The sequence below is a fragment of the Zea mays genome, chromosome 8 (genome assembly GCF_902167145.1).
Source record: "Zea mays cultivar B73 chromosome 8, Zm-B73-REFERENCE-NAM-5.0, whole genome shotgun sequence".
NCBI lineage: Eukaryota > Viridiplantae > Streptophyta > Magnoliopsida > Poales > Poaceae > Zea > Zea mays.
In genome coordinates, this window is record NC_050103.1 from 125,642,584 (window position 1) to 125,714,212 (window position 71,629).

The 71,629-nt window shown below is 45.7% G+C and overlaps 3 protein-coding genes and 1 non-coding gene across 5 annotated transcripts; 1 reads left to right on the forward strand and 3 right to left on the reverse strand.

Annotated features, from left to right (window-relative positions):
- The first annotated feature begins 25,358 nt into the window (after positions 1-25,358).
- On the forward strand, positions 25,359-35,650 carry LOC100382815 (uncharacterized). The gene is given in 14 exon segments (NM_001175515.1): positions 25,359-25,481; positions 26,129-26,514; positions 27,506-27,680; positions 28,723-28,806; positions 28,893-29,134; positions 29,222-29,456; positions 30,098-30,177; positions 30,295-30,379; positions 33,248-33,379; positions 33,478-33,591; positions 34,396-34,443; positions 34,721-34,805; positions 35,097-35,153; positions 35,245-35,650. Coding segments are annotated over 13 exon segments (1,671 nt in total). The 5' UTR covers positions 25,359-25,481; positions 26,129-26,302; the 3' UTR covers positions 35,367-35,650.
- Positions 35,651-40,883: 5,233 nt separating this feature from the next.
- Positions 40,884-40,955, reverse strand: TRNAD-GUC (transfer RNA aspartic acid (anticodon GUC)). The gene has a single exon. It is a non-coding gene; the product is annotated as a tRNA-Asp (tRNA).
- A 599-nt stretch (positions 40,956-41,554) lies between these two features.
- Positions 41,555-43,550, reverse strand: LOC111674462 (uncharacterized). The gene has a single exon (NM_001359429.1). It carries the CDS (start codon positions 43,119-43,121, stop codon positions 41,673-41,675), a length of 1,449 nt encoding a protein of 482 aa, NP_001346358.1. The 5' UTR covers positions 43,122-43,550; the 3' UTR covers positions 41,555-41,672.
- A 677-nt stretch (positions 43,551-44,227) lies between these two features.
- On the reverse strand, positions 44,228-49,443 carry LOC100194195 (TRAM LAG1 and CLN8 (TLC) lipid-sensing domain containing protein). Of its 2 annotated transcripts, none has more exons than XM_023300730.2 (9): positions 49,219-49,326; positions 47,770-47,933; positions 46,699-46,787; positions 46,483-46,618; positions 45,676-45,750; positions 45,156-45,277; positions 44,984-45,059; positions 44,708-44,767; positions 44,228-44,627 (listed from the first exon to the last, which is right to left on the reverse strand). In XM_023300730.2, the coding sequence occupies exons 3-9, from the start codon at positions 46,722-46,724 to the stop codon at positions 44,493-44,495; spliced, it is 630 nt and encodes a 209-aa protein (XP_023156498.1). In that variant the 5' UTR covers positions 46,725-46,787; positions 47,770-47,933; positions 49,219-49,326; the 3' UTR covers positions 44,228-44,492. The 2 variants fall into 2 exon arrangements, with proteins under 2 accessions (XP_023156498.1, NP_001132712.1); NM_001139240.1 differs by having other exon boundaries at positions 44,315-44,627; positions 47,766-47,933; positions 49,219-49,443.
- Positions 49,444-71,629: the final 22,186 nt, after the last annotated feature.

Consider the following 71,629-nt stretch of genomic DNA (forward strand, 5'->3'; position numbering starts at 1 on the left):
AAGATGAGCAAGAAATGGAGCGATCAGGACTTGGGTACCTCCACAAGTCGAGTAATTGGTATCTAAAGTTGTGAGTAATTACGTATTTAAAGGTTGCTCGTGCTCTATAATAGTTGGTGATCCTAGATGCTTATCTTTAAATATCATGGAGCTATGACAGTGATGATTTTTCAATTGGTAGCCTTGGTAGTGTGCTTCAATTGGTATCTTTTGGTAATCACTAGAATAGAAGCTTCATCTTGTGCCACAATACTATAACTTGTTCTAAGTTTTGTATCTTAGCAACAAGAAAAGGTCAGGATAAAGGATCAGACATAAGTGTAAAGGAGCTCCCTAGAGATAAAACTTTCAAGATGGAAATCTTGAATTGATGACAAAAGGAACTCCGCCTACTTAGATGGAAAGTACACCATAACATGGTAAAGGTACAAAAGGAGGTATTGACCTTTTTGCGTATTTGTACCTTAATTTTTCTCCAATGCTTGTGTTGCATATGTTTAATGTGTAAGGGGGAGTAATGTTAGAGTGTTGCATTTTCCCTGCTTAATACCCTGCTGTCCCTTGACATCATCCTATGTTCTTGCTTGAATATGGTTTTGGTGTTTGATGTCAAAGGGGGAGAATTTGTGCATTAAAGCTTACCTCGACCTGAGAGGAAAGCTTATCTTAAGGGTGAAGATTAATTTTTTTGTGTGCTAAAGGACTCAAAGGGGTTTCCTTGAGTTCCTTTGATCTTAAAGAAAAATGTGTTAGTTTGTTGATAATACTTATCATATGCTTCTTGTTGTATTATATGGTGATAATGCAAAATTAGTGCTTCCATTGATATGAATCAATTGGTATCTACTGTGTTTATCCTGTGATAGATATTCATGTGGTTCTGGCGCTTTAAATCGGTATCTTAATGGTGAATAGTGGTAGGTTGATATGTCTATGGTATATTTATTTAATTGGTGTTTAACTCTGATTCTGTGCATTTGTGTGTTATATGCATCACGGTTTGATTCTTCACACAATGCATCCCACAGGTGCTAAGGTGTAGCAATGCTTCGAATTAGCCTAAGTATGTGCATTTTGGCATTTAAGGCCAAAGTTAAGATTTTAATGTAAGCACATATTTAGGGGGAGCATTCTATAAACTTAGAATTCAAAATTTGTGCTTTAAATCTTATTGTTGTGTAAGCTTTAATTGTGTTGCCATCAATCACCAAAAAGGGGGAGATTGAAAGCTCTCTTGTGGGTTTTGGTGGTTTGGATGACAACCCAATTAAAGGACTAACAAGTGTGCTAAGTGTTGAACAGGTGCTTAATGCAAAGCTAACAAGGTTCAACACAAGTGAACAAGTGTGATGGTCCAAAGACTGGATTATCTATAGATAATGGACATCACAAGTAAGATGGACATTGCTTAAGTGAGACTTGGTGTGCGTAACTCAGAGACAACCGATCAAGCCAAGGATGGAGGCAAGAAGAGCTTCGAGGTATCGAGTGCACGGGAGAAGGTCAAGGAGACCAGGAACCCAAAGCCAGGGGTGAAGAAGAAGACTTGCAAAGTCAAGGTTGATCGAGTTAAGAAGACTTATGGTGCATCAAGGATCACTACATAAGGCTCAAGATCAAGCTCGAGAAGTGAACGGGGGTTGGGGCTCAGATATGTCAATCTAGATCAAGTAAAGTTGACTTGATGGTTTAGAGTCCAACATTGACCTCAAACAAGCCAAATTGGGTAAAACGATGAAAAAGGTTAAGTATGTAAGGTTTGAGTGTTCAACCATTTTGCATACACCTCTTACTACAAGTTTGGTGCTTTGGTTTGCTCTCTAACTCTTTCTGTAGAGAAAGTACCATTCTGAGCTCTGCTGGAGGAGAAACAGAAAAGCTAGGAGAAGAACAAGAAAGATGTAAGTTTCTAGGACTAAATCAATTGGATTATACTCTAAATGTGTTTGTTTAAGTCTCAGGAAAATCCTCCCAAAAGTTGAAGTCAAACGGAGAAAGAACGGAGGAAAAAGCACTTAGTGTGCTGTTGGCTGGTGCACAGGACAGTGAATAGTAGCTGTCCGGTGCACAGGACAGTGAATAGTAACTCTGTCCGGTGCACAGGACAGTGAATAGTAACTGTGTCCGGTGCACATGACAGTGAATAGTCGCAGCGTCCGGTGCACAGGACAGTGAATAGTCGCAGCGTCCGGTGCACAGGACAGTGAATAGTAGCTGTGTCCGGTGCACAGGACAGTGAATAGTGTCATGTCCGGTGCACAGGACAGTGAATAGTAACCTGTTCGGTGCACCAACGGCTAGCTGTTCCAGAGAAGGAAACTGTCAATCAGATCCGTTACTGTTCACTGTCCGGTGCGTCACCGGACAGTCCGGTGCACCCGCAACCAGGGAAGGCTGGGAGCTTCCAAATGAAGCTCTAACGGCTCCTAGGCCATTTGGGGCTATAAAAGGGACCCCTAGGCGCCTCAAACAACAACACAAGTGCAGCCAACAATTGTATACATCACTCGGATCGATTCTCTCTCTCCCTCTTGTGTAAATCTCTCTAGTTTGTGTGAAGGCAAAGTTATAAGCCTTTAGAGAGTGGAGAGGTGCTGCAAAGAGCTAGAGCGAAGTCTTGAGCGCATTGTTACTCCGTCGGAGTGCTGTCAAGAAGATTGTAAGCAGCCGCGGCTTTGTTGTAACTGATATCAACATAGTGGAAGGCTCTATCTGTCGCCCGACAGATCTGAGCAAACGGAGGAAGGAGTTGAAATAGACTCCAAGCCAAGGTGTGGCTAACTCCAACGAGGACTAGGCAAGCATTTCAGGCTTGGCCGAACCTCGGGATAAATCCCTGTGTCTGTGTGCTCTGCTCTGTGCTGTGTGCTGTTTCTCTGTCTTATTTGTTGTTTATACTTGCACTTCAATATTTATATGTGCTATAAGCTGTCTTCGAAGTGCAGGGTATTTTAAGACAGGGACTTCAATTCCGCTGCAACCTACTCAAAGGGTCCTTCATTCCACTGCGATCCAGCCTTCGAGTAGAGTAAGAATTTCCAGTTATAAAGTGATAATTTTTATTCGCCTATTCACCCCCCCCCCCTCTAGGCGACATCCAGATCCTGTTCCCGGGCAAAGGGAACTTTCACATTCGAACGCGTGTTTGTACGTGGGGCCGACGGTGATGACCCCGTTGGGGCCCGGCATCTTGAGCTTCAGGTAGGTGTAGTTGGGGACGGCCATGAACTTCGCGTAGCATGGCCTCCCTAGCACGGCGTGGTAGGTTCCTCGGAACCCGACCACCTCGAACGTCAGGGTCTCCCTTCGGAAGTTGGAGGGTGTCCCGAAGCAGACGGGGAGGTCGAGTCGCCCGAGGGGCTGGACGCGCTTCCCAGGGATGATCCCGTGGAAGGGCGCAGCACCTGCTCGGACGGAGGACAGATCGACGCGCAGGAGCTTGAGGGTCTCGGCGTAGATGATGTTGAGGCAGCTGCCCCCATCCATCAGGACCTTGGTGAGCCTGACATCGCCGACAACGGGGTCGACGACGAGCGGGTATTTCCCCGGGCTCGGCACATGATCGGGGTGGTCGGCCTGGTCGAAAGTGATGGGCTTGTCGGACCAGTCTAGGTAGACTGGCGCCGCCACCTTCACCGAGCAGACCTCCCGGCGCTCTTGCTTGCGGTGCCGAGCCGAGGAATTCGCCACATGCCCTCCATAGATCATGAAGCAGTCGCGGACCTCGGGGAATTCTCCTGCGAGGTGATCTTCGTTCTTGTCGTCGTCGCGGGCCCTGCCACCCTCGGCGGGTGGCCCGGCCCTGTGGAAGTGACGCCGAAGCATAACGCACTCCTCGAGGGTGTGCTTGACGGGCCCCTGATGGTAGGGGCACGGCTCCTTGAGCATCTTGTCGAAGAGGTTCGCACCTCCGGGGGGCTTCTGAGGGTTCTTATACTCGGCGGCGGCGACAAGGTCCGCGTCAGCGGCGTCGCGTTTCGATTGCGACTTCTTCTTGCCTTTCTTCTTGGCACCGCGCGGAGCAGACGCCTCGGGAGCCTCTTCCGATGGGCGGCCCTGGGGCTGCTTGTCTTTTCGGAAGATAGCCTCGACCGCCTCCTGGCCAGAGGCGAACTTGGTGGCGATGTCCATCAGCTCGCTCGCCCTGGTGGGGGTTTTGCGACCCAGCTTGCTCACCAGGTCGCGGCAAGTGGTGCCGGCGAGGAACGCGCCGATGACATCCGAGTTGGTGATGTTGGGCAGCTCGGTGCGCTGCTTCGAGAATCGCCGGATATAGTCCCGGAGCGACTCCCCCGGCTGTTGCCGGCAGCTTCGAAGGTCCCAGGAATTCCCGGGGCGCACGTATGTGCCTTGGAAATTGCCAGCGAAGGCTTGGACCAAGTCGTCCCAGTTGGAGATCTGCCCCGGAGGCAGGTGCTCCAACCAGGCGCGAGCAGTGTCGGAGAGGAACAGGGGGAGGTTACGGATGATGAGGTTGTCGTCGTCCGTTCCACCCAGTTGGCAGGCAAGGCGGTAGTCCGCGAGCCACAGTTCCGGTCTCGTTTCCCCCGAATACTTTGTGATAGTAGTCGGGGGTCGGAACCGGGTCGGGAATGGCGCCCGTCGGATGGCCCGACTGAAGGCCTGCGGACCGGGTGGTTCGGGCGAGGGACTCCGATCCTCCCCGCTGTCGTAGCGCCCCCCACGCCTGGGGTGGTAGCCTCGGCGCACCCTTTCGTCGAGGTGAGCCCGACGGTCGCGTCGATGGTGCTCGTTGCCGAGGTGGCCCGGGGCCGCAGGCGCGGTGTTGCGCGTGCGCCCGGTGTAGACCGAGGCTTCCCGCATGAATCGGGAAGTCGTGGCATGAGGTTCCGAGGGATAACCTTGCCTTCGGGAGGCAGTGCTCTCGGCCCGCCGGACCGCAGTGCCTTCCAGGAGATTCTTGAGTTCTCCCTGGATTCGCCGACCCTCGGTGGTTGACGGCTCCGGCATCGCGCGGATGAGCATTACTGCGGTTGCCAGGTTCTGACCAACCCCGCTGGATGCGGGCGGCGGCCTGATCCTGACATCGTTGGCGACGCGGTGCTGGAGACCTTGGGGCAGGTGACGTATTTCTCCGGCCAGGGGTTGGCCCACCCACGCCTGTCCGACGTCCCGACGGATTGGCTCAAGCGCTCCTGTTCCCTCGTTGAGCCTGGCCTGCGCCTCGCGGACTTGCTCGAGTTGTGGGTCGTAACCCCCCGCCGGAGCGGGGACCACAGCTAGCTCCCGTGGGATGTCGGCGCGAGGCACCAGCCTAGGGATATCACCGTCCTCCGGCATGCCAAGATGGTTGCCTTCGGAGGGATCCCCTAGCTCGATGTGGAAACATTCGCGGCTTGGGTCGCAGCTCTCGTTGCCAAGGCTGCGGCTTCCATCGGAACAGTCGGATAGGCAGTAGTCGCATGCGGTCATGAAGTCCCGCACGGCACTGGGGTTGCCAAGTCCGGAGAAATCCCAACCGATGCTGGGATCGTCATCTTCCTCGGACCCAGAGGGCCCGTAGGTCGAGACGTCCGCCAGTCGGTCCCAAGGCGACCGCATACGGAACCTCAGTGGGGTTGCACTCGCCTCAATGAGAGCGCCCGCCAAAACGAGGTCGTTTGGCGGGTTGAGGCCGAGTCAAAATGACGCAAGATGGGAGTTAGTCGTTACCTTTTGGTCGACGAGGAGCGACGTAGTCACATCGGGAACTGGTTGCACCATCATCTCTGGTCCGAGGGCGACGTCCTGCAGGCTTTCCGCGAGCGCGCCGGCGTCGTCTTCTTGCTCGGGGTCAGCGTGCCGCGGGGGGACGGCGCTTGCCTCCGTCTTGAACGCGAGGTCGACGTCCGGCGTGCCTTCTGTCGGGGTGTCGGGGGCGTCGATTCGCTCGACGGCCGACGAAGCGCGGCCTCCCACCTGGCCTTGACGGCCCCGTCTCCTCCTCCGTTGGCGGGGGAGAGAACGGAGCGAGCCCGAATGTTGCCCTTCCACCACGCGGGGAAGACGTCGTCGATTCCGCCGCCGGCGGGCGGGTTGTCGGCCGCCATTGTCGTAGTCGCGCGGCGGTGGAAGAAGTATCATGTCGTAGCTGCCGTCGAAGGACATGAACTCAAGAGTCCCGAAACGAAGCACCGTCCCGGGGCGGAGAGGTTGCTGGAGACTGCCCATCTGGAGCTTGACGGGGAGCTGTTCGTCAGCACGCAGCAGGCCCCTACCTGGCGCGCCAACTGTCGGCGTTTCGAGACAGGGGGGTCCCTAAGCCGACGAGTGAGTGTGCTGCGTGCCCCAGCCCAGATGGGTCGAGCGCGTGGGCGAGCGCGAAGGGGGGAGAGGCGAGGTGGCCGGAGTCGAGCGTGAGAGAGGTGGAAGTCCCGCGGCCTTCGTGTTCGTCCCGCGCCCAGGTCGGGTACGCTTGCAGTAGGGGGGTTACAAGCGTCCACGCGGGTGAGGGAAGCGAGCGGCCCCAAGAGAGCGCCTGTCCCGTCCTCGGTCCCGCGCGGTCAACCTTCTCTGAGAAGGCCCTGGTCCTTCCTTTTATAGTCGTAAGGAGAGGATCCAGGTGTACAATGGGGGGTGTAGCAGAGTGCTACGTGTCTAGCGGAGGGAGAGCTAGCGCCCTAGGTACATGCCAATGTGGCAGCCGGAGAGATCTGGGCACCCTGCTGGTGTGATGTCGTGGCTGTCGGAGGTGCGGCGGAGCCTGGCGGAGGGACAGCTGTTGGAGCGGTCGAGTCCCTGCTGACGTCGTTCTGCTTCCGTAAGAGAGCTGGGGGCCGCCGTCGTCATAGAGCTTGTGGAGCGCCATCATTGCCCCTCCGGCGGAGCTGGCCGGATGGGACGCCGGTCTTGTTCTCCGTGACCCGAGTCGATTCGGGGTAGGATGATGATGGCGCTTCCTGTTGACGTTGCGGTCTGTGCCCTAGGCAGGGCGACGTGGGGATTCCTCCGAAGCCGAGGTTGAGTCTGCCTTCCGTTGCCGTGGCCGAGCCCGAGCCATGGGGTCGGGCGAGGCGGAAGTCGTTCGGCCGAGGCCAGGGCAGAGTCCGAGCCCTGGGGTCGGGCGAAGCGGAGTTTCGTCGTCTTCCGGGTCTTAGCCCGAGTCCGAGCCCTGGGGTCGGGCGGAGCGGAGTTCGCCGTCTTCCGGGTCTTAGCCCGAGTCCGAGCCCTGGGGTCGGGCGGAGCGGAGTTCGCCGTCTTCCGGGTCTTAGCCCGAGTCCGAGCCCTGGGGTCGGGCGGAGCGGAGTTCGCCGTCTTCCGGGTCTTAGCCCGAGTCCGAGCCCTGGGGTCGGGCGGAGCGGAGTTCGCCGTCTTCCGGGTCTTAGCCCGAGTCCGAGCCCTGGGGTCGGGCGGAGCGGAGTTCGCCGTCTTCCGGGTCTTAGCCCGAGTCCGAGCCCTGGGGTCGGGCGGAGCGGAGTTCGCCGTGGCGCCTTTGTCAAGACCTGACTGCCGGTCAGACTCACTCTGTCGAGTGGCGCTGCAGTCGGAGTGGCGCAGGCGGCGCTGTCCCTCTGTCAGACTGGTTAGTGGAGCGGTGGAGTGACGGCGGTCACTTCGGCTCTGCCGGGGGCGCGTGTCAGGATAAAGGTGTCACGCCACCTTTGCGTTAAATGCCCCTGCAATTTGGTCAGTCGGTGTGACGATTTAGTCAAGGTTGCTTCTGAGCGAAGCCAAGGCCTCGGGCGAGCCGGTGATGTGTCCGCCATAAAAAGGGGGCCTCGGGCGAGACGGAAGTCTCTCGAGGTCGGCTGCCCTTGGTCGAGGCTAGGCTCGGGTGAAGCGTGATCGGGTCACTCGTGTGGACTGATCCCTGACTTAATCGTGCCCATCAGGCCTTTGCAGCTTTATGCTGATGGGGGTTACCAGCTGAGAATTAGGCGTCTTGAGGGTACCCCTAATTATGGTCCCCGACAAAGGGGTTACAAAAATTGATCACCTTGTAGAATCTTTCCTTGACTTAAATACCATGTGAATTGTATGCTACTTGATTAGTAAATCTAGCATGTTAGCTGGAGTTTGATTTGTAGTGGTAATCTGATACGCTAGTTGATTTGTTCTTTTGTTTGCTAAGATTACAAGGGATGGTGATGTGTAGCTAGTTGTAGTGGTGCCTGCTGTCTCGCGTTATTTGTACATTGTAAAACAACCGCTGCTCTCCATTTGACCGATTGAATGAATGATGTTTCTAGGTCTACTCTTATGTGAAATATTTTTTTTGCCGTGGTCGAGCCTCCACCGCCGCCAGCAGCCTCCCGTGCGCATGGGGCCATTGTCGTGTTGTCTGATGTCCTCCATCCCTTTTCAGGGATCGACGAGGAGGGACGCGGCAGCGCTGGACCCGGAGCTGCTGCAGCTGGTGGAGCTTGCCCCGGGCGCGCTTCATGAGAACTCCATCGCTGATGTGTTGTATTCGTAGTGGCTCGTGCTACCCGAGACGACCAAGCTGGTATCCCTTCAACGCGCTCTTTCGCCTCCTCACTTGCTGCTTTGGTTTGTGATTAAATTTCCAAGGACTCTAAAACACTTCGTTTCTAGATCGTTGGTTACACTGCCCAGTGCGTCGTCCACATGGTCTGTGTCGACTGTTTGCAGGGCCATTTATGGCCTATTGGCCTAAACTGAATAGGTTTCCGTTGTTTGCTGTTTAGGCACTCGATTGAATCTGAGCAACGAGGATGTCAAGATGTCGACTGGCAGTGTGTGGGTTTGTTGTGTGTTAGCAGAAGTTATGTGTTTTTGTGGCTGGACGGGGCAGATTTGGGGGTTTGGCAGTTGTGTGAGTGCAAAACCTGAAAAGGAGTAGGTGGGTTTCTTATGATTAACAAATTATTGTGATTTATGAATGGATGGTGTTGTATGATGAAGTATGGACTCTGGAGATGTCTCACTTGTTCTTACTAATTTAAATTTGTGATTTGCAATGTTTTGTGGTTGTGTGTCTCGTTAGTTTGGTACTATGCCATCTGAGATGTAATGCCAAGTTTTTTTTAGTTTTTATCCCTTGTCAGTTAGGTTGTTGTGTGCCACTAGCATTAAGTAGAGAATAGCTCAAGGACAAGTACTTGTATTAAAATGCTAGGACCTTTTAGTTGCAGGATTCATATGGGGGTTCGTGACGAAGTGATGCTTATGTTGCTGTTTGTTTTGCTAATATAGTTGGGATCCACTGCAATTGGGTTGAAGACGAAGGATGGTGTTGTTCTCGCCATTGAGAAACGTGTGACCTCACCACTGCTGGTACTGAGTCACTTCTTATCTGGTCATAATGTTAAATGATATGGCTGCAAACATCAGGATATTTAATTAAGAACATTGCTTGCTGGCCAAAGTTATTTTTATATGATTATTCTATTAGTTGGTCTATGATTGAATTCTTATATTTCTTGTACAAGATTTATCTTTAGGTGGCTCCTCTTTCACAAAGTTGTTATTTTGTTGGTGCAGCCCCACACTCTTGCACTTTTTTGCAATATATTGTACCCCATCTGATGGAGTCTTCATGCAATTTTGTGGCTTGATTACATGAGTACTTTTATTTTTCTTATTTCCATCTTTTGTGTATATGTGGATCAATCGATAAAGGCATCGATATGAGTATATGACTCTCGTTACCAAAGCCTAATAAATAGAAAAAATAAAGAATAAAGGATCTAATTCGTCTAAAAAGGAGACATAAGATAGGTTTATTATAAAATATAATCTCATATCATCTGAAATTATAGGTTTATTGTTATCAAAAATAAAATCAGACCTTCATACATTTCTTTGGGCCTGGATTGAGCAATGCTCCCTTTGCATATAACACACTTACACACATTGAGGTTGATGATAGTATATGTATTGTTTATTTATCGTTGCGTACTAACATTTCATCCAATATTTGTATGTTGTTGCAACACACGAGTATTGTACTGTCATATATAGAAGTTTGTATGATATTGCAATATAGTGGTGAAATAACTAGATTAAAATAACAAAATTTATGTATGACTAGGATCACAAATGGATTACGAAACATTTTCTTATAACGGTATAACACATATTTGTACATGAGTTATCGTGTTATTATATGTTATCATGGTATTATATGTTCCGTTGCAACACACAGGCACTTCTCTATTATATTATTATGTTTTCTCTAGGAAATGTGTGGTTTTGATGAAGAAGCGAAGTCATATAAGGATCCTAGCGCGATAGAGTTGGTAAAAACATAAAATAATTGGCCTCAAATGAATTATTACATCACACTTTGCAAATTTGTAAGTTAGAATTCCTTTGATCTATATAGTTAAATAAATTGTGCAAACATATAATTCTAATGTCTCATGGTTTACAGGTTCTTATGCCATGGAGATACTCTACAGGCTGTGTACTTTTCGTATTAATCATGCAAACAAATTTGTGTCTGTGTTTAATTTCACACCTACTCCAGAATGGTGCAAAGATATACCACTAAAAAGATTTTGGGAAACTATTCTTCTTATTTCGAAGAAATATAAGGCTACATACGGTGTCAAACGTATTGGATGGTCATATGACATTTATATGTGGTGACATTCAATTCGACCTGATGCTCCAATCGAATTAAAAGGGTAATTACTTATAATTATTATGTCATATATATAGATGTTATGTTTATAATTTCATAATATAACAAAGTTGACAACTTTTTCAGTCTTAATACTGGTCATTTTGCTCTGCACATTATGGAGTGGTGGGACAGTGGTTTAAGAGCGCAACTTAGTATGGTGAGAATAATAGCATATATGTAATTTTTAGTTAAGGATAATATTACTTATAACATTTCTTTACATGATGGTGCGACTCTGCGTAGGAATTTATTTATTGATCTATTGACATACGAGAGGAACACACCGATTTAACAGTCCTGGAAATATACAAGAGTACTTTGATCGTATTATGGAAAAAACTAGATGAAATAGATAGTTATGATTATGTTTATTTTATATTTATTGATTTTGAATTTTTGCCATTAAATCTTATTGTTAAATTTTATATAATACACTATTAGGTGAGTGTCTGTGCGTTACAGGCCTGAGTTTCTCTTTGATATCATTCCGGATGGCTTGTGGATATTGTCATCCATCTCATAATCGTATAACACATATTTGTATATATAAGTTATCGAGATATTATATGTTCCAGATGCAATGCACGGACACTGACTGTTGGAGATCAAAAAGAGTCACGCGGACGGTCCGGCCCTAAGGCCGGACGGTCCGCGGTCCGGACTGTCCGCGGTGGCGGCGCGGACGGTCCGCGCCTGCGCAGAGACAGTTAGGGTTCCTAGTTTCTCGCGGGATTTGTTACTTAAAATCGTGGGATAGACTCGGAAATAGTTCGAAGCGGATCCATACCTCCCCCTTTATATAGATGAAGGGCTACGGCCGATTGAACCCCCAACAATCGATCAAATCAAATCTATCTCTCGTTTTTACCTTACGCATTAGGAGTAGTTCTAGTTTAGCCCTAGTTTAGTATTCCAATCCCCAAATTCTCCGCTTCTCTTCGGCTCTACGTCGATTAGAGGAGTCTAGGTCGGCCTACCCGAGCCTAAACAACCCCTAGGATCTCTCCTCCCCGACGGGGTCCCTCCCGGGAGCGAGATCCAGGCGCTGGCGGCGACCTTCGCCGCCCCTGCACACGCACGGACCGTCCGGCCGTCAGGCAGGGAACGCCAGCCCCTGTACCAGGTCGCGGACCGTCTGCGCCTCTGCAGAGGTGAGAGCACCTAGAGGGGGGGGTGAATAGGTGATCCTGTAAAACTTCAAATCTTAAGCCACAAAAAACTTGTTAAGTGTTAGCACAATTATGGCCAAGTGGCTAGAGAGGAGTCAAAACACAATAACCACAAGAAATCAATCACAGAGATGACACGGTGGTTATCCCGTGGTTCGGCCAAGTACAAAACTTGCCTACTCCAGGTTGTGGCGTCCCAACGGACGAGAGTTGCACTCAACTCCTCTCAAGTGATCCAATGATCAACTTGAATACCACGGTGTTCTTGCTTTTCTTTTCTCAATCCCGTTTGCGAGGAATCTCCACAACTTGGAGCCTCTCGCCCTTACAAAAGATGTTCACAGAGAATCACGGAGCAAGGGAGGGAATGAGCAACGCACACAAGACTCCAAAAGATCAGAGCAACACGCACACAAGCAGCAATAAGAGCTCGCAACACAACTCAAAGAGTACACAACTCCACAAGAGCTCTATATGCTATCACAATGAATCGAATGCGCTAGATCAATGTCTTGGTGCTTAGAAAGGTTGTAGGAATGCTTGGTTGTCTCCTCCATGCGCCTAGGGGTCCCTTTTATAGCCCCAAGGCAGCTAGGAGCCGTTGAGAACACATCTGGAAGGCTATCTTTGCCTTCTGTCGTCGGGCGCACCGGACAGTCCGGTGCACACCGGACACTGTCCGGTGCCCGATTTGTTTCCACAAAAAGCTCATCCGACCGTTGCTTTCTGATGCAGATCTGCGCACAGTTGGCGCACCGGACATGTCCGGTGCACACCGGACAGTCCGGTGTACCTTTCCGACCGTTGGCTCGGCCACGTGTCGCGCGCCGATCGCGCGGCCGACCGTTGGCCCGGCCGACCGTTGGCTCACCGGACAGTCCGGTGCACACCGGACAGTCCGGTGAATTTTAGCCGAAGTCGCCGGAGAAAAACCCGAGAGCGGCTGGTTTGCTCCGCGCTGGTCTGGCGCACCGGACACTGTCCGGTGCACACCGGACAGTCCGGTGCCCCAGCCCGAAACAGCCTTTGGCTGTACACAGCCACTCTCCACTTCTTTTCTTTTCTTCTTCTTCCTGTTTCTAACACTTAGACAAGATATTAGTACACAAAACCAATGCACTAAGGCTTAGAAACATACCTTTACTTGTGATTTGCACTTTGTTCAACCATGGGCACATTTTCACATTTAAGCACTTGTGTTTGCACTCAGTCACCAAAATACTTAGAAATGGCCCAAAGGCACATTTCCCTTTCAATCTCCCCCTTTTTGGTGATTTATGCCAACACAACATAAAGCAACTAGAACAAGTGCAAAATCACTTTAAATAGAATACTTTTGAGTTCTATTCAATTTTGGCATATATGGATCACCCTTTGCCACCACTTGGTTTGTTTTTGCAAATCAAACTCAAATCTCTATCTCTAAGTCAAACACACATGTTGAAGCATAAAGAGAGTCATTTCAAATGAGATTGATCAAGGATTTCAAAAACTCCCCCTATTTCCCATAGTCATTACTTCTCCCCACAAGAAACCAATTCTTGACAAAAGAGACAATAAGAGAGTTTTGACAAAACAAAAAGCTCTATTTAACTATTTTCAAAATTTTTCAAGTGGTAGCTGATCCATTTATTGCTTTGGCCTTTATTTTCTCCCCCTTTGGCATCAAGCACCAAAACGGGATCAATCTTGGCCTTTTAACCCTATTGCCTCACCAAAATCTTCAATTAAGAGTACAAAGGCAATAAGATCATAGAGATGAACTTGGAATAAGTTACCCTCTCATCGGAGTGCAGTGGAAGTCTTGCATGGACCAAGTTCACCTTTCCCCTTTCAATCCACCTTCGAGACTAAATCAATCAAACTCAAGCAAATGGTTAGTCTCAAAGGGTCAAGTTGTAACACATCTCCCCCTAAACATGTGCATCACTTTGCAACGGACTTGTGAGGTCCAGGGAGTGTTTGTACAACTTGAGCACCACTATAAGAAACAAAATGCAGAATGAACCTGATCAAATGCATAAACACATGTATGCTACAATTCAATCCAAGTTCCGCGAATCTAAGACATTTAGCTCACTACGCAACCTGCAAAAGGTCTTCTCATCTAGAGGCTTAGTGAAGATATCGGCTAGCTGGTTCTCGGTGCTAACATGAAACACTTCGATATCTCCCTTTTGCTGGTGGTCTCTCAAAAAGTGATGCCGGATGTCTATGTGCTTTGTGCGGCTGTGCTCAACAGGATTCTCCGCCATGCGGATAGCACTCTCATTATCACATAGGAGTGGGACTTTGCTCAGATTGTAGCCAAAGTCCCGGAGGGTTTGCCTCATCCAAAGTAGTTGCGCGCAGCACTGTCCTGCGGCAACATACTCGGCCTCAGCGGTGGATAGGGCAACGGAAGTTTGTTTCTTAGAATTCCATGACACAAGGGACCTTCCTAAGAATTGGCACGTCCCCGATGTACTCTTCCTATCGACCTTACATCCAGCATAGTCGGAATCTGAGTATCCAACCAAGTCAAAGGTAGACCCTTTTGGATACCAGAGTCCGAAGCAAGGCGTAGCAACTAAATATCTAAGAATTCGCTTCACCGCCACTAAGTGACATTCCTTAGGATCGGATTGAAATCTAGCACACATGCATACGCTAAGCATAATGTCCGGTCTACTAGCACATAAATAAAGTAAAGACCCTATCATTGACCGGTATGCTTTTTGATCAACGGACTTACCTCCTTTGTTGAGGTCTGTGTGTCCGTCGGTTCCCATCGGCGTCTTTGCGGGCTTGGCGTCCTTCATCCCAAACCTCTTTAGCAAGTCTTGCGTGTACTTCGTTTGGGAGATGAAAGTGCCGTCTTTGAGTTGCTTCACTTGGAACCCAAGGAAGTAGTTCAACTCGCCCATCATCGACATCTCGAATTTCTGCGTCATCACCCTGCTAAACTCTTCACAAGACTTTTGATTAGTAGAACCAAATATTATGTCATCGACATAAATTTGGCACACAAACAAATCACCATCACATGTCTTTGTAAAAAGAGTTGGATCGACTTTCCCAACCTTGAAAGCATTAGCAATTAAAAAGTCTCTAAGGCATTCATACCATGCTCTTGGGGCTTGCTTAAGTCCATAGAGCGCCTTAGAGAGCTTACACACGTGGTCGGGGTGCCGTTCATCCTCGAAGCCAGGGGGTTGCTCCACGTACACCTCCTCCTTGATTGGCCCGTTGAGGAAAGCGCTCTTCACATCCATTTGGTACAACCTGAAAGAATGGTGAGCGGCATATGCTAGCAAGATTCGAATTGACTCTAGCCTAGCCACAGGAGCAAAAGTCTCCTCGAAGTCCAAACCTGTGACTTGGGCATAACCTTTTGCCACAAGTCGAGCCTTGTTTCTCGTCACCACCCCGTGCTCGTCCTGTTTGTTGCAGAACACCCACTTGGTTCCCACAACATTTTGCTTGGGACGAGGCACCAGTGTCCAAACTTCATTGCGCTTAAAGTTGTTTAGCTCCTCTTGCATGGCCAACACCCAGTCCGGATCTAGCAAGGCCTCTTCTACCCTGAAAGGCTCAATAGAAGAGACAAAAGAGTAATGTTCACAAAAATTAACTAATCGAGACCGAGTAGTTACTCCCTTGCTAATGTCACCCAGAATTTGGTCGACGGGATGATCCCTTTGAATCATCGCTCGAACTTGGGTTGGAGGTGCCGGTTGCGCTTCTTCCTCCATCACATGATTATCTTGTGCTCCCCCTTGATCACACGCCTCCACTTGAGGTACCTGTTCGTCATCTTGGGTTGGGGGATGCACCATTGTTGAGGAAGAAGGCTGATCTTGTTCATCTTGTTCCTGTGGCCGCACTTCTCCAATCGCCATGGTTCGTATAGCGGCCGTCGGAACATCTTCTTCATCTACATCATCACAATCAACAACTTGCTCTCTTGGAGAGCCATTAGTCTCATCAAATACAACGTCGCTAGAGACTTCAACCAAACCCGATGATTTGTTGAAGACTCTATACGCCTTTGTATTTGAGTCATAACCTAACAAAAACCCTTCTACAGCTTTGGGAGCAAACTTAGAATTTCTACCCTTCTTCACTAGAATGTAGCACTTGCTCCCAAATACACGAAAGTAAGATACGTTGGGTTTGTTACCGGTTAGTAGCTCATACGACGTCTTCTTGAGGAGGCGATGAAGGTAGACCCTGTTGATGGCGTGGCAAGCCGTGTTTACGGCTTCCGTCCAAAAGTACTCGGGGGTCTTGAATTCTCCTAGCATCGTCCTCGCCATGTCGATGAGCGTCCTGTTCTTCCTCTCTACCACACCATTTTGCTGTGGTGTGTAGGGAGCGGAGAACTCATGCTTGATCCCTTCTTCTTCAAGGAATTCCTCCACTTGAAGATTCTTGAACTCGGACCCGTTGTCGCTCCTTATCTTCTTCACTTTGAGCTCAAACTCATTTTGAGCTCTCCTGAGGAAGCGTTTGAGGGTCCCTTGGGTTTCGGACTTTTCCTGCAAAAAGAACACCCAAGTGAAGCGGGAAAAGTCATCAACAATAACTAAACCATACTTACTTCCTCCTATGCTCAGATAGGCGACGGGTCCAAAAAGGTCCATATGCAGCATCTCCAAGGGTCTTGATGTTGTCATCACATTTTTGGTGTGATGAGAGCCTCCCACCTGTTTCCCTGCTTGACAAGCTGCACAAGGTCTATCTTTTTCGAATTGAACATTAGTTAGACCTATCACGTGTTCTCCCTTTAGAAGCTTGTGAAGGTTCTTCATCCCCACATGTGCTAAGCGGCGATGCCACAGCCAGCCCATGCTAGTCTTAGCTATTAAGCATGTATCTAGACCGGCCTCTCCTTTTGCAAAATCAACTAAATAAAGTTTGCCGTCTAATACACCCTTAAAAGCTAGTGAACCATCACTTCTTCTAAAGACAGACACATCTACATTCGTAAATAGACAGTTATACCCCATGTTGCATAATTGACTAACAGATAGCAAATTATAACCAAGAGACTCTACTAAAAACATATTAGAGATAGAGTGCTCATTAGAAATTGCAATTTTACCTAACCCTTTTACCTTGCCTTGATTCCCATCACCGAATATGATTGAATCTTGGGAATCCTTATTCTTGACGTAGGAGGTGAACATCTTCTTCTCCCCCGTCATATGGTTTGTGCATCCGCTGTCAATAATCCAGCTTGAACCTCCGGATGCATAAACCTGCAAGGCAAATTTAGGCTTGGGACTTAGGTACCCAACTCATGTTGGGTCCTACAAGGTTAGCACAAATATTCTTAGGGACCCAAATGCAAGTTTTGTCTCCCTTGCATTTTGCCCCTAACTTCCTAGCAACAATTTTCTTATCCTTTCTACAAATAGCAAAGGAAGCATTTAAAGCACAGTAAATTGTAGAAGGTTCATTCACTACTTTCCTAGGAGCATTATGAACAACATTTTTCCTAAGCACATTTCTACCAGGCATAACATGAGAACTAGAAGCAGTCATAGCATAAGAGTCATAAGCATGTGAACCAAAAACATCATGACCTCTAAAAGCATTTCTAGAATATCTCCTATCATGATATAAAAAGGCATGGTTCCTTTTAGCACTAGTAGCCATAGGAGCCTTCCCTTTCTCCTTAGTGGGAATGGGAGCCTTATGGCTTGTTAAGTTCTTGACTTCCCTCTTGAAGCCAAGTCCATCCTTAATTGAGGGGTGTCTACCAACCGTGTAGGCATCCCTAGCAAATTTTAGTTTATCAAAATTACTTTTGCTAGTCTTAAGTTGAGCATTAAGACTAGCTAATTCATCATTAAGCTTGGAAATTGAAACTAGGTGTTCACTACAAGCATCAATGTCTATATCCTTACACCTAGTGCAAATTTCAACATTTTCAACACAAGAGTTGGATTTATTTGCTTCTACTAGTTTAGCATTTAAATCATCGTTTATGCTCTTTAAGTTAGAAATAGAATCATGGCATGTTGACACTTCACAAGCAAGCATTTCATTTCTCTTAATTTCTAATGCAAGGGATTTTTGAGCCTCTACAAACTTATCATGTTCTTCATATAACAAATCCTCTTGCTTTTCTAAAAGTATATTCTTTTCATTCAAGGCATCAATTAATTCATTAATTTTGTCTATCTTAGATCTATTTAAGCCCTTGAACAAACATGAATAATCTACTTCATCCTCATCACTAGATTCGTCCTCACTTGAAGAAGCATAGGTAGAGTTGCGAGTACATACCTTCTTCTCCCTTGCCATAAGGCATGTGTGACGCTCGTTTGGGAAGAGGGTTGATTTGTTGAAGGCGGTGGCGGCGAGTCCTTCATTGTCGGAGTCGGAAGAGGAGCAATCCGAGTCCCACTCCTTGCCTAGATGCGCCTCGCCCTTTGCCTTCTTGTAATGCTTCTTCTTTTCCCTCTTGTTTCCCTTTTCCTGGTCACTATCATTATCGGGGCAGTTAGCGATAAAATGACCAATCTTACCGCACTTGAAGCATGAGCGCTTCCCCTTCGTCTTGGTCTTGCTTGGCTGCCCCTTGTGACCCTTTAGCACCGTCTTGAAGCGCTTAATGATGAGGGCCATCTCCTCATTATTTAGCCCGGCCGCCTCAACTTGCGCCACCTTGCTTGGTAGCGCTTCTTTGCTCCTTGTTGCCTTGAGAGCAATGGGTTGAGGCTCATGGATGGGACCGTTCAACGCGTCGTCCACGTATCTTGCCTCCTTGATCATCATTCGCCCGCTTACGAACTTCCCAAGAATTTCTTCGGGCGACATTTTGGTGTACCTGGGATTCTCACGAATATTATTCACCAAATGAGGATCAAGAACGGTAAAGGACCTTAGCATTAGGCGGACGACGTCGTGGTCCGTCCATCGCGTGCTTCCGTAGCTCCTTATTTTGTTGATAAGGGTCTTGAGCCGGTTGTATGTTTGAGTTGGCTCCTCGCCCCTTATCATTGCGAACCGTCCAAGCTCGCCCTCCACCAACTCCATTTTGGTGAGCAAGGTAGCGTCATTTCCCTCATGAGAGATCTTGAGGGTATCCCAGATTTGCTTGGCGTTATCCAAGCCACTCACTTTGTTATATTCATCCCTGCACAATGAAGCTAGAAGAACAGTAGTAGCTTGTGCATTCTTATGGATTTGCTCATTAATGAATATAGGACTATCCGAACTATTAAAGTGCATTCCACTATCTACAATCTCCCATATACTAGGATGGAGAGAGAATAGGTGACTACGCATTTTGTGGCTCCAAAATCCGTAGTCCTCCCCATCAAAGTGTGGGGGCTTACCGAGTGGAATGGAAAGCAAATGTGAATTTGAACTTTGCGGAATGCGAGAGTAGTCAAAGGAAAAGTTAGAATTGACCGGTTTCCTTTGCTCGTAGTCGTTGTGGTCGTCGTCCTTTTGGGAAGAAGTAGACTCATCACTGTCGTCGTAGTAGACGATCTCCTTGATGCGCCTTGTCTTCTTCTTCTTTCCTTCCTTCCGTCTATGACCTGAGCCAGAGTCGTTAGGCTTGTCATCTTTGGGCTCGTTGACGAAGGACTCCTTCTCCTTATCGTTGATCACGATTCCCTTCCCCTTAGGATCCATCTCTTCGGGCGATTAGTCCCTTTCTTGAAGAGAACGGCTCTGATACCAATTGAGAGCACCTAGAGGGGGGGGGTGAATAGGTGATCCTGTAAAACTTCAAATCTTAAGCCACAAAAAACTTGTTAAGTGTTAGCACAATTATGGCCAAGTGGCTAGAGAGGAGTCAAAACACAATAACCACAAGAAATCAATCACAGAGATGACACGGTGGTTATCCCGTGGTTCGGCCAAGTACAAAACTTGCCTACTCCACGTTGTGGCGTCCCAACGGACGAGAGTTGCACTCAACTCCTCTCAAGTGATCCAATGATCAACTTGAATACCACGGTGTTCTTGCTTTTCTTTTCTCAATCCCGTTTGCGAGGAATCTCCACAACTTGGAGCCTCTCGCCCTTACAAAAGATGTTCACAGAGAATCACGGAGCAAGGGAGGGAATGAGCAACGCACACAAGACTCCAAAAGATCAGAGCAACACGCACACAAGCAGCAATAAGAGCTCGCAACACAACTCAAAGAGTACACAACTCCACAAGAGCTCTATATGCTATCACAATGAATCGAATGCGCTAGATCAATGTCTTGGTGCTTAGAAAGGTTGTAGGAATGCTTGGTTGTCTCCTCCATGCGCCTAGGGGTCCCTTTTATAGCCCCAAGGCAGCTAGGAGCCGTTGAGAACACATCTGGAAGGCTATCTTTGCCTTCTGTCGTCGGGCGCACCGGACAGTCCGGTGCACACCGGACACTGTCCGGTGCCCGATTTGTTTCCACAAAAAGCTCATCCGACTGTTGCTTTCTGATGCAGATCTGCGCACAGTTGGCGCACCGGACAGTCCGGTGTACCTTTCCGACCGTTGGCTCGGCCACGTGTCGCGCGCCGATCGCGCGGCCGACCGTTGGCCCGGCCGACCGTTGGCTCACCGGACAGTCCGGTGCACACCGGACAGTCCGGTGAATTTTAGCCGAAGTCGCCGGAGAAAAACCCGAGAGCGGCTGGTTTGCTCCGCGCTGGTCTGGCGCACCGGACACTGTCCGGTGCACACCGGACAGTCTGGTGCCCCAGCCCGAAACAACCTTTGGCTGTACACAGCCACTCTCCACTTCTTTTCTTTTCTTCTTCTTCCTGTTTCTAACACTTAGACAAGATATTAGTACACAAAACCAATGCACTAAGGCTTAGAAACATACCTTTACTTGTGATTTGCACTTTGTTCAACCATGGGCACATTTTCACATTTAAGCACTTGTGTTTGCACTCAGTCACCAAAATACTTAGAAATGGCCCAAAGGCACATTTCCCTTTCAAGAGGGCACCGCCACCAGTTCTCACACAGTGTTTGGCGCCCGAAAAAGGTGTCAACATACTTTTGGCGACTTCGCTGGGGAATAGGTGTCTAGACCTGCTAAAAATCGACCCATAGATGGCCGGTTCTAAGGATCACACCAAGATCTCCACCACCAACATCATCAAGCCGGCCATGGAGGCGCTCCCGGCTGATGACCAAAGACCCTTTGAAGACCTCGTAATGCGCGATGAGAAGGAGGTGATGCGGCAATGGAACGAACAACGCGACAAGGAAGAGGCGGAACTGCTGCATAAACTCTCTGAATGGCGCAAGGAGGCGGCAGAAAAGTACTTGTCACACTTCACGGTGGATCGCCACCAGAAGATCATCCGTCAAGGAGAGATCGATATGGAATCTCTCCTACCTCCACTTCAGGATCCCGCTGTAAGTACTCTAGATCTATCTCTTACGACTTTCATGGATCAACGAGGAGATCAGTTAAAGCAATATGTAGATGAATCTGTTAAAATGCATTTACGTGCATACGAGAAACCAACTGCTCCTAGCTTTCCATCGCGAGAGTCTAATACAGAACCACCCGCGTCAAACACATCGGCTATAAATGGGTCACCCTTGACCCAGCCATCATATGGTATGCCGATGCACGCTTTTGTGTCACCATCACAACCGCAACCACTAGGCACGCGGCAGGTACTGGACGCGACCGGACCGTCCGAGCATCATCTTAGACGGTCCGGTTATACCACGGACCGTCCGACGTGTTTCGCCGGACCGTCCGACCCGATGCAGACCCACACACAAAACACTCAGGTCGCACCGTACATGGCCGGACCATCAGGGTACAACCCCGAACAATTCGGCCCCATCACAGACCGTCTGGTGCATCACGCCGGACCGTCCGGATATGTTGCGGACCGTCCGCCATCTTACGTCGGACCGTCCGCCATCTTACGTCGGACCGTCCAGATATGGCATGAACCGGCCGACGTATTACGCCGGACCATCTGACTCTACACAAGTTCACGTGCAGACTGCCCAAGTCGCGCCATATATGACTGATCCGTTCGGATACAGCCCTGGACCATTCGGACCGATCGCGGACCGTCCAGTTCATTACGACAAACGGTCTGGGTACGAGACTACCCACGTAGTACCTTATACGGCTGGACATTCCGGATATACCTTCAGACCGTTTGGCCAAGTCGCGGACAATCCGGTCTCTTACGCCGGGCCGTACGGATATGCGTACGCAGAGCCGAGAGCTGCGCAATATGCACAGCTTCCACATTCATCGCAGCAACATTATGGTGCCCCACCAACAACACATTATAACCATACCATACCACCTCATGGACATAGGGTTGAATACTATTCAGCCACAAGAGAGCCTGAGAGGTATAGGGCAGGAGCTGGTGACATTAATAGGACACCTAACACACACCTCAAACATCCCTGGGAGGAAAGCCGACAGGGTGATGTCAGGCAACCTGAGATTTCCACCCACAAACTCAATGGATGGTCGCCAGACATGGCAGAGAGGATCAGAGACAAAGTAGCTGGGGGTGTTCAGGGACAAACTCGGTGTTAGTCTGTCAGGTACAGGGCAATCGTATCGGAAGCCTTATAGCCACCGATTCGACACCGTGCCGTATCCACAGGGAACTAGAATACCAGACTTTTCTAAATTTTCCGGTGAAGGTGGGAAAAGCACACACGAACATATAAGTCAATTCATAGCACACTTGGGAGAATTGGCTGATGGGGAAGCCTACCGTGTTCGTTTATTCTCGTTGTCCCTTACTGATACTGCATTCGCATGGTACGCAGCCTTGCCACCAAACTCTATTAACTCTTGGGAAGAATTAGAGCAGAAATTTCATGAACACTTATTCTCAGGAGAACATGAATTAGAATTGGCTGACTTAGCCTCAGTCCGACAGGGGCCTGAAGAATCGGTTAATGACTATATTCATAGGTTCCGGGACACTAGAAACCGATGCTTTCAGATCCATGTCGCAGAAAAACAACTAACAGGGCTAGCTTTCAATGGGTTGCGACCTTACTTAAAAGAAAAATTAGATGACACCCAATTCTTTTCGCTAGTGCACTTGCACCAGCGGGCTATGACCTGTGAAAGCCGAAGTAAGGAAACATCAAAATCGGCTAGCCATAAGATGCATCTAGTGGGATACGATAATTCAGACGATGAATCCACGGATGTATACACCGCTGAACTGGTTTGGCCAGGACAGGCTAAGCCTTCAGCATGTTCTGCTTTACAGTCGATTCGAAAGAATCGACAAGAAGAAGTTAAGTTTACTTTTAATGTTGCCAAATGCGATAAAATATTTGACGAGTTACTAAAAAATGGCAACATTAAATTAACTCATATTATTCCTCCTCCTGATGAATTAAAAAGGCGTGCTTATTGTAAGTGGCATAATTCTTTTTCTCATGCCACCAATGATTGTAATGTTTTTCGTCGACAGATACAATCGGCCATAAATGAGGGCCGATTGACTTTTCAGGAGATGCAAGTAGACACACAACCTTTTCCTGTTAATACAATAGAACTCACATGCAAAAAAGTCTTGGTTCAGCCCGAAATGGCCGATAAAGGCAAAGGCAAGGACATCGTCATTGGCGATCCTCGCATGTCAATTATATCGCAAAAGGACACTGCTCTAAAGGCTTCGGACGAGAAGGCTAAAAAGTCCAAAGGCGCCGGGGGGCAGGCACAATTAATGAACCAAACACATCAGCATGGCTCGAGCATCACAGATGGTCCGACACCTACGTGCGGACGGTTCGATGATCAGACAAACGGTCCGGCTAACCCAGCTGGACAGTCCACCTATGACCGAAGGCGTCAGCCTCTACACGGAGCAAGGAAAGAGACGCAAGGGCGAATCACATATAGTCGGCTGATCAAAGCCGACTCTAGTTTTGATCAGTTGCTCTCCAAAAATGCTAGCAAAAAGACTGTTCCACGTGATCGGTCAATGAAGAAACCCCGGTCACCTGCTAAAACGAAACGACCGAACAAAACGGTCCAAAAGGCGACGCGACAAGCATCGCCTGTTCATCCTATGAGACCAGGGTACTTCCCACCTGTTTATTCATCGTTGGTATATTGTCTTACTCAAATGTGGAATGGCACGACGACGAATCCATGGTACATTTATAGTCCCTTTGTCTATTCGGGCTTGGGGCACCTCCATTCTATTCATTTTGATCCATTGATCAAATGGTCATGGCCGAGAAAGATACAATCCAAAACGGCCTTTATACATTGGTGCTTTATTGAATGATCTCCATTTTGAAAAGCCGGTGAATTACATTAGGTTTAGTTCATATGCTTTTGGTTCGTCAACCTTCACCAAAAGGCAGGGGGCATATGTTGGAGATCAAAAAGAGTCACGCGGATGGTCCGGCCCGAAGGCCGAACGGTCCGCGGTCCGGACTGTCCGCGGTGGCGGCGCGGACGGTCCGCGCCTGCGCAGAGACAGTTAGGGTTCCTAGTTTCTCGCGGGATTTGTTACCTAAAAGCGTGGGATTGACTCGGAAATCAGTTCGAAGCGGATCAAGACCTTCCCCTTTATATAGATGAAGGGCTACGACCGATTGAACCCCCAACAATCGATCAAATCAAATCTATCTCTCGTTTTTACCTTACGCATTAGGAGTAGTTCTAGTTTAGCCCTAGTTTAGTATTCCAATCCCCAATTTCTCCACTTCTCTTCGGCTCTACGTCGATTAGAGGAGTCTAGGTCGGCCTACCCGAGCCTAGACAACCCCTAGGATCTCTCCTCCCCGACGGGGTCCCTCCCGGGAGCGAGATCCAGGCGCCGCCGGCGACCTTCGCCGCCCCTGCGCACGCGCGGACCGTCTGCCCTGTAGTCGCGGACCGTCCGACCGTCAGACAGGGAACGCCAGCCCCTGTACCAGGTCGCGGACCGTCCGACCCCTGGTCGCGGACCGTCCGCGCCTCTGCAGAGGGCACCACCACCGGTTCTCACGCAGTGTTTGGCGCCCGAAAAAGGTGTCAACACTGACCTATCTTATATAATACACTAGGTGAGTGCCCGTGCGTCACAGGCCCGAGTTTCTTTTCGATGTCATCTCGGACAGCTCGTATATGTCATCTTTTATCTCATAACTATATAACACATATGTGCATATATAAGTTATTGAGATATTACCTAGTACTTAAATAACAATTATGAGTGTTAAATATAGGTTTAATACAATTTTATTGTCTTTTAGTCTCGATTTGTTAAATTAGTTTTAATTACAATATATTTAACTCTTATTATTATCATTTAAATATTTGTAATTATTATTTAAATATTCGATATAAAAACTTCTTGGAATACATACAGAAGCCGAGCCAGAGAAGGAAACATGCAGGAAGTTTCGTGCGGCGAGAGTCAAAGCCTAGAGAAGCTACTACTCTCCTCCCACAGGCCACACCCACAGCCCACAGGGCACAGGCTCCCGGCTCTCCCCCGCTCGGCCGCCTCCCGTCGCCTCTCCTGCAGTCGGACAGGGTCACCCACGTCTCTCTCTCTCGTACTCCTCTCACACACTCTTCACACGGTTTGCCTTGCCCACGAAAAGACAACCAACCCGGGGCCAGGGGGCAAGCGGAGAGCAGGGAAGGAAGGGAGAGGAAAAGGAAAAGCGGGTCGCGAGTGCCCCCCACCCCCCGCTTTTGCTCCAATCGGCGCCGCCTCGCGCGAGATCCGCTCCGCGTGCCCCGCCGCCGCGCTGCTGCCGAGGTGAGCTCCGCCCGCCCCCCTCCCCCGCTGATCCGCGCTGGGGCTCCGCTCCTGCACACGCCCGATTTGACACTCGGTTGCCGGCTCGGGATTCCCCCCTGCCTGCTGTTCGCGTCTGCGGTTTGGGTCGGGGCCGTGCTCGGAGCTGCGGGGGTCGTGCTGCCGCGGAGGGTCTCCGTGGTGAATTGCAGCTCCGCCCTGCGTGGCTCTGGTTCTGGTCTCACTTCTCAGGGAGTCGCCTGAGCGGGTTGGTTTTCGGTCAGTCGATGGGTTTTGCTGCTGCTTTTAGGCAGCATTTTTTAGGGTGTCGCGCCACGGGCCACGGCAATGCGATTCCCGGACTGAACTTCGCGGCTCCGGGCGTGGAAATGAAGTTGTTGGACTACTTTTTTGTGGGGCGTTCATGTTTGGAGCTGAGATCTTTTTCTTCTTTCCTCCTGGTTTGGAACCAGTGCTTTTGCTACTCCTTTTGATGGATAATTCGAGTTCGGGGTCGTCGGATTCTGAAAACTGGAGTAGCTTTACATGTGTGTCGAATTATTATAGCCAGAACTGTTCCGCTGACATTTTCAGTTCCATCTAGTCGTGCCGTGCGTGTCACAACTTGGTCTAACGACTCTGATCGCGGATTATTTTATTTGTTTCAGATAGAGGGTGTCGTCCCCGGCATCGGGTTCCACGGAGAGTTGTTGATTTGGGTACCTGATCCAATTGGGGGTGGATTGAGTCGCTTGACCTTTTCAACATCTGTCCCGTTCCTGCTGCTTTGGTCACCATAAGAGGCTTGCCTGGTTCCAGAGATGATGTCATTGTGAGTGGAGATGGATTCTGCGAGAAGTTGGTTCCAGAAGTTCCAGCCGAGGGACAAATCGAAGAGTCCAGCTGTGTCTGCCAGCCATGGAAAGGATCCAGGAAAGCCCCCAACTGATGATGCCCCTTCTAGTGCGACGAAACAGAGGGTCGCCGCCGCAAAACAGTACATTGAGAATCACTACAAGACCCAGATGAAGTCCCTGCAAGATAGGAAAGAGAGGTAGGCAGTTCAGTGGACATAAACTTATTTTTACCTCTGCCTGCTTCGGTTATATATTAAGCATCCATCAGAGTTTTACATGCAAGCAGCAAAATCCTAAATTATCAATTAAGTGTTGAATTGAAAGAAATGAAGGTCCCCATCTTGCTGTTATCGAGCAGGATGCCCAACCACACACATGCCATGCATGTTTGGACGGGAATGACAGACACAGGTGCAGCCACACGGATGATTAAGATTAAGTCCTTACAAGTGTGTGGGCACCATTGTTGTGCCCAGAATAGAAAGCTCCGTTACTGAGTTAACTCAAGTTAGGTAGCTTCAGTACCGTATTAAGTCGTAGCTCTTTTTCGTGAATTAAATTAAGCTGTAGCTCTGTAGTGAATAGTGATACACAATGATCTAGCAAAGCTATGAACTCAACGCCAAATATGATTTATGGAATTTTTGTAGGATCGACTCGTTCAAGTAAACTTACATACTCATTCTAAATGATGTTCGCCATACTCGTTTCAAAACCTAAACAATTAAGGCCCTGTTTGGCATAGCTCTAGCTCCAGAAAATTTTGTTGGACAAGTCATTAGGTACTCTAGAAAATTGTGGAGCTGGAGCTGTAAGCCTTTAGAAGACATTTAGATAAGTCATTTCGTTTATTATTTAGATTAAAAATATTTTTAAAACTATTTAAATTGATATTATAAATTACAGCTCCACACTGCAGCTAACACCCCCTAAAACTTATACTTGCAATCATTATCAAATGTCAAGACTTAGGGCCTGTTTGGAGGCTGACGCCGAGCGCCACACCCCGCCTAAGGTGCGGCGGCCGATTCGGCCGCCACAACTGCGGCGCGCGGCGTGTGGCGCGGCGTGGTGTTTGCGGCAGCGATCCAAACACGCCCTTATTTTTCTCGTCAACCAATCTACTTGCTGGATTCCAGCTATAGGAACTTGTGATCTTACTTTTATAATATGTCGGCTTACTTCTAGGCGCTGGATGTTGGAGAGAAAATTACAAGATGCCGAAGTTCCTGTAGAAGAGCAAAATAATATTCTTAAGCATTTGGAGAAAAAAGAGACTGAATATATGCGCTTGCAGAGACACAAGATGGGAGTTGAAGATTTTGAACTTCTGACTATTATTGGGAGAGGTGCATTTGGAGAGGTACAGTTCATTTCAGTTTCCATTCTTTTAAAAGTTTGTGCAAACTAGTTCAATGACATACATGACATATTGACATTATTTCTGTTTCTTCTGAATTCTATCCCATCAGCGGTTGTTCTGCACATGTGTTTTCTTTTTAAGGAGAAACCTCTGCTTACATAGAAAACATATAAAAGTTCTACACATGCACCACATGTTCACTTGACAATATTTCTTGTACAATCCTGTTCACTAAATAAATGTGGATATCTCATCTAGTTGGAAGTTGGAATTACGTGTGCCTTGCTGCATCTTGTATTTTAGTACAACTCTATAAATGCAACTCTTCTGCTTGTAAGAAAACTGGGATAGAGTATTAGAGTGACCTTTTGGTCCTTGTTCTGCTGACATATTTCTGGCACTTTTGGAGTTATTTGGTATTTGCTTTGGACCTTTATGGCCCCATATATTTAGTCTCCCAAATTGATGGTATTCAATCGTCATGTGGTCCCTTGATGCATGCTTGTGATGAGTTTCTATTTGTTGCATTCACATATGCAAATATTATAACACACTGGTGTTTTTTTTCCACCATTGTTTTCATGTGGCTTCTCCATTATTAAGGTAACTTTGGTGGATTGGACCATTTTACTGTGGCTTGCAGGCAGTTAACTATTTATGAGAAGGGGCCTAGTCCTTGATTTTCGTAATATACCTATGAAAAATAGCCCGTTTGTCCTTATATCCATTGCGGGCTTTGAGTTAATTTGTAGCATCTTTGCTATCTGCTTGTTGCTATTTATTTTGTACTTATATTTAGTTAGTATTGGGATGAACACTGTTTTGTTACATTTTTTTTTACATTTCTTTCTTTACAAGAGGAGAATTAGATAGCGAATCGTCATTGGTGCAGTTGACTCATGTAGTTTTGAATACCTCTTATTAAAAACTGGTTTAACCGATTCTTCTGTTGTCTTCTGCTTCTGTTCAGTCTTAATCGTTTCCTTTCTTTATGTGTTGCGCCATTCTTTCCACTGTGTTACTTATGACTCTAACTGTGCAGGTGCGTCTTTGTAGAGAGAAGACATCTAAGAATGTTTACGCAATGAAAAAACTCAAGAAATCTGAAATGCTTCGTAGGGGCCAGGTACCATTTATGTTTTTTCTGCATTGTTTTACATTCTCTATTTCTGTTTTGCATGTTATCCTCTGACATGTGTACATGTATTTCAGGTAGAACATGTCAAAGCTGAAAGGAACCTTCTTGCTGAAGTTGATAGTGCTTACATAGTTAAGCTCTATTATTCTTTCCAAGACGAAGAGTTCTTATATCTCATCATGGAATACCTTCCTGGCGGGGACATGATGACTTTACTTATGCGCAAGGACATACTAACAGAAGATGAAGCTAGATTTTATATTGCAGAAACTGTGCTTGCCATTGAGTCTATTCACAAGCACAACTATATTCATCGGTACCATACTAGTGTCTCTGGTTCTTAATCTAAAAAAACAGATTATTCTATAATTTAAATGATGTATCTCTATGTTCTTGTTGTCAGGGATATCAAACCAGATAATCTTCTATTAGATCGCAGTGGTCACCTGAAGCTTTCTGACTTCGGTTTGTGTAAACCTTTGGACAGCAGTAATTTTCCAAATTTGAATGAACCAGATTATACATCTGGAAAAGTTACCAAGCCTTTGCCTGATACCACTTGGTTAAGCAACCCTTCTGCACCGAGGCGTACACAGCAGGAGCAATTGTCACACTGGCAAAAGAACCGCAGAATGTTGGTAAGTAGTGTATTCAAAGATGGGTTAACTTATCGATGCCTTGGGAACAACATTACCAATTTTCTGGTGGCTTTTGTTTGAATGTCTTAACTCACTTTTCTCCTTCTGCATTATATCCATTTTTTGTGCCTCCTATAACCTATTTGGCACGATAAAATCATAAAAAAGTTATATAGCTCCTTAAAGTTTGTAAGTTGTGAACCTTGTTTCCATAGATGATGTTTGTAGTTGGTCTCATGTCTCTGAATCAATCATATTGAACTTCTAAAGGACAGAAGATGGTTCCCAGTTCTAAGGATGTAGTATTGTTCTGTTGACATAAACCTGTCTTTACCATGTTGAACCAAGTTGCATGGAATACTCTGGAGTCAATGGCTAATGGGTGGGGCACTATAATTCGAATGAAGTTGCATCAAACTAACAAAGTCAGTTACAACGTCACTATTTCTATTGTAAAGGAACCCAAATAATATTTTCTAGGGTTTAATTTTTCTAGTGTGAATCATGCAATCACTTGAGTGTACACTTGGCCACTCCTATATCTAGCAAGTTTCCTTCCCTTTTCCATAAGGTTCCTTCTTGCCATGCTGAGTGTACACTTGAGCGCAGTTGACATGTTTAATTGCAATTCTGGGGCACAGGCATACTCAACAGTCGGCACACCTGATTATATTGCTCCAGAAGTTCTACTGAAGAAGGGATATGGAATGGAGTGTGACTGGTTAAGTTTCTTATCTTGTAAATTTGTATCTGTAACTATTAGAATTAGTGATTCTATCACCCCCTGTGCCTTTTGTATCTTGATGGATGCTTGATATCACTTCTTTTTCTTCTTTAGGTGGTCCCTTGGTGCTATCATGTATGAAATGCTTGTTGGTTACCCTCCATTTTATTCAGAGGATCCAATGTCTACTTGCAGAAAGGTATGTGATATCCACATATGCTTGAGCCATACTATTCTATATTCATTGTCATCCTATGCAAACTTCATGAACATCATTGTGTCAAATCCATTAGCAGGGCTGCGTGGAATCTGGCCATAGTAGCCTCTAGTTAGGTGTGAGGGTGTTTTTATTTTTTTGCGCCGTCTTTGGCGATTTGTATTGGCCTGTCTGGGCCTTCTATTTTTCTTAATGTATTGATGCACAGTTCTCCTGCGCGTCCGAGAAAAAATAACTCGCCTATAACCCTAACTGTTTAGGCCCTGTTTAGATCCACTAGTTAATTGTTTGCACTTTGTAATATTAGTGGGGTGTGAGAGGAAACCACCAAATTGGCTAAGTGTAAATCCTCTGGAGGAGGCCACATGATGTATATTTATATGGACAGAATCTGCCAACAAGTTGGAGTCCAACTCAGTTACATTAGTGGTAACCAATCAGGATTTTATATCTAGTCCTGTTCGGTTACAGCTCTATCTATAGTTAGATACAGCTCTATCTGTACAGGAGAAGGCATGCAGGCTCGAATAATTAATCCTTCTATACTCTAACAGCCCCCTCAATCATATTGTACAAGTTAAGGTTGTTTCTAAATTGCTCCATGTTCTTAGTAGTAAGTGCCTCGGTGAACCCATCCGCAATCTAATAATCTATGGATATTAATCTTACATCCAGTAGCTTTCTAGCTACCCTTTCATGCACAAAATGAAAATCAATTTCAACATGTTTTAGCGTTTTACTCGACCGACTGGATTTGACGTGAGATATGTAGTTCCAATATTATCACATCAAATTCTCGCTGTTGGGGGACTAGGAACTTTCAATTTTTGTAAGGGATTGAAATTTGAACCCACATCAATTGTGCAGTGGCATTCGCTAGAGCTTTATACTCAGCTTCAGTGCTCGACCTAGACATTGTTACCAAGAAACACCGCAAATTCTCCTGTAGAGTGCCTATCATCTGCATCATCAGGCCAATGTAAATCAGAAAATGCACTTATAAGTAGGGGTGGTAATGGATCACAATCCAAATTCTTCTTCACAAAATGGTAGGGCCCTAAATAAATTTTAGTTCAAAAATGAATAGAAATAGAGCCCGATCCTAATCCGATCCTTAAATGTTATAGTGTAAAATTTAGAGCCCATTGTCACCCATACTTATAAGCAAGGAAGAAGACTTCACAATCTGCAGCCCATGCTGTAATGTGTATTTTAAATATCTCAGTATCCTTTTCACCGTTATCCAATGTTGATGTACCAATTTGTGTCTACTCCATAGCTGCCTGTGATAGCTGCTGCTACACTTTTGGAGTTAGAGGCGTAATCTTCATCGAATCTGTACTATCAGTCCATGGCCGAATGACCTATCTTATCACAAACCTGACATGGAACTTGAGGTTTGTTAGGTCGCCTTCCTGCTGATCCCCTTTCTCTAGAGCTGTTTTGGAAGCCTCTGCCACGGCCCATGGCCACCACATCCTTGATTAGGAGCACCACATGTCCACATTGTGCATTTTTGGCCGATAGCTGGGGCTGTTCATGCAGCATATCCATCCTTCTTTCAAAGAGAAGCTGTGAGTGCGGCTCCCCCACGCGAATCAAATTTAACTCGTGCATAGAGAGCGGACACCACCTGATTGAACTTGATGTTTAGTCCGGCCAAGATGTATGAGACTAGTTATTCTTCGTCAATTTGCTTCTTGGTCTTGGCAGATGCCATCTCATCGGCAAGTGACTTCATCTTTGCAATATACTCAGAAATTGACATGTTACCTTTCCGAGTTGTTGCAAGTGTTTGACCGTTCTTGTTCGAGAATGTGACACATGGCTGCTCAAGGATAGTCCACACCTTCTGAGGTGTTTCATAGGTCACGACGTGACTCATGACTTCTTTGGTCATGGAGGCGAGAAGGAAACCGAGTACTTGCTACTCAGTTGCTGACCTCCGTGTGGACTCAGGGCTGGTCTTCGTCTTGTCATCCTTGTCACCGGTTGAAACTTCAATATTCTCAGCCAGAGTAGCACATGAGCCATCAAGATAACCTTGCAGCTAGGCGCCTCGTAGGATGGGCAGGACTTTCCGCCCTTCATAGAGCATAATTGCTCTTGTTGAGTTCCTCTGCAATTGCTTTTCTCAACAGAAGTTGTGAACCTGCATAGAAAGCTAAAGAACTCGCCATGTAAGATTGTTTTTTTTGCCGGCTAGGGATAGGGTTTCTGGTTAGTCCTAGCAGCAAGGGTTTAGAAGGTGGCTCTGATACCATGAGAGAAACCACCAAATTGGAAGCGTATATCCTCCAGAGGAGGCCACGTGATGTAATTTATATGGGCAGAAACTGCTAACAAGTTGGGTAGCAGATTAGGATTCTATATCTAGTCTTGTTCGATTACAACTCTATGTATAATCAGAATACATCTCTATCGGTACATAAGAAGGCATGCAAGCCTGAATAGATAATCCTTCTATATTCTAACAGGGTGCTGGTTGGATGCATTGGTGGTTGTCTATGATGCTATTTGTTTTCTATTTGTCATAGGGAGGGCATGTGGATAGAGGTAGGTGGGAGGGCAAAATCGCCCTTCTTGCAATCTATTAGCTGTGTTGGGATAGATCCACCCGAACTAATTTTTAACAGCTAACTATTAGCTGGGTGGATTCAAACGGGGCCTTAGTGGCTGGTACTTGGGAGTTGGTTGTTTCAGCTGGTTGAATGAGCTCTACCGTGTAATATGCCTACTTAATAAATGTGGGCTTTATATTCTAGCTGCCTTGCTTACTTTTAGTAAGCAAAATACTTCTATAGCTTTATTAGAATACATCTCAACTTATGTTTTTCTTTGTTCATGCAGATTGTGAACTGGAGAAGTCACTTGAAATTCCCTGAAGAGGCAAAGCTTTCTCCTGAAGCTAAGGATCTCATCAGCAAGCTTTTGTGTAATGTTGAGCAGAGACTTGGCACAAAAGGAGCCCATGAAATAAAAGTGCGTTCTTATCCACATGTTTAATGCATACACTTCCATTACTCTCATACCCAATTACGGATTACCCAACTAATTTAATAGTATTTTTTTTACTTTAGGCACATCCATGGTTTAGAGGTGTTCAGTGGGAGAAGTTGTATCAGATGAAAGCTGCTTTCATACCAGAAGTTAATGGCGAATTGGATACTCAGAATTTTGAGAAATTTGAGGAGGTAATATTCCACTTTCCCAGTTGGTTACTTCGGTAAACTATATGCATCATTTGCCTACCGTATAAGATCGGGTGGTAGTTATCCACATGGCAGTTGCTGATTAATATTGAATGAACTTCTGGTAGTGCCTGTGATCCTGTTTCCTGCTTGTTATTGTACCGATTAATGCTCATCTGGTTGTTGAACAATACCTCTGGGCAGGCTTAGTATATGGTAAAATCAAACACAAGGGTTCCCTTCAGTGTTTATTCTAGAGGTGAACATTCACCATCTGACTTTCCTTCTGCTTGGAACTATGAAATTGTACTCCTAAATAGGTGGTCTGTGTTGGTTCCCTGCACTGTAGGTTTAATTTATCTGGGTTAGTGCTACCTGCTACTCCTTCCCTACCAAATTCTAAAACATTTTGGATTTTAAGATTCATAGCTTTTGCTATACACATTAGATATACACTAGGTCTAGATACATAGTAAAAAACATTGTATCTAGAAAAGCCAAAACGTCTTATAATTTGGAATTGAGGGAGTAGTACAATTAAATGAAATCATCGATCTAATCGCAAATTGTATCTGCTACGTGCTACTTAACGAAAACTGGGGCTGGGATAAATCTTGTGGCGTTTCCTCTTTCATATCAGCCAGGCTTTAAACAGTGATATTCTTAATTTCAGGATCACTCAATTGTAACACTCCATTCTTCTGTTGTTTATATGATAGTGTTTTTGTCGTTGACTTGGTGAAACTTGAACTATGAATGCATTGGCTATATTGCTCACACATTTAATTATCTTTTCCACTATTGCAGACTGGAACTCAAATTCAAAGTTCATCCAAGTCAGGCCCATGGAGAAAGGTATGCATTAGTTTTCCACTGAAGGTTTCTGGGTAGTTGAAGTATGGGACATAGTAATGTACCTAGTCAAAGACAATTCCATATCTGATGCTCAAGTGAAATTTTCTGTTGATATGGGTGTTTCAAAAATTGATATTGATGTGGAGGGCATAGATATTTTCTGTTGAACAAGGGCACATATATTTAGAAAGTTGATTGGGAATTTTACTCATATTGGACATTCGAGCTTCATTTTATTACTGCTGTCAATGGATTGAAAAACATTACTGTTTTACAGATGCTTCCATCCAAAGATGCAAACTTTGTTGGGTATACGTACAAGAACTTTGAAATTGTAAATGATGATGAAGTGGCAGGAATTGGTTAGCCCCCCATTACTCTGTTCATCTTCTACTATTTCACTTATTAGGGTGTTTGAGTGCACTAGAACTAACAGTTAGTTGGCTAAAAATTGTTAGTGGAATTAGCTAGCTATAGTTACCTAACTATTAACTAATTTACCAAAAATAGCTAATAGCTGAACTATTAGCCAGGGTGTTTGGATGTTTCAACTAATTTTACCCACTAACTATTAGCTCTAGTGCATTCAAACACCCCCTTAGTTGTTATATGTTTAGTTTGACAAAAAAATGATTTGGTGCTTTGTGCAACAGCGGAGTTGAAGAAAAAGAGTTCCAAATCAAAGCGACCAACCATCAAGACATTGTTTGGTAATGAGCCAGTATCCTACATTCAGTTCGCTTCTACTGTATCTCCGTGAAGGCATGAACGATCCACTTACTTTTCATTCATTCTGAACAGAGAGTATGGACGAAGAGGAACCTGTTCAAGGAAGTTTCTTAGGTATGTTGCCCCCAAAGGAAGGGCAACCTTCGTCCCACTCCAGCGTTCCACAAGAAAGACACCAACCTCGACGTAAATAGGATATGGAGGTTCAAAACGTAAAGCATAGGAAAGTAAAACAAGTGGGAAAAAAAAAATCTTCTGCTGCCTTTTGATATGCTCCCTGTCTAAGTTTTGTAAATCCTAACCATTGCGTTCTTTAGCCAAATGTTTAAAACAAAAAAGATCACCGGCCAAATAGTGTATGGCATTGGCATCTGATGTGAGCATCAGTGTTCGCTGTATATTGTGTTACCGTTCTAACTTCCAAGTGATGTTTCTCAGCCATATTGGCAAAAACTACTGTATACTACATACCAGGAGCAGACAAGCTGTGGCAAGCATGTGCTATGTTTTTGACCTCAGTTGTTTCTTTGGAGTCAAGGCTCGTAGGCACCTGAACAACTTGCAGCGCCCAATTGACACATTTATCCCTATGAACATATTCACGCCCGTGCTACCTGTATGAATGCATTTGCCACGTAGACCCTTAGAGATCTTGAGATGTTTCTCAGTAGTTCATTGCACCTTTCATTACACAAATGTACCATCATACAACCTAATCGCGGCTATAGGATTTTTCCACCCTAACTGGATATGGTATTCTCTCTGTTGTTCTTTTTTATTTGTCGTACTTTAGTGCAAAAGTGAACTAACGGATAACAAATATTCAAGAACGGAAGTAATATTAAATATGAGTATATGCCTGTATAGAGGCATTAGGTACACCTGCCCTCCTAAGCACGTGTTAGGATGAAGGCATGACCATAATATCATCTATCACATATATGATACACGAGTTTGGTTGTAGTCATCTCTTCTCGTGGTGACTACCATGGACAATTATGATGCTCACACTAGGTCTTGAGCCACCTGGCATAATGTAATTGATAGCCAATATAGCCTTTGTACTTTATCGTATTTCATGGTACACTCGGCATGCACTTGAGTGCCTGCAGCCTAAGTTGTGTATTAGCCTACTTAGCAAGGCATGTGCTGTCATCTATCCCACATTTAATGTGGTGTATCCAAGACTTATTTGATAAGATTTTGCCAAAGAATAGTCCATAGGTTTTTTAGATGTGGATCCACATCCTAAGGTCATACTACCTCCGGTGGGCCCGCCACATCCTTTTGTCGTGAGATAGGATTAGTGAAAGTCGTCTAGAGGGGGGTGAATAGACGAAACCTGAAATTTACAAACTTAAACACACACTAAAGGCCGAGGTTAGCGTTAGAATTAAATTCAAGTCCGAAAGATTGTTTCTCTTGCTAGGAGTTGCTCAAAGAGTGTGGATGACGTATGGGAGCAAACTCAAATTAATACTAGCAAGGAAGTGTTAGAGAGAGGAAAGAGGGCAAACAAATCAAGCGAGAATCAAAGCGATTAGACACGGTGATTTGTTTTACCGAGGTTCGGTTCCAAAGAACCTAGTCCCCGTTGAGGAGGCCACAAAGGTCGGGTCTATTCCAACCTTTTCCCTCTCTCTCAAACAGTCACTTAGACCGAGTGAGCCTTTTCCTTAATCTCACGGGTCACTAAGACCCCGCAAGGACCACCACACACTTGGTGTCTCTTGCTTCGCTTACAAGCACTTAGAAAAGAAGCGAGGAAGGAAGAAAGGCAATCCAAGCAACAAGAGCGCAAATGAACACAAACTCACTCTCTCTCAAGTCACTAAGTGGTTGAGATGATTTGAGACTTGGAGATGGTTTGATCTTTGGAATTGTGTCTTGGAGTGAATGCTCTAGCTCTTGTATTGAATGTGATCCCCAGAAAACTTGGATACCAATGAATGTGGTGGTTGGGGGTATTTATAGCCCCCAACCACTTCCTAACCGTTGGTGAAGGCTGCTGGTGATGGGCGCATCGGACAGTCCGGTGCGCCACCGGACAGCCACTATGCACTGTCCGGTGCACGTCACGTCAGCGCATCTGTTAGGGTTCTAAGCAGTTGACCGTTGGAAACGTTTGTCTTCTAGCTGCACTGGACAGTCCGATGCCCTCTGACTTTTGCGCTCTGACTTCTGTCGCGGTACTGTAGCGCACTGTAGCTCTGCACAGTCGACCGTTGGCGCGTAGAGAGCCGTTGCTCCGCTGGCTCACCGGACAGTCCAGTTGCTCCCAGCGCGCCAATGGTTGACTATGCAGAGCTACAATGCGCTACAGTACCACGACAGAAGTCAGAGCGCAGAAGTCAGAGGGCACCGGATTGTCCGGTGCAGCTAGAAGACAAACGTCTCCAACGGTCAACTGCTCAGAACCTTAACGGTTGCGCTGATGTGGCGCGCACCGGACAGTGCACAGTGCTGTCCGCTGGCTCACCAGACAGTCCGGTGAATTATAGCGGAGCGCGCCTCAGAATTCCCGAGAGTGGTAGCTTCGATTCAGCTCTGGCCTGGTGCACCGAACAGTGTCCGGTGCGCCAAAAATCAGTACACTCAAGTCCTTTTTGCTCCAAATAAATTGTGTCCCCTAACTGGATTCTTTCTTGGTTTGTGTTGAACCTTATGCACCTGTAATAGATGATATCTAGACAAACTAGTTAGTCCATGTGGTTTATGTTGGATGTCAACCACCAAAATCGATTATAGAAAATAGTTAACCCTATTTCCCTTTCAATTAGTCTTAGCCGTCCTGAGTCCTTAACTCTTTGGAGGGTCCCCTGAGCCTCGTGGGGCATGACTCTCATCCTTCCTTGGAGTATAAGGTTAGGAACTTGGGCCTCGAGACCAACGGAGTACCCTGAGCGGCTAAGTGTTTCAAGTGTTCATGGACTGGTTTACCTAAGCACTTTTTATTACTCTAGAGCGCGAGGGACACTTGGGACTTACATCAACATGTGCCTCGAGACACGAGGAGCCCATAAACTTGTACCAATAGGTACCCTAGGGTGCAATAGGTGTCTCGGGGCACAATGGGCTCTAGAAAGTAGAGACTTTAACAATTGTCTTAGGGTATGTGTCTTACTGGTGCGTCTAGGCACAGAGGAGGGGTCCTAGGGACCTTCCTCTAGATTAGTGCCTCTTGGCACAAGGTGCCTTTGGACTTATAATATTTTCCCTAGAGATCACAGGGTGATTAGGGCGATAGGCCTTACGATGTCTATGTGACTTGAAAGGCCCCATATATATTGTTACTTAGAGCCAGGCCCTCCACTTGCGTGGAAGTAGGGGAGTTCCCAAGGACTCGGGACCCTGGGAGAAGTGGTTCCGCAATAGTGGGTCTCAATTTCAGTCTTAGGATTTTTGAGAGCGTCTTGGTTGCATACGGGCAAGTAGCACACATACTGTGAACAAAATGATGCTAGAATGGATAGGAAGCACTCATTAATTCTATAGCAAAGGTGTTTTGGCCAGTTTTGGTTTCATGGCACTAAATTGAGGCGTGTTGGCTCGGTTGATGGTTCTGCGTGTTTGGGCTGGACTATTTACAGCAATGCCTTAAATCAGCGCTATATCTTGAAATATAAGACTCAACCTATAAAAACAACCCCAACAGTGTCAAATTCTTAATTTTTATCAAAAAATATAGGACACACCATGTTAGTGTCACATCCTTGTTTTCTATATCCTTGTCAATATTTTCTTCTATAATATAATTTACTTCCTAAAATACATGATTTAGGATTTAACTGTTGGAGCTTAGTTTATTTTTAGTGCCCTAAATATTTTAAATGACGTAGTATTTTAATTTTTGAGGCACCTTGTTAGAGACGTCGTTACAGCGCAAAACATAAATAAGGATGAAGGATACATTCATTTTCTCTCTCTGAAATCATAGAGCCAGATGCTCTATTTAAATTATAAATCAGTACTAGTAGAATTTGTAGAATTTTCAGGGTTATTGACGACATGGATGATCATGAACCTGCGTGCGGCGTGCCGCTTTGGATCGCCCACTGTACAAAGAAAAAAATTACGAGACAGTGTCTCACCGGATACGGTGTGCGGCTGATGGAGTTTGGGTTACCTGAAAATTACGGGTCGGATAATTCAGATAATTAAAATTTCGTGTTCGGAGAATCGTTATCCAAACTTACAACGGATTTTACATTACTCGAAATTTCGGATTCGGATAATTCTGAACTAATATAAAATGACACCTTTCAACTCTTGAATGTTAGAGAGAGGAAAGGAGTGATGTTACCATGCTTCACAGTAAACTAGCATATACTACCTCTGTTCACAAATATATGACACCGTTGATTTTTTTTCGAAAACTTTGACATCTCGTCTTATTCAAAATATTTATTCAAAAATGTAAAATTTAAGTTAAGCACAAATTACCTTAAGTGATAAAATAAATCATAAAAAAAATGATAACTTATTATTTTTTTAATAAGATGAGTGATGAAAGTTGTTTTTAAAATGTTAACGGTGTCATATCTATACTATACTTAAAGCACCAGTTTCAACGGTCGTCATGCGTCATATTTTTACAAATAACCCCTCACAGCTATTTCAAATTAATCCGCTGCACGCCTATAGATGGCCAAACGGCGACCCGGCACGGACCAGACGCCCACGGGCCACAACTCTGGCCCAGACACATCATGTCGACCTGCTGACTGTGCCAGGTCAGCCCGTTAGTCCGTCGGCCCATTTGATTAAATCAGCGTAAAATGTTAAAAAACGGTGCAGGAGGTGATGTTTGAACGTGAAGTTGTCTAACTAGTAGAACATTATGCTCAAATATTTTTAATATTGAATATAAATTGAATATATGTATATACGTTTTTTGTAAAATAAAAATATAAAATCGTGTCGGACCGGACCAACACTACGGGCCAAGGCTACAGCTTAAGGCTTAAGCACGACACCGCGTTCTTGGCTCTTGCAAGCATTAGGTCGTTTCTGAGACCACATTGGCGCAATGTACTCCATTGTGTTTGAGGTTGCTGAATTGGATGGAGCAACAATGATTTGTTACGCTAACAGTAAAATGAAAGGTTATTTGTTGGTTTTAAACGTTAGTAATTGCTACGAAGTAGCATAATTTATATGGAGTGCATCCAATTTTTATTGATGCCTTACTTTAGCAACCACTCCATATTTTAATCTTTCTTTTCTTATAAGTTTGAATTCATGAGACTTATTTTAGAAACTTGAGCTCACAAACTTTCTCTTATTTGATATCTGTATGGTGGAATTATATCATTCTATAACCTCCGTTCGTTAAGTTAGTCGTTGTGAACTCTCTTCTAATCGCTCACTTTATTGGCCGTGTTGTACCAAGACATATTGGATGTAGTAAACAATAACATCAGTTAGCCAAATCAAAAAAATATTATACGGAGAGCGGAGACAATCACTAAAAAATCTTGAGATGTTTTTGGTGGATAATTTACGTGGGTATTGTTGTAAGCCGTTGCAACGCACGGGCAACCAACTAGTATTTATAAACGGAACACTAAAGTAAAAGTAATCCCCGATAACCATCTTCTAGTGGCTTTCTTTCATCACGCACGGCTTCGTTCGGGCACCGCCGCATAGAATTTTTCTATGCAGGAAACATAGAAAGAAAACCACAAAAGGACCAACAAAAAAAACTTTAACGCCGTTGCCGGGGATTGAACCCGGGTCACCCGCGTGACAGGCGGGAATACTCACCACTATACTACAACGACTGGAATGTTGTGTTGGGTGTTCTAACAATAATCAGACTTCTAGTGACAAAACCTGGCCTGAGTCCCTCCCGGTCGCCATCCACATGACCACATCTCATCTCATACATAAAAGCGAAGGCAACAACACTCCGATGAAAGCGTGCGCGAGCTTTGCCACGAATTCCGTTCAACAAAAAGGACAACTAAAGTGCCTTTCATTTGCGTCTGAAAGAAAAAGGTCGTAACGTAACGACTCCCCATTGCACGTCACTTGCTTCCGCGCCTTGGTATTCGGTGCTGGTACTTAGAGCATCTCCAAGAGCTCTCCATAAAACGACTCCTCAAAATCAGTTTTAAGGGACATCTAAATAATAAGTGGGGGTAAATTTTAATCCTTTCTCCAACAGATTCCTTAAATCAGCAGTTTGTTTCTGGGGAGCCCAAAAAACCCCTCATTTGTAGCTACAAATGAGGGAGTTTTAAGGGCTATGAAAAAGTTGGGGGCGCTTTTAGAGAACTGTTGGAGACATGTTTTTGTGTTTTTCCCAAAAAAATAGATTTAGGGGAGACTTCTGGAGAGCTTTTGGAGATGCTCGCCCGCTCGAACCCCGCATGCGTATCGTACGGATCCACCCCACCAAACAGATAGCGCCTGCACGCACCGTCCGGTCGTGTACCGACAAGGACGGGACGTAACTTATTTTCAGCAGCTAGCATCATCCACGCACGCACGTACCACTAGGCGGCGTGGAGCGCGCAGTCCCTCGGCCGGAACCCGACGCGTCCCGCCGCCAGGTCGTACACCACCTCCACGTTCTGCATCTGGAAGCTCCCCAGCACCGCCGCCGGCCCGCCGTCGCCGTCTTCCATCCTCTGGAACAGCAGGCACTTCACCACCACGGAGTCCCTGATGGCGGTCACCGGGTAGTAGCTGCTCTGCTTGGGCAGCGCCAGCCTGCCGCCCCCGCGGAGGCGGAGGCTGAGCGCCGGCAGCTCGTCGTCCGCGCACGGCGCGCGCGCGCAGGGGACCCTGAAGCAGAGGTCGAACCCCGTCCGCGCCTCCAGCTCGCGGGACCTCTCGTACGGCGCGGCCGCGCCGACGGACGACAGCACCGACGCGTAGAACGGGTCCGGGAGGTGCGTGTACGTCGTCCCGGTGTCCACCAGCACCCCGCCGTTGCCCTGCGCGTCGACGCCGCCCATGCTGGGCGAGGCGGCGGCGGCGGCGGCAACGGCGCCGCCGCCGCCGCCTCCTAGATCGACGCCCTCCAGGCCCACGTAGTAGAAGTTCGGGTACGTGGCGCTCGTCAGCATCGGGGTGAAGACGAAGCCGTCCGTCGCCGACGACGCCAGCGCGAGGTCGCCCATCACCAGCGGGCTGGTGAAGTTGGGGTTCCGCGCGAACCGGAAGCCGAGGAAGCAGTGCGAGAAGCCCTTGCCCAGGAACCCGAGCTGGGACGGCAGGGACAGGGCGCCCCTGCCGAACCCGGCGATGCCGATCGGCTCCCTGACGGAGCTGCCCACGCAGCCGAAGCAGAGGCCGGGGAAGGCCACGGGGAGAGGGCCGCCGGCGCCGCTGCTCCCGTGCAGCGTCACCGAGTCCCTGGAGAGGGAGCCGAGGACCAGCGCGCCGCCGCCGTACGTGTAGGAGAAGGGAGGGCAGGGCCTGGGGCACAGGCCGCCGGTGAAGGCCGGGATGGCGCACCCCGCAGCCGCGCACGGGTCGAACCTGTTGTCGGCGCTGTGGACGTCCACGCAGAAGCGGCTCCCGCAGAGGTCCCTCGCGTTCGACGAGGACTCGGACGGCAGGAACGTCGTGGTCGGCGGCGGCGTCACGGATGAGGACCCGCCACACTCCGTGCACTGGTAGCCGCTGCTGCCACAGGGAACCCAGGTGAGGTCGCTCCCCGTGTCCAGGTACACCTGGAACACCTGCGGGGGCGTGCCGAGGTTCAGGGACAGCAGGTAGCCGTCTGTGTATGCTGTCACTGGCTCAACGATGTCCAAGAAGTCGTATCCTGTGGAGTTCACTAGTGTCAGTGATGGGGTGTACAGGGATCTGACATGGCTAAGGCCAAGAACCAGGCTGCTCTGGGTCTGGGGTGGTCTGGCATCTTCTGCATTGCAGCTGAAGAAGCTGGGTACGATGCAGAGGACAACGGCGTATATCTGAATGGAAGGGTGCATATTGTGAGTCTGAAACTCTGAATGTCTGATACAGCAGAAGAGGAGAATTTTTTGGGCTATTTATAAGCCTTAGAAAGTTGTGCTCCTCAATAAAAGTATTGAATTTGCAAGTGATGTTCAATGGCATTCTTGGTTGGAACTTGGAAACTAACTTCAGCTATATGCATGCTGATAATTTATATTTATCAATATAGGGTAGTTGGTGCCAAATAAGATGATCAGGTAGTGGACAGTAGCCAAATGTATCTATATTATTATTATTATGCAATTAATTAAAAACACGAGCTCGAACAACTATTCCAGTGTTTGTGTAGCAGGTTTTTGCGACGTATGGCCAGCATACCAAAACATAAAGGGACTACTTTTGATGTCAAGAGGGTCACTTTCCAAGCATTTCATTAGCTGGTATCTAGGAGGGTTCAATGTTCATAGTATTTTGAAACACCTCTGACACCTTTAGTGTCGTCCATTTGTCTTTGTTAATAGAGCAATGCTAATCCAACAGACAGTTGCATTTAGTGACTGTACTAGAAATGTAGTTCTATTCTGGGATCCAGGAATTATTTCTCTCTGCATTTCCTTTCCATGTTGGAACCCACAGATGGTCTGGTCTCTATAATTTCAAGAGTAGCATATGAAAAATCTGCACACTAGAAACTTGTGCAAAAAGCTTCCCTGGTTTCAGGTTTTAGTGTCCAACTTAGACATTGTTCACATACTTCAGTGTGTCGAACTTCATTAAAAAAAAGGATAGACCTAATACCGAAGGCTCCAACATGAAGAGGATCTGGGGAAGAGATAAACAGACACAAGTCTTCCTCCCAATGATATTAACACTGCACTAGGCCTGGCCTTCTATCAGTATGTAGTATATTCTAACCAATTTTCAATAATGAATAGACTCAAAGAACAATCTCAAGAACAAAGACGTAAAATGAAATGAAGAAAAGGTAACCCTTGCAATTGACTCTATTGCCTAATGCCTATCCTAACTTGCTTGGGATTAAAGGGTTTCGTTATTGTTGTTGTTTAAACTTCATCGCCTTCCTTAATTAGCTTCTTTGTCCACCATGGTCAAAATTAATGGCAAAGGGCAAAAGCGGGACTGGAACAAGGGTAAACCCAGTCTCAGAAACCGAATGTGAAATTTCTGAAGCTATCGCATAGACCTAAATTTTACAAATCGATGAACTATTACATTAAGCACACGCAGTTAGACCTAACATACACACAAAACCATATAACATCCAGAAAACAAGCTGAGCAGTCACAACGAAAAAGCTGAATTAACAGCATGTCTGCGTTAGCTACTATGTGCATAGCTGTAAGTGAATGTACAGATGGGATGGATGTACATGTACGCGCATTCCCCTATTCAGTGTGCCTTTTGGCAAGCGTCTTCTTGAGACCTTTTACGATCTTGGAAAACCATATTATATTCATAGTGAACAGTATGGTGGGGGCGACAGATATCAGAACACAAGCAAAAGTGTCCATCTGCTTAACCTGTCAACGAAAGGTATCAGCTGATAAACATATGAGCGGTTTATAATTCGTATACTGAGTTCATTAAAACCACCAAATACCTGATCATAATTTGTAAGGATGTGATAAAACAAGTAGACGAACAGAACTATCCGGACCATCTGCATTAAGATTTTTTTTTCAACATTAGTACACTTGCAAACCACTACACAATGAGATCTGAGGTCCAATGTGCAGCCATAACAAAAAAAAAGGCACCATACTGATTAGGCCAACAAAATTTGCATCCAGTTAAAGCTGTTATTTCCCTTGATTCCTAGGGATGGAATCTACTGTCAGTGTAATGAAAATGACAAGTGAAGTGTTCTGGCACTCACCAGCCAAGTAACAAACATTGCAACCCCGTTGGCAATGTATGCTTTGGAATTTTTCTTTCCAGCAACGTCGAGGAACCTTGATGACACAGGGGTAGAACAACAGCTTAGATTGGATTCAAAGATGACATCATCCAACCAACATTTTGTGTGGCCTGCTAGTTTGTTCACGTACCATCGTAGGTTGATTCCCGGGGTGGTAGTCTCAGAGATGAGAAACATGTATGCGTATAGCTGTCCTTCCCCAGAAAGCATAGAATATACAGCACAAACAAGGCACAGGATGTGGTGGAAAACCTGACAAAGCTCACCAGGAGTAAATGTTGCAAGCAGATAATGAAGTCGATATATAGGGGGCAAATGAGAGCAATATGCCAAGCCAATATGTCTAGGTTAAACCGAGAGAGGAGAGGGGGTGAATAGACTGTTATATGACATGGCGAAGGAGCCAGACCATGTAAATAGCTAGTAGGCAACATAGCCAAAGTCTCAGCCTGCAATTTTAGTGCAGTTTTCCTTTTTTTTTAGTATTTAACTGCAACCTAGTTTTTTCTCTGTTAGCTGGAAATCTTAACCGGCATGTAATCTTGTTGTACCTTTTCCTTTTTCTCCTCTACTTAATGCAAAGGCAGAGCACCTGCTGTTTCATGCTAAAAAAAAGGGTGGATAGGCTATGATGTAGCAAGTTTACTTACATACTCCATACCACCAAGAGAAGGGTAGAACCAAAATATCATTGCAAGATCCGCAATGAAGTACCCAACAGAGACCTAGTAAAAATGAGAACTGAGTCATATGAGGCCAGGGAACATAAAATATACTCCCTCTGGTCACAAATACTTGACACATTTTGACTTTGCATGGTCTTCAATGCGTATCTTTGAACAGTAATTTCTTCTAGATTATATATTCTTAACATATTTTAAACATAAGAGACTTTGCAAGTATTTTGAAAACAAACCGACACATATAACTTTTTTTCTAGAACAATGCAGCGTGTCATTTCATTAAGAAGAAAAAGGAAGTCCAGTTACAGCCGGACAACAAAAAAACAACAATAAGACCACAAGACCCTCACCCACTCAAACAGGGCCTGAGAAACAAAAGTCTCAGATTGTTACAGGGTTACAAACTAGACCCTCAAAGGACTTTCTAGCTAGGAAGGAGACCACCAGGGCCTACTCAGATCTAGACAACGCCCAGACCAGAAAATTTAACTCGCATGCTTCCAAAAAATAATGTAATAGTTATTAATGTTTGTAGTTTTTAAGTTTTGACCAAGTCTTGTCCTACACGGTATGTTTTGGAGACGAGATGGAGTATATGTCAACAAAGAAACCTACTTGCTAGAACAGTGACAAGAAATTAATTGGTGCAAAATCATTTCATGTACTTTGAACTTATCTAGCCCCAGGGCTATCTTAATGCAATGAATCAGGTGGGGGATCTTCTCCCCCTCCATCTACTTATAAAAAAACAGTGACAGCAAAGTAATAGCATACCCCCAATGTTAAATTGGAGAGGTGTGAACTGCGAAATGTTACTGGACCTTCCAGCTGATCAGAGAACAAGTCTGATAAGAAGACTAGGTATACTGACATCATTGTAATGAATATTGCATGGACAGTGGACATTCCTCTGGAACATAAAAGGATTAGATCAAGTATCATTAAAAACTTATAGATAACCTGCTGGATAAATTGCAATGCTAATCTCACCTGTTGTTCCATTCAATTTTTTTCATCTTTGCAAGAGAGGCATAACCTTTGAAGTAGACAGAACTGATTATGTGTGTGAAGTCATACGACTGAAGTAGTAAGAACAAACAATAATCAAGATATTAGATGGGGCTTTAGTATGTTATGCGAGGTTACAGATCATCTGAAAATTCTCTTGAAGAATGTGTCATCAGCATATTCAATTCTGAAACTATGCCTGGTATCACATCATACTGTTGAGACACATGAATTGCTTCAACTCTCAGTGATTCTGTTCATTTGTAGATTTTAAAACAACACTACAGCTAGTGTTATGCAGTTGAGTCATCTCTTAGCTTAGCTGTGCCACTTGGCTGAGCCTTAGAAAAGATCTTATAACTCAAATTCCTTTTGTTTTTGAAATGTGGTCCACATTTGCCTTAAGTTGCATCCACTTTCCAAAATATGCAGTTACCATACATATCCTAGAAACAAACACTGTTATGTTCAACGTTTTTTTTCAAAGAATTATTTTACATTAGTTGTTAGCTCAAAAATATCATTCTTCTTTTCAAAATGCTTCTCATGTATGCACAGCTTAGAACAAATTGAGCTAAACTCTTCGTCTTAATACTATGAATTGCTACCTTTCACACTGGAAAAAAAGAAAGAAATTATAAGCCTTACCTAATTTCTCTTTGTCACTATAAATAAGGATTAGGCAGAAAAATAAGATTTGCACAGGTTGCCACAAAAAAAAGCTTTACAATCTTTGTGTTTTGCTGATTCATGTATTGAATAATGAATACTAAGGTCCGAAATGAAACTCAAACAAACAACTGAGCTGATCTATCAAGTTATGAATGCTAAGGTTGAAAATAAAACTCAACCAAACTACTGACCTGATCTATCAAGTTATTAATACTAAGGTTCAAAATGAAACCCAAACAAACTACTGAGCTAGTCTATCAAGTTACGTATATATATTTTGTTTCCATCTACAGATACAAATATGGTCCCATGTAAATGCACTGTAAGATTAGGCATAAAATTTAACAGATGAACTCGGAGTGAGTAAATAACAGTACCAACTTGCACATCAGGAGCCCCGCGAGCACAGAAGTGTATAGAACATATGAATCTGCTAGCAAGTATTCATTAATAAGTATTTCTGCTTTGTACTTATAGGCCTTAGCTGCCATGATTGGGTCAACAGGAAAATCCATAATCTGATCCATCAAGTCAACAGTCAACACCTATTAAATAAGTCAAGGAGTTGCATGTTAATTAATAATAGAAAGCAAAAGAAACAAATAATTGAATAATAGAACAAATAATAAGTGTCTCATGGTATATAGGGTCCCATAGACAGTATGAATATTGGGTGTTAGCCAGTGGAATGGGGTGTTGCCAGAGCCAGAAATGTTAATACAGGATCAAGCCGTTTGAATGTTTTTGGAATTTGTAGAATTTCTAGAGGATTTACATTACCTTTATGGCTTGGAGCCAGGGCTGCAGCTAGGACAGCCTGAGCCCTGGCTCTGCCACTTGGTATTGCACAAAAAGAGGAAACATGTTTCAGGCAAATTGTGATTTTCATCATGTGTGGCTAGTGCTTTGGAGAAAACATCATATATGCACCCCATTTGCAATAGCTATTGCATTTCCATCTGTTATGGAACCTTTCAACGTTAAAAAGGAAACTTGATCCCTAGGGGAAAGACCTCCCCTGCGACATTGCATCAAGAAGAGGATCACAACGCTGGACCGAGAAAAGATATCGAAGGCCGGACTGCCCAGGAATACACACAGCAAGATCTTTTTTTTTGGCGAGACCCAGGGTTCGGTGGTGGTGTAACAACTGGACGCCTACCACCAAACAATTTCACCATTCACTGATACCATTTTCAGATATTCCATCAGTTCAGATCCAAATTACAGTTCACTTCAGTATGTCATAAGAACAATATATTAATGCCTACGACTTCGAATAAATGCACAACTATCAGATCAGAGTTAGAGGTCCCCAATTCAAATTCTAACAGGTGTAATTAAATTAAATAGCTGCAAACGACTCCTGTTTCCACGTTTGAGGTTTTTGGTTTAGGGTGGAGAGAGTATATCACCAAATATGTTATCATCCTTTTAATAGCGTGTACCTTGAATTTTACACAGGAGTCAGTGCAAGTAACACAAAAAACAATAACAGACACATACTGTTACAGCCAACTACTGTACATGATAGCAATCCCCCGTTGCATTCCACACGGACTGGAAGCGCCGAAAAGACGATAACTTTATACAAAAAGTGAGATCGAAGCGCAAAGAGAACTAGATATCACTAGCGATCTAGCATCCACTGTACTTCCAGATGGTTGACAAAGCTACCAACAGTCGAATCACAACGGAATACACCGCGGGTATCCTCTAACGCCGCTGGATCAGACGAAGCCGAAGCACCCAATCCACCAGCACCAGGCGCACGAGCAGCCGAACAAGCGGAAGCCGGGAGGAAGGGACGAGAATGGCACCGACAGTTACCTGCGCGTGGCGGCGGTTGCACAGAGTGAGGTACTCGCGGTTGCCGCGAGCTTGGGGAGTTGGGGTTGCGTTGCGTCAGAGAAGAAGCAACTGTATTGGATTGGACCTGGACCTGGACTCCTGGAGGATGCTGATTTGTTGATGATTGTTTCAGTCTTTTGTCCCTGTCCCTGTTCTTGTTTCCGTAGAGGATGGGCCGGTGGGGATTGGAGAACGTGCTGGAAGATGCAAAGGGCAGGAAAAAAAAAGCCCGGGGGCAAAGGAAGGTTATTGGACAAACATAACACAAAAGGCAAATGTGACAGCAACATGCATGCCGTGTTTCTTCAGTCATACACATACCGTATATTATATTTATAATACCAGTTCTCGAATTTTACCAAAAGATATGCCGCATATTATTTTTTTATATATAGCCAAAATATTTTTCGATTTAATAAACAGTAATAAAATTTTACAACAAAATCAATATGTATATTGACTCTAAATAAATAATAGGGTAAATCTTAAACTCAAATATTAAGTTGACATACCCGGGATCCGACTATGGATATTATTTGTACTTTAAAGATAAAAGTTAACGGGAGAGGTGGTTTATTATTTGTGCTTAAACTCACGTTAACTTTTATCTTTAAAGTACAAATAATAAACCATCTCTTGAGGTATGAAACTATGCCAAATGGTGGAAGAAGTGAAAATCAACACAAAGGTATGATTCTAGACTTAGTACATTGGTTTTTGTGTACTAACATATTTGTCTAAGTGCTAGAATCAGAGAAAAGACAAAAGGAAAGAGAGTTGGCTGTGTACAGCCAACTGCTGTTCAGTCTGGGTGCACCGGACAGTGTTCGGTGCGCCAGACTGGCTCTGGTGAAAAGGCTGCTCTCGGGATTTCGTCGGCGGCGTACGGTGAGCCAACGGTCGGCCGCGAATCCGCGCGTGACGCGTGGCCGAGCCAACGGTCTGATGGGGGCACCGGACTATCCGGTGTGCACCGGACAATGTCCGGTGCGCCAACGGCTCCAAATCTTCAACAGTCGGCTGCACCAGAATAGGAAAGAGATCAGCACCGGACTGTGTCCGGTGGTGCACCGGACTGTCCGGTGCGCCACCCGACAGAAGGCAAGAATTGCCTTCCTGGATTGCTCTCAACGGCTCCTAGCTGCCTTGGGGCTATAAAAGGGACCCCTAGGCGCATGGAGGAGAACACAAAACATTCTTTGATCATTCTAAGCACCAAGTCTTCATTCTAGCGTGTTTGATTCTTTGCGATAGCAATTTGAGCTCCTTTTGAGTTGAGAACTCCGTGTGTGAACTTAGAGCTCAAGTTGTGACTAGTGTGCGTGTTCGAGCTGTTGTTTTTGAGACTTGTGTGTGTTGCTTTTCTCTCCCTTACATCCGTGCTTCTTTGTGATCATCATTTGTAAGGGCGAGAGGCTCCAAGTTGTGGAGATTCCTCGCAAACGGGATATAGTGAAAGAAAGAAGAACACCGTGGTATTCAAGTTGATCATTGGATCACTTGAGAGGAGTTGAGTGCAACTCTCGTCCATTGGGACGCCACAACGTGGAATAGGCAAGTGTTATACTTGGCCGAACCACGGGATAAATCCTCGTGTCTCTTGTGCTTGTTCTCACTGTGTTTATTGTGTTTCACAAGAGCTCGCCTTTAGCCACTTGATTTCATTGTGCTAACTCTTAATCAAGTTTTGTGGCTTTAAATTTTAAGTTTTCACAGGATCACCTATTCACCCCCCTCTAGGTGCTCTCAATTGGTATCGGAGCCGTTCTCTTCAAGAAAGGGACTAATCGCCCGAAGAGATGGATCCTAAGGGAAAGGGGATGGTGGTCAATGACAATGAGAAGGAGTCCATCTTCAACGAGCCAAGGGATGACAAAGCCAATGACTCCGGCTCGAGTCAAAAGAAGAAGGATGGAAAGAAGAAGAGGCGCATCAAGAAGATTGTCTACTATGACAGCGACGAATCTTCCTCTTCCCAAAAGGACGACGAATACAAGGAGAAAAAGAAAACGGTTAACTCGAACTTTTGTTTTGATTATTCTCGTATTCCGCATAATTCCAATGCTCATTTGCTTTCCATTCCACTTGGTAAACCTCCCCACTTTGATGGAGAGGACTACGGATTTTGGAGTCACAAAATGCGTAGCCACTTGTTCTCTCTTCATCCAAGTATATGGGAGATAGTAGAAAATGGAATGTGATTTGATAGTTCGGATAACTCCATGTTTATCAATGAACAAATCCATAAAAATGCACAAGCTACTACTGTTCTTTTAGCATCCTTGTGCAGGGAAGAGTACAATAAAGTGAGCGGCTTGGACAACGCCAAGCAGATTTGGGACACCCTCAAGATCTCGCATGAGGGGAACGACGCCACCATGCTCACCAACATGGAGTTGGTGGAAGGCGAACTAGGAAGGTTCACGATGATCAGGGGAGAGGAGCCAACTCAAATGTACAATAGGCTCAAGACCCTGGTCAACAAGATAAGAAGCTATGGAAGCACGAGTTGGATGGACCACGACGTCGTCCGACTTATGCTAAGGTCCTTCACTGTCCTTGATCCTCATCTTGTAACTCTATTTGTGAGAATCCTAGGTACATCAAGATGACGACCGAGGAAATACTCGGAAAGTTCGTAAGTGGGTGAATGATGATCAAGGAGGCAAGATATGTTGATGATGCATTGAATGGCCCAATGCCGATCTACGAGCCTCAAACTGTTGCTCTCAAAGCAACAAGTAGCGGGGAGACGCTACCTAGCAAGGTGGTGCAAGTTGAGGCGGTCGGGCTGAATGAGGACAAAATGGCCCTCATCATCAAGCGCTTCAATACGGCGCTCAAAGGTCGCAAGGAGCATCCCAACAAGAGCAAGACGAAGGGAAAGCGCTCCTGCTTCAAGTGTGGTAAGATTGGTCACTTTATTGCTAACTGTCCCGATAATGATAGTGACCAGGAACAAGGAAAGAGCGGAAAGTGGGAAAAGAAGAAGACCTACAAAAAGGCGAAGGGCGAGGCACACCTTGGAAAGGAGTGGGATTCGGATTACTCCTCGTCCGACTCCGACAACGAAGGACTCGCCACCACGGCCTTCAACAAGTCGTCTCTCTTCCCCAACGAGCATCACACCTGCCTCATGGCAAAGGATAAGAAGGTAAGTACTCGAAGTACCTTTACATATGCTTCTTCAAGTGATGATGAGTCTAGTGATGATGAAGTAGACTACGCTAGCTTATTCAAAGGCTTAGATAGAACCAAAATTGATAAGATCAATGAATTAATTGATGCTTTGAATGAGAAGAATAGATTGTTAGAGAAACAAGAGGATCTTTTATATGAAGAGCATGATAAATTTGTTAGTGCGCAAAATTCTCTTGCTTTAGAAGTTAAAAGAAATGAAATGCTTTCATGTGAATTATTTACATGTCATGAATCTATTTCTAGCTTAAAGAGTATTAATGTTGATTTAAATACTAAGTTAGAAATAGCTAATAAATCAAGCTCTGGTGTAGAACATGTTGTGATTTGCAATAGGTGTAAGGATTTTAATGTTGATGCTTGTAGCGAAGACTTAATTTCCATCTCAAAATTAAATGGTGAAGTGGCTAGTCTTAGTGCCCAACTTAAGACTAGCAAGAATGATTTTGATAAACTAAAATTTGCAAGGGATGACTACACCATTGGTAGACACCCCTCAATTAAGGATGGGCTTGTCTTCAAGAGGGAAGCCAAGAACTTAACAAGCCAAAGAGCTCCCATTTTCAACAAGGAAAAGGGGAAGGCTCCCATGGCTAATAGTAGTCAAAAGAATCATGCATTTATTTATGATAGAAAATTTTCTAGAAATGTTCATCGTGATAGGAGTTGTAATGCTTATGATTCAAATACCATGTTTGCTTCAAGTTCTTCCTTTGTGCATGGTAGAGATATGCCTAGGAGAAATGTTGTTCATGTACCTAGAAAACCAAGTAATGAACCTTCTACAATTTATCATGCTTGCAATGTTTCTTTTGCAATTTGTAGGAAGAATAAGAAAGTGATTGCTAGGAAATTCGGGGCGAAATGCAAAGGAGATAAAACTTGCATTTGGGTCCCTAAGGCTATTGTTACTAACCTTGTAGGACCCAACAAGAGTTGGGTACCTAAAACCCAAGCCTAATTTGCCTTGCAGGTTTATGCATACGGGGGCTCAAGCTGGATTATCGACAGCGGATGCACAAACCACATGACGGGGGAGAAGAAGATGTTCACCTCCTATGTCAAGAACAAAAATTCCCAAGATTCAATCATATTCGGTGACGGGAATCAAGGCAAGGTTAAAGGACTAGGAAAGATTTCTATTTCATCCGAGCACTCCATTTCTAATGTGTTTTTAGTTGAGTCGCTCGGGTATAACTTGTTGTCCGTTAGTCAACTTTGTAATATGGGTTATAATTGCTTATTCACAAATGTAGATGTGTCTGTCTTTAGAAGGAGTGATGGTTCATTAGCTTTTAAGGGTGTACTAGACGACAAACTCTATTTAGTTGATTTTGCAAAGGAAGAGGCCGGTCTAGATGCATGCTTAATTGCTAAGACTAGCATGGGCTGGCTGTGGCATCACCGTCTAGCACATGTGGGGATGAAGAACCTTCACAAACTTCTAAAGGGAGAACATGTGTTAGGGCTAACAAATGTAAATTTCGAAAAAAATAGACCTTGTGCAGCTTGTCAAGCAGGTAAACAAGTGGGAAATGCTCATCACAGCAAGAACGTGATGACCACATCAAGACCCCTGGAGCTACTTCATATGGATCTCTTCGGACCCGCCGCCTACCTTAGCATCGGGGGAAGTAAGTATGGTTTAGTAATTGTTGATGATTTTTCCCGCTTCACTTGGGTATTCTTTTTGCAGGATAAATCTGAAACCCAAGGGACCCTTAAGCGCTTCCTAAGGAGAGCTCAAAATGAATTTGAGCTCAAGGTAAAGAAGATAAGGAGCGACAACGGGTCCGAGTTCAAGAACCTTCAAGTAGAGGAGTACCTTGAGGAGGAAGGAATCAAGCACGAGTTCTCCGCTCCCTACACACCACAACAAAACGGTGTGGTAGAGAGGAAGAACGGGACGCTCATAGACATGGCGAGAACGATGCTTGGAGAGTTCAAGACGCCCGAGCGGTTTTGGTTGGAAGCCATGAACACGGCTTGCCATGCCATAAACCGGGTCTACCTTCATCGCCTCCTCAAGAAGACGCCGTACAAACTTCTAACCGGTAACAAACCCAACGTTTCATGTTTTCGTGTATTTGGGAGTAAATGCTACATTCTAGTGAAGAAAGGTAGGAATTCCAAATTTGCTCCCAAAGCTGTAGAAGGGTTTTTGTTAGGTTATGACTCAAATACAAAGGCGTATAGAGTCTTCAACAAATCATCGGGTTTGGTTGAAGTCTCTAGCGACGTTGTATTTGATGAGACTAATGGCTCTACAAGAGAGCAAGTTGATCTTGATGATGTAGATGAAGAAGATGTTCCAACGGCCGCAATACGCACCATGGCGATTGGAGATGTGCGACCACAGGAACAAAAGGAGCAAGATCAACCTTCTTCCTCAACAATGGTGCATCCCCCAACTCAAACTGATGAACAGGTTCATCAAGAGGAGGCGTGTGATCAAGGGGGAGCACAAGATAATGATGTTATGGAAGAAGAAGCACCACAGGCCCCTCCAACTCAAGTCCGAGCGACGATTCAAAGAAATCATCCCGTCGACCAAATATTGGGTGATATAAGCAAGGGAGTAACTACTTGCTCTAGATTAGTTAATTTTTGTGAGCATTACTCGTTTGTCTCTTCTATTGAGCCTTTCATGGTAGAAGAGGACTTGCTAGATCCGGACTGGGTGTTGGCCATGCAGGAAGAGCTCAAGAACTTCAAGCGAAATGAAGTTTGGACACTGGTGCCTCGTCCCAAGCAAAACGTTGTGGGAACCAAGTGGGTGTTCCGCAACAAACAAGACGAGCACGGGGTGGTGACAAGGAACAAGGCACGACTTGTGGCAAAAGGTTATGCCCAAGTCGCAGGTTTGGACTTTGAGGAGACCTTTGCTCCTGTGGCTAGGCTAGAGTCCATTCACATTTTGTTAGCCTATGCCGCTCACCATTCTTTCAGGTTGTTCCAAATGGATGTGAAGAGCGCTTTCCTCAACGGGCCAATCAAGGATGAGGTGTACGTAGAGCAACCCCCTGGCTTTAAGGATGAACGGTACCCCGACCACGTGTGTAAGCTCTCTAAGGCGCTCTATGGACTTAAGCAAGCCCCAAGAGCATGGTATGAATGCCTTAGAGACTTTCTAATTGCTAATGCTTTCAAGGTTGGGAAAGCCGATCCAACTTTATTCACTAAGACGTGTGATGGCGATTTATTTGTGTGCCAAATTTATGTCGATGACATAATATTTGGTTCTACTAACCAAAAGTCTTGTGAAGAGTTTAGCAGGGTGATGACTCAAAAAATTTGAGATGTCGATGATGGGTGAGTTGAACTACTTCCTTGGGTTCCAAGTGAAGCAACTCAAGGACGGCACTTTCATTTCCCAAACGAAGTACACACAAGATTTGATCAAGCGGTTTGGGATGAAGGACGCCAAGCCCGCAAAGACTCCAATGGGAACCGATGGACATGTTGACCTCAACAAAGGAGGTAAGTCCGTTGATCAAAAGGCATACCGGTCTATGATAGGGTCTTTACTTTATTTATGTGCTAGTAGACCGGATATTATGCTAAGCGTATGCATGTGTGCTAGATTTCAATCTGATCCAAGGGAGTGTCACCTTGTGGCCGTTAAGCGAATACTTAGATATTTAGTTGCTACGCCTTGCTTTGGGATCTGGTATCCAATGGGGTCTACCTTTGACTTGATTGGATACTCAGACTCTGATTATGCTGGATGCAAGGTTGATAGGAAGAGTACATCAGGGACGTGCCAATTCTAAGGAAGGTCCCTGGTGTCTTGGAGTTCTAAGAAACAAACTTCCGTTGCCCTATCCACCGCTGAGGCCGAGTATGTTGCGCGCAACTACTTTGGATGAAGCAAACCCTCAGGGACTTTGGCTACAATCTAAGCAAAGTCGCACTCCTATGCGACAATGAGAGTGCAATCCGCATGGCGGATAATTGAAAGGGAATTAGGCTTACACCTATTTCCTAATTGATTTTGGTGGTTGAATTGCCCAACACAAATAATTGGACTAACTAGTTTGCTCTAGTCTATAAGTTCTACAGGTGCCAAAGGTTCACAAAAAGCCAATAAAAAGACCAAGAAAAGGGTTCAAACAAAGAGAGCAAGGGACAACCGAAGTGCTCCCTGGTCTGGCACACCGGACTGTCCGGTGCACCACCGGACAGTGTCCGGTGCACCAGGGGACTCCAAGCTGAACTCCTCACCTTCGGGAATTCTCAGAAGCGCTTCGCTATAATTCACCGGACTGTCCGGTGCCCCAAGGGAGAGCGAATCTGAACTCGCCAGCTTCGGGAATCCGCTCTGATAAAATTCATCGGACTGTCCGGTGAGCTAGCGGAGCAACGACTACTTCGCGCGCAACGGTCGACTGCAACGCATTAAATGTGCGCCTGCGTGCGCAGAGGATAGAGCACGCGCGGGTGGCACACCGGACAGTCTACAGGACTTGTCCGGTGCGCCACCGGACAGCCAGGCGGGCCCACAAGACAGAGCTCCAACGGTCGGAACCCAATGGCCAGGTGACGTGGCTGGCGCACCGGACAGTGTCCGGTGCGCCATGCGACAGAAGCCTTCACCAAACGGCTAGTTTGGTGGTTGGGGTTATAAATACCCCCAACCACCCCACATTCAAGTCATCCAAGTTTCTACACTCCTACACATTACAAGAGTTATAGCATTCAATACTAGACACACCAAATAGATCAAATCCTCTCCCAATTCCACACAAGGCTTTAGTGATTAGTGAGAGAGATTTGTTGTATTCTTTTGAGCTCTTGCGCTTGGATTGCTTCCTTCTTTCATTCTTTCTTGCGAACAACTCAATTGTAACCAAGGCAAGAGACACCAATTGTGTGGTGGTCCTTGCGGGGAAGTTTGTTCCCGTTTGATTGAGAAGAGAAGCTCACTCGGTCCGAGGGACCGTTTGAGAGAGGGAAAGGGTTGAAAGAGACCCGGTCTTTGTGACCACCTCAACGGGGAGTAGGTTTGCAAGAACCGAACCTCGGTAAAACAAATCACCGTGTCTCGCTCTTTATTCGCTCACGATTTGTTTTGCGCCCTCTCTCTCGGACTCGTTTATATTTCTAACGCTAACCCGACTTTTAGTTGTGATTAAGTTTGTAAATTTCAGATTCGCCCTATTCACCCCCCTCTAGGCGACTTTCAATTGGTATCGGAGCTTGGTGCTTCATTAGAGCCTAACCGCTCGAAGTGATGTCGGGAGATCACGCCAAGAAAGAGATGGGGACCGGCGAGAAGCCCGTTACAAGCCACGGGGATGCTCCATCGGGAGAGTCCTACAACAAAGGGAAGGGGAAGAAATCCCCTTCACATAAGTCGCGTCGGAGCGGTGACAAGAAGAAAAAGATGAGGAATGTGGTCTACTACGAGACCGACTCCTCGTCGCCATCCACCTCCGGCTCCGACACGCCGTCCGTAACTTCTAAGCGCCATGAGCGTAAGAAGTTTAGTAAGATCCCCCTACGCTACTCTCGTGTTCATAGACATACTCCATTTCTTTCCGTCCCATTAAGCAAACACCGACGTTTGACGGTGAAGATTATTCTAGGTGGAGTGATTTGATGAAATATCATCTAACCTCACTCCACAAAAGCATATGGGAAGTTGTTGAGTTTGGAGTACAGGTACCATCCGTAGGGGACGAAGATTACGATGAGGACGAGGTGGCCCAAATCGAGCACTTCAACTCCCAAGCCTCCACTATACTCCTCCAAGCTCTAAGTCGAGAGGAGTATAACAAAGTACAAGGGTTGAAGAGTGATAGTCGCCTAGAGGGGGGGTGAATAGGGCGAAACTGAAATTTACAAATATAAACACAACTACAAGCCGGGTTAGCGTTAGAAATATAAACGAGTCCGAGAGAGAGGGCGCAAAACAAATCGCGAGCAAATAATGAAGAGTGACACACGGATTTGTTTTACCGAGGTTCGGTTCTCTCAAACCTACTCCCCGTTGAGGAGGCCACAAAGGCCGGGTCTCTTTCAACCCTTCCCTCTCTCAAACGGTCCCTCGGACCGAGTGAGCTTCTCTTCTCAAATCAAAGCCGGGAACAAAAACTTCCCCGCAAGGGCCACCACACAATTGGTGCCTCTTGCCTTGATTACAATGGAGTTGTGATCTCAAGAACAAGTGAGAAAGAAAAGAAGCAATCCAAGCGCAAGAGCTCAAATGAACACGGCAAATCACTCTCACTAGTCACTAGGGCTTTGTGTGGAATTGGAGAGGATTTGATCTCTTTAGTGTGTCTAGAATTGAATGCTAGAGCTCTTGTAGTAGTTGAGAAGTGGAAAACTTGGATGCCATGAATGGTGGGGTGGTTGGGGTATTTATAGCCCCAACCACCAAACTTGACCGTTGGCTGGAGGCGTCTGCTCGATGGCGCACCGGACAGTCCGGTGCACACCGGACAGTCCGGTGCCCCCTGCCACGTCATCACTGCCGTTGGATTCTGACCGTTGGAGCTTCTGACTTGTGGGCCCGCCTGGGTGTCCGGTGCACACCGGACAGGTACTGTTTGATGTCCGGTGTGCCAGCATGGGCGATTCTGACTTCTGCGCGCGCAGAGGGCGCATTAAATGCGCGGCAGAGAGCCGTTGGCGCGGAGATGACCGTTGCTTCGGAGGCGCACCGGACAGTCCGGTGCACACCGGACAGTCCGGTGAATTTTAGCGGGCTAGCCGTTGGCGTTTCCCGAAGCTGGCGAGTTCCTGAGGCCGACCTCCCTTGGCGCACCGGACACTGTCCGGTGTACACCGGACAGTCCGGTGAATTATAGCCGAGTCGCCCTGGAAATTCCCGAAGGTGGCGAGTTTGAGTCTGAGTCCCCTGGTGCACCGGACAGGAACTGTTTACTGTCCGGTGGCACACCGGACAGTCCGGTGCGCCAGACCAGGGGTGCCTTCGGTTGCCCCTTTGCTCCTTTATTGAATCCAAAACTTGGTCTTTTTATTGGCTGAGTGTGAACCTTGTACACCTGTATAATCTATACACTTGGCAAACTAGTTAGTCCAATTATTTGTGTTGGGCAATTCAACCACCAAAATTACTTAGGAACTAGGTGTAAGCCTAATTCCCTTTCAATCTCCCCCTTTTTGGTGATTGATGCCAACACAAACCAAAGCAAATAGAGAAGTGCATAATTGAACTAGTTTGCATAATGTAAGTGTAAAGGTTGCTTGGAATTGAACCAATATAACTACTTACAAGATATGCATGGAATGTTTCTTTCTTATTTAGTATTTTGGACCACGTTTGCACCACGAGTTTTGTTTTTGCAAATTCTTTTGTAAATCCTTTTCAAAGTTCTTTTGCAAATAGTCAAAGGTAAATGAATAAGAGTTTGCAAAGCATTTTCAAGATTTGAAATTTTCTCCCCCTGTTTTAAATGCTTTTCCTTTGACTAAACAAAACTCCCCCTAAAAGAGATCCACCTCTTAGTGTTCAAGAGGGTTTTGATATACCATTTTTGAAATACTACTTTCTCCCCCTTTTGAACACAATAGGATACCAAATGATAAATACTTTTGGAAAGCACTAAGTTTTTTAATTTGGTGGTGGTGGTGCGGTCCTTTTGCTTTGGGCTCATTTCTCCCCGTTTTTGGCATGAATCGCCAAAAACGGAATCATTAGAGCCCTCGAAGTAATTTCTTCCCCTTTGGTCATAAGTAAATGAGTTAAGATTATACCAAAGATGAAATCCGGTCCTTTAGCTTTGGGCTCTTACTTTCTCCCAAAGACGAAGACCTTTTCTTTGATGCTCATTTCTCCCCCAAAGAATAGAGAGTTGCTTGGAGTGATGGCGAAGTATGAGTTACGGAGTGGAAGCCTTTTTCTTCGCCGAAGACTCCAATTCCCTTTCAATATACCTATGACTTGGTTTGAAATAGACTTGAAAACACATTAGTCATAGCATATAAAAGAGATATGATCAAAGGTATTCAAATGAGCTATGTGTGCAAGCTAGCAAAAGAAATTTCTAGAATCAAGAATATTGAGCTCATGCCTAAGTCTGGTAAAAGATTGTTCATCAAGAGGCTTGGTAAAGATATCGGCTAATTGATCTTTAGTGTTAATGTAAGAAATCTCGATACCCCCCTTTTGTTGGTGATCCCTAAGAAAATGATACCGAATGGCTATGTGCTTAGTGCGGCTATGCTCGACGGGATTGTCGGCCATTTTGATTGCACTTTCATTATCACATAGCAAAGGGACTTTGGTTAATTTGTAACCGTAGTCCCGCAGGGTTTGCCTCATCCAAAGCAATTGCGCGCAACAATGTCCTGCGGCAATGTACTCGGCTTCGGCGGTGGAAAGAGCGACGGAATTTTGCTTCTTTGAAGCCCAAGACACCAAGGATCTTCCCAAGAACTGGCAAGTCCCCGATGTGCTCTTCCTATTAATTTTGCACCCCGCCCAATCGGCATCCGAATAACCAATCAAATCAAATGTGGATCCCCGAGGGTACCAAAGCCCAAACTTAGGAGTATAAGCCAAGTATCTCAAGATTCGTTTTACGGCCGTAAGGTGGGATTCCTTAGGGTCGGATTGGAATCTTGCACACATGCAAACGGAAAGCATAATGTCCGGTCGAGATGCACATAAATAAAGCAATGAACCAATCATCGACCGGTATACCTTTTGATCCACGGACTTACCTCCCGTGTCGAGGTCGAGATGCCCATTAGTTCCCATGGGTGTCTTGATGGGTTTGGCATCCTTCATCCCAAACTTAGCAAGAATGTCTTGAGTGTACTTCGTTTGGCTAATGAAGGTGCCCTCTTGGAGTTGCTTGACTTGAAATCCTAGAAAATACTTCAACTCCCCCATCATCGACATCTCGAATTTCTGTGTCATGATCCTACTAAACTCTTCACATGTAGACTCGTTAGTAGACCCAAATATAATATCATCAACATAAATTTGGCATACAAACAAGTCATTTTCAAGAGTTTTAGTAAAGAGTGTAGGATCGGCCTTGCCGACTTTGAAGCCATTAGCAATAAGGAAATCTCTTAGGCATTCATACCATGCTCTTGGGGCTTGCTTGAGCCCATAAAGCGCCTTAGAGAGCCTATAAACGTGGTTAGGATACTCACTGTCTTCAAAGCCGGGAGGTTGCTCAACATAGACCTCTTCCTTGATCGGTCCATTGAGGAAGGCACTTTTCACGTCCATTTGATAAAGCTTAAAGCCATGGTAAGTAGCATAGGCTAATAACATGCGAATTGACTCAAGCCTAGCTACGGGTGCATAGGTTTCACCGAAATCCAAACCTTCGACTTGGGAGTATCCTTTGGCCACAAGTCGAGCTTTGTTCCTTGTCACCACACCATGCTCGTCTTGCTTGTTGCGGAAGACCCACTTGGTTCCTACAACATTTTGGTTAGGACGTGGAACTAAATGCCATACCTCGTTCCTTGTGAAATTGTTGAGCTCCTCTTGCATTGCCATCACCCAATCCGAATCTTGAAGTGCTTCCTCTACCCTGTGTGGCTCAATAGAGGAAACAAAAGAGTAATGTTCACAAAAATGTGCAACACGAGATCGAGTGGTTACCCCCTTATGAATGTCGCCGAGGATGGTGTCGACGGGGTGATCTCGTTGTATTGCTTGGTGGACTCTTGGGTGTGGCGGTCTTGGTTCTTCCTCATCCTCCTTTTCTTGATCATTTGCATCTCCCCCTTGATCATTGCCATCATCTTGAGGTGGCTCATCTTCTTGATTTTGCCCTTCATCATCTTGAGCCTCATCCTCATTTTGAGTTGGTGGAGATGCTTGCATGGAGGAGGATGGTTGATCTTGTGCATTTGGAGGCTCTTCGGATTCCTTAGGACACACATCCCCAATGGACATGTTCCTTAGCGCGATGCATGGAGCCTCTTCATTACCTATCTCATCAAGATCAACTTGCTCTACTTGAGAGCCGTTAGTTTCATCAAACACAACGTCACATGAGACTTCAACTAGTCCAGTGGACTTGTTAAAGACCCTATATGCCCTTGTGTTTGAGTCATAACCAAGTAAAAAGCCTTCTACAGTTTTAGGAGCAAATTTAGATTTTCTACCTCTTTTAATAAGAATAAAGCATTTGCTACCAAAAACTCTAAAATATGAAATGTTGGTCTTTTTACCGGTTAGGAGTTCATATGATGTCTTCTTGAGGATTCGGTGAAGATATAACCGGTTGATGGCGTAGCAGGCGGTGTTGACCGCTTCGGCCCAAAACCGGTCCGGTGTCTTGTATTCATCAAGCATGGTTCTTGCCATGTCCAATAGAGTTCGATTCTTCCTCTCCACTACACCATTTTGTTGTGGAGTGTAGGGAGAAGAGAACTCATGCTTGATGCCCTCCTTCTCAAGGAAGCCTTCGATTTGTGAGTTCTTGAACTCCGTCCCGTTGTCGCTTCTAATTTTCTTGATCCTTAAGCCGAACTCATTTTGAGCCCGTCTCAAGAATCCCTTTAAGGTCTCTTGGGTTTGAGATTTTTCCTGTAAGAAGAATACCCAAGTGAAGCGAGAATAATCATCCACTATTACAAGACAATACTTACTCCCGCCGATGCTTATGTAAGCAATCGGGCCGAATAGATCCATGTGGAGTAGCTCAAGCGGCCTGTCGGTCGTCATGATGTTCTTGTGTGGATGATGGACTCCAACTTGCTTCCCCGCCTGGCATGCGCTACAAATCCTGTCTTTCTCAAAATGAACATTTGTTAATCCTAAAATGTGTTCTCCCTTTAGAAGCTTGTGAAGATTCTTCATCCCAACATGGGCTAGTCGGCGATGCCAGAGCCAACCCATGTTAGTCTTAGCAATTAAGCAAGTGTCGAGTTCAGCTCTATCAAAATCTACCAAGTATAGCTGACCCTCTAACACTCCCTTAAATGCTATTGAATCATCACTTCTTCTAAAGACAGTGACACCTACATCAGTGAATAGACAGTTGTAGCCCATTTGACATAATTGGGAAACAGAAAGCAAGTTGTAATCTAAGGAATCAACAAGAAAAACATTGGAAATAGAATGGTCAGGAGATATAGCAATTTTACCAAGTCCTTTGACCAAACCTTGATTTCCATCCCCGAATGTGATAGCTCGTTGGGGATCTTGGTTTTTCTCATATGAGGAGAACATTCTTTTCTCCCCAGTCATATGGTTTGTGCACCCGCTGTCGAGTATCCAACTTGAGCCCCCGGATGCATAAACCTACAAAACAATTTTAGTTCTTGACTTTAGGTACCCAAACTGTTTTGGGTCCTTTGGCATTAGAAACAAGAACTTTGGGTACCCAAACACAAGTCTTGGAGCCCTTGTGTTTGCCCCCAACAAATTTGGCAACTACCTTGCCGGATTTGCTAGTAAGCACATAAGATGCATCAAAAGTTTTAAATGAAATGGCATGATCATTTGATGCATTAGGAATTTTCTTCTTAGGCAACTTAGCATGGGTTGGTTGCCTAGAACTAGATGTCTCACCCTTATATATATAAGCATGATTAGGGCCAGAGTGAGACTTCCTAGAATGAATCTTTCTAATTTTGCTCTCAGGATAGCCGGCAGGGTACAAAATGTAACCCTCGTTATCCTGAGGCATGGGAGCCTTGCCCTTAACAAAGTTAGATAAGTTCTTTGGAGGGGCATTAAGTTTGACATTGTCTCCCCTTTGGAAGCCAATGCCATCCTTGATGCCAGGGCGTCTCCCATTATAGAGCATACTTCTAGCAAATTTAAATTTTTCATTTTCTAAGTTATGCTCGGCAATTTTAGCATCTAATTTTGCTATGTGATCATTTTGTTGTTTAATTAACGACATGTGATCATGAATAGCATTAACATCAATATTTCTACATCTAGTACAAATAGATACATGCTCAACAATAGATGTAGAGGGTTTGCAAGATTTTAATTCTACAACCTTAGCTTGTAATATGTCATTTTTAGTTCTAAGGTCGGAAATAGTAGCATTGCAAACATCAAGATCTTTAGCCTTAACAAGCAATTTCTCATTTTCAATCTTAAGGCTAGCTAGGGAAGCATTCAACTCATCAATCCTAGCAAGTAAATCAACATTATCATCTCTAGGATTTGAAGTTGAAACATTGCAAACATGTGAATCAACCTTAGCATTTAAACTAGCATTTTCATTCCTAAGGTTGTCAATCATCTCACGGCAAGTGCTTAGCTCACTAGATAATTTTTCACATTTTTCAATTTCTAGAGCATAAGCATTTTTAACCTTAACATGTTTCTTGTTTTCCTTAATAAGGAGGTCCTCTTGGGAATCCAAAAGGTCATCCTTTTCATGAATAGCACTAACCAATTCATTTAATTTTTCCTTTTGAGCTATGTTAAGGTTGGCAAAAAGGGTGCGCAAATTATCTTCCTCATCACTAGCATTGTCATCACTAGAGGATTCATATTTAGTGGAGGATTTAGATTTAACCTTCTTTTTGCCGTCCTTTGCCATGAGGCACTTGTGGCCGACGTTGGGGAAGAGGAGTCCCTTGGTGACGGCGATGTTGGTGGCGTCCTCGTCGTCGGAGGAGTCGCTTGAGCTCTCGTCGGAGTCCCACTCGCGACAAACATGGGCATCGCCGCCCTTCTTCTTGTAATACCTCTTCTTCTCCTTTCTTCTCCCCTTCTTGTCGTCGCCTCGGTCACTGTCACTAGATATAGGACATTTAGCAATAAAATGACCGGGCTTACCACACTTGTAGCAAACCTTCTTGGAGCGGGACTTGTAATCCTTCCCCCTCCTTTGCTTGAGGATTTGGCGGAAGCTCTTGATGACGAGCGCCATTTCCTCATTGTCGAGCTTGGAGGCGTCTATTGGTTGTCGACTTGGTGTAGCCTCCTCCTTCTTTTCTTCCGTCGCCTTGAATGCGACAGGTTGAGCTTCGGATGTGGTGGCATCATCAAGCTCGTTGATCTTCCTCGAGCCTTCGATCATGCACTCAAAACTTACAAAATTCCCGATAACTTCCTCGGGGGTCATTTTAGTATATCTAGGATTACCACGAATTAATTGAACTTGAGTAGGGTTAAGGAAAATAAGTGATCTTAGAATAACCTTAACCACCTCGTGGTCATCCCACTTTACGCTCCCGAGGTTGCGCGCTTGGTTCACCAAGGTCTTGAGCCGATTGTACATGTGTTGTGGCTCCTCCCCTTTGCGAAGCCGGAACCGACCGAGCTCCCCCTCAATCGTTTCCCGCTTGGTGATCTTGGTGAGCTCATCACCTTCATGCGCGGTTTTGAGTAAATCCCAAATCTCCTTGGCGCTCTTCAACCCTTGTACTTTGTTATACTCTTCTCTACTTAGAGAGGCGAGGAGTATTGTTGTAGCTTGAGAGTTGAAGTGCTCGATTTGGGCCACCTCATCCTCATCATAATCCTCATCCCCTACGGATGGTACCTGCGCACCAAACTCAACAACATCCCATATGCTTTTGTGGAGCGAGGTTAGATGAAATCGCATTAAATCGCTCCACCTAGCGTAATCTTCACCATCAAAAGTTGGTGGTTTGCCTAATGGGACGGAAAGTAAAGGTGTATGTTTGGAAATGCGAGGGTAGCGTAGGGGGATCTTACTATACTTCTTGCGCTCTTGGCGCTTAGAAGTGACGGAGGGCGCATCGGAGTCGGAGGTCGATGTTGATGAAGTGTCGGTCTCGTAGTAGACCACCTTCCTCATCCTTTTGTGCTTGTCTCCTCTCCGATGCGGCTTGTGAGAAGAAGATTTTTCCTTCTTCTCTTTGTGGTGAGAAGAGGAAGACTTTTTCTCCTTCCGTTTGGAGGAGTCCTTCTTCTTCTCCTTCCTCTTGGTGCGGGACTCTTCCGATGAAGTGCTCCCGTGGCTTGTAGTGGGCTTTTCGCCGGTCTCCATCTCCTTCTTGGCGTGATCTCCCGACATCACTTCGAGCGGTTAGGCTCTAATGAAGCACCGGGCTTTGATACCAATTGATAGTCGCCTAGAGGGGGGGTGAATAGGGCGAAACTGAAATTTACAAATATAAACACAACTACAAGCCGGGTTAGCGTTAGAAATATAAACGAGTCCGAGAGAGAGGGCGCAAAACAAATCGCGAGCAAATAATGAAGAGTGACACACGGATTTGTTTTACCGAGGTTCGGTTCTCTCAAACCTACTCCCCGTTGAGGAGGCCACAAAGGCCGGGTCTCTTTCAACCCTTCCCTCTCTCAAACGGTCCCTCGGACCGAGTGAGCTTCTCTTCTCAAATCAAAGCCGGGAACAAAAACTTCCCCGCAAGGGCCACCACACAATTGGTGCCTCTTGCCTTGATTACAATGGAGTTGTGATCTCAAGAACAAGTGAGAAAGAAAAGAAGCAATCCAAGCGCAAGAGCTCAAATGAACACGACAAATCACTCTCACTAGTCACTAGGGCTTTGTGTGGAATTGGAGAGGATTTGATCTCTTTAGTGTGTCTAGAATTGAATGCTAGAGCTCTTGTAGTAGTTGAGAAGTGGAAAACTTGGATGCCATGAATGGTGGGGTGGTTGGGGTATTTATAGCCCCAACCACCAAACTTGACCGTTGGCTGGAGGCGTCTGCTCGATGGCGCACCGGACAGTCCGGTGCACACCGGACAGTCCGGTGCCCCCTGCCACGTCATCACTGCCGTTGGATTCTGACCGTTGGAGCTTCTGACTTGTGGGCCCGCCTGGGTGTCCGGTGCACACCGGACAGGTACTGTTTGATGTCCGGTGTGCCAGCATGGGCGATTCTGACTTCTGCGCGCGCAGAGGGCGCATTAAATGCGCGGCAGAGAGCCGTTGGCGCGGAGATGACCGTTGCTTCGGAGGCGCACCGGACAGTCCGGTGCACACCGGACAGTCCGGTGAATTTTAGCGGGCTAGCCGTTGGCGTTTCCCGAAGCTGGCGAGTTCCTGAGGCCGACCTCCCTTGGCGCACCGGACACTGTCCGGTGTACACCGGACAGTCCGGTGAATTATAGCCGAGTCGCCCTGGAAATTCCCGAAGGTGGCGAGTTTGAGTCTGAGTCCCCTGGTGCACCGGACAGGAACTGTTTACTGTCCGGTGGCACACCGGACAGTCCGGTGCGCCAGACCAGGGGTGCCTTCGGTTGCCCCTTTGCTCCTTTATTGAATCCAAAACTTGGTCTTTTTATTGGCTGAGTGTGAACCTTGTACACCTGTATAATCTATACACTTGGCAAACTAGTTAGTCCAATTATTTGTGTTGGGCAATTCAACCACCAAAATTACTTAGGAACTAGGTGTAAGCCTAATTCCCTTTCAAAGAGCGCCAAAGAGATTTGGGACGTACTCAAGACAGCGCACGAGGGAGATGAGGTGACCAAAATCACCAAGCGAGAAACAATCGAGGGGGAGCTCGGTCGCTTTCGACTTCGCCAAGGGGAGGAGCCACAAGACATGTACAACCGGCTCAAAACCTTGGTGAACCAAGTGCGCAACCTCGGGAGCAAGAAATGGGATGACCATGAGATTGTCAAGGTTATTCTAAGATCCCTCGTTTTTCTTAACCCTACGCAAGTTCAATTAATTCGAGGAAATCCTAGATATACACTAATGTCTCCCGAGGAGGTAATAGGGAATTTTGTGAGCTTTGAATTGATGATCAAAGGCTCAAAGAAAATCAACGAGCTTGATAGCCTCTCCACGTCCGAAGCACAACTGGTCGCATTCAAGGCAACGAAGGAAAAGAAGGAGGAATCTACATCAAGTAAAACACCCATCGACGCCTCCAAGCTCGACAACGAGGAAATTGCGCTCATCATCAAGAGCTTCCGCCAAATCCTCAAACAAAGGAGGGGGAAGGATTACAAGCCCCACTCCAAGAAAGTTTGCTACAAGTGTGGTAAGCCCGGTCACTTTATAGCAAAATGTCCTATTTCTAGTGACATTGACAGGGGCGACGACAAGAAGGGGAGAAGAAAGGAGAAGAAGAGATACTACAAGAAGAAGGGCGGCGATGCCCATGTTTGCCGGGAGTGGGACTCCGACGAGAGCTCCACCGACTCCTCCTCCGACGAGGACGCCGCAAACATCGCTGTCACCAAGGGTCTTCTCTTCCCCAACGTCGGCCACAAGTGCCTCATGGCAAAGGACGGCAAAAAGAAGAAGGTAAAATCAAGATCCTCCACTAAATATGAAACCTCTAGTGATGAGGATAATGCTAGTAATGAGGAGGATAACTTGCGCATCCTTTTTGCTAACCTAAACATGCAACAAAAAGAAAAATTAAATGAATTGATTAGTGCTATTCATGAGAAGGATGATCTCTTGGACACCCAAGAGGACTTCCTTATTAAAGAAAACAAGAAGCATGTTAAGGTTAAAAATGCTTACGCTCTAGAAGTAGAAAAATGTGAAAAACTATCTAGTGAGCTAAGCACTTGCCATGATGTTATTACCAACCTTAGAAATGAGAATGCAAATTTAATTACTAAGGTTGATTTAAATGCTTGTGATGATTCAATTCCCAATCTTAGAAATGATAATGATGATTTGCTTGCTAAGATTGAAGAATTAAACATTTCTCTTGCTAGCCTTAGGATTGAGAATGAAAAATTGCTTGCTAAGGCTAAAGAATTAGACGTTTGCAATGCTTCGATTTCCAACCTTAGAAGTAAAAATGATATATTGCATGCTAAGGTTGTAGAATTAAAATCTTGCAAACCCTCTACATCTACCGTTGAACATACTTCCATTTGTACTAGATGTAGAGACATTAATGTTGATGCTATCCATGATCACCTAGCTTTAATTAAGAAACAAAATGATCACATAGCTCAACTTAATGCTAAGATTAGTGAGCATGACTTAGAAAATGAGAAATTTAAATTTGCTAGAAGCATGCTCTATAATGGGAGACGCCCTGGCATAAAGGATGGCATTGGCTTCCAAAAGGGGGACAATGTCAAACTTAATGCCCCTCCTAAAATATTGTCTAATTTTGTTAAGGGCAAGGCTCCCATGCCTCAGGATAACGAGGGTTACATTTTGTACCCTGTCGGTTATCCCGAGAGCAAAATTAGGAGAATTCATTCTAGGAAGTCTCACTCTGGCCCTAACCATGCTTTTATGTATAAGGGTGAGACATCTAGTTCTAGGCAATCAACCCATGCTAAATTGCCTAAGAAGAAAACTCCTAGTGCATCAAATGATCATAACATTTCATTTAAAACTTTTGATGCATCTTATGTTTTAACTAACAAATCCGACAAGGTAGTTGCCAAGTATGTTGGGGGCAAACACAAGGGATCAAAGACTTGTGTTTGGGTACCCAAAGTTCTTGTATCTAATGCCAAAGGACCCAAAATCATTTGGGTACCTAAAGTCAAGAACTAAACTTGTTTTGTAGGTTTATGCATCCGGGGGCTCAAGTTGGATCATCGATAGCGGGTGCACAAACCACATGACAGGGGAGAAGAAGATGTTCTCCTCCTATGAGAAAAACCAAGATCCCCAACGAGCTATACATTCGGGGATGGAAATCAAGGTTTGGTCAAAGGATTGGGTAAAATTGCTATATCACCTGACCATTCCATTTCCAATGTTTTTCTTGTAGATTCTTTAGATTACAATTTGCTTTCCATCTCTCAGTTATGCAAAATGGGCTACAACTGTCTTTTCACAGATGTAGGTGTTACTTGAGAGCACCTAGAGGGGGGGTGAATAGGTGATCCTGTGAAACTTGAAACTTAAGGCCACAAAACTTTGTTAGGAGTTAGCACAATAAAACCAAGTGGCTAGAGAAGAGTTCTTGCAAGACACGATAACCACAAGAAGATCAATCACAGATAGACACAGTGGTTTATCCCGTGGTTCGGCCAAGTCCAACACTTGCCTACTCCACGTTGTGGCGTCCCAACGGACGAGGGTTGCAATCAACCCCTCTCAAGCGGTCCAAAGACCCACTTGAATACCACGGTGTTTTGCTTTGTTTACTTCATCCCGCTCGCGAGGAATCTCCACAACTTGGAGCCTCTCGCCCTTACACTTTGATGTCCACAAAGAAGCACGGAGTAAGGAAGGGATGAGAAACGCACACAAGACACAAAATCAGAGCGACAATACGCACACAAGTCACAACACGAGCTCTCAACACACTCAACGAGTTCTCTACTCAAATAGAGCTCTAGTTGCTATCACAAAGGATCGAATGCGCGGAATTGAAGTCTTGGTGCTTAGGAATGCTTGGTGTGCTTCTCCATGCGCCTAGGGGTCCCTTTTATAGCCCCAAGGCAGCTAGGAGCCGTTGAGAGCAATTCAAGAAGGCAATTCTTGCCTTCTGTCGCCTGGCGCACCGGACAGTCCGGTGCACCACCAGACACTGTCCGGTGCGGATCTCCTTCCTTATTTGGCGAAGCCGACCGTTGGCACTTGGGAGCCGTTGGCGCACCGGACACTGTCCAGTGCACACTGGACAGTCTGGTGCTCCTTCTGACCGTTGGCTCTTGCCACGCGTCACGCGCGGATTCCGCGGCCGACCGTTGGCCCGGTCGACTGTTGGCTCACCGGACAGTCCGGTGCACCACCGGACAGTCCGGTGATTTATAGTCGTACGCCGTTAATTACTTCCCGAGAGCAACCAGTTGACAGTCGCCGGCCTGGCGCACCGGACACTGTCCGGTGCACCACCGGACAGTCCGGTGCACCCAGACCGAGCTGTCTTTGGCTGAACAAAGCCATCTCTTTCCAACTTGATTTTTCCTGTTTCCAGCACTTAGACACAATACATTAGTCTCTAAAACAATGTACTAAGTCATAGAAACATAACTTTACTTTTGATTTGCACTTTGCATAAGTCCACTTGTGTTGACACTTAATCACCAAAATACTTAGAAATGGCCCAAGGGCACATTTCCCTTTCAATCCCCCCTTTTTGGTGATTTATGGTAACACAACAAAAAGCAACTAAAGGAAGTGCAATATCAGTACAAATGAGAACTCAAAATTGTTTTGATTCAAATTTGACATATATGGATCATTCTTTGCCACCACTTGGTTTGTTTTTGCAAATCAACCTCAATTTCCTATCTCTAAGTCAAACACACTTGTTGAAACATAAAGAGAGATATTTCAAGAGAAATTGATCAAAGAGTTCAAAAACTCCCCCTTTTTCCCATAATCAAGTCTTCTCCCC

Bases quoted from the DNA above. Each gene is read 5' to 3' on its own strand.
- LOC111674462 (NM_001359429.1), bottom strand. From the start codon at position 43,121: ATGCACCCTTCCATTCAGATATACGCCGTTGTCCTCTGCATCGTACCC.
- LOC100194195 (NM_001139240.1), bottom strand. From the start codon at position 47,915: ATGGATCAGATTATGGATTTTCCTGTTGACCCAATCATGGCAGCTAAG. The intron at 45,751-46,482 runs GTATGCTATTAC...CATTTTTACTAG, and splicing joins TCTCCAATTTAACATTGGGG to GTCTCTGTTGGGTACTTCAT. The intron at 44,768-44,983 runs GTGAGTGCCAGA...ATCTTAATGCAG, and splicing joins CAATGTTTGTTACTTGGCTG to ATGGTCCGGATAGTTCTGTT.